This window comes from Euprymna scolopes, chromosome 40 (assembly GCF_053919585.1).
Source record: "Euprymna scolopes isolate OS-2025 chromosome 40, ASM5391958v1, whole genome shotgun sequence".
Taxonomy (NCBI): Eukaryota; Metazoa; Mollusca; class Cephalopoda; order Sepiida; family Sepiolidae; genus Euprymna; species Euprymna scolopes.
In genome coordinates this window covers 15513465-15585553 of record NC_136521.1, presented here as the reverse complement: position 1 = coordinate 15585553, position 72089 = coordinate 15513465, and the positions used below count along the sequence as shown (strand labels likewise).

The 72089-nt window shown below is 36.2% G+C and overlaps 2 protein-coding genes across 2 annotated transcripts; both read right to left on the bottom strand.

The window, feature by feature from the left end:
* Positions 1–16658: 16658 nt before the first annotated feature.
* On the bottom strand, positions 16659–30396 carry LOC145265734 (S-crystallin SL20-1-like). Its single transcript, XM_080121789.1, has 6 exons — positions 30129–30396; positions 26332–26427; positions 22952–23067; positions 20369–20440; positions 19298–19405; positions 16659–16874 (listed from the first exon to the last, which is right to left on the bottom strand). Exons 1-6 carry the CDS (start codon positions 30259–30261, stop codon positions 16710–16712), a joined length of 690 nt encoding a protein of 229 aa, XP_079977915.1. The 5' UTR covers positions 30262–30396; the 3' UTR covers positions 16659–16709.
* Positions 30397–48640: 18244 nt separating this feature from the next.
* On the bottom strand, positions 48641–61382 carry LOC145265733 (S-crystallin SL20-1-like). Its single transcript, XM_080121788.1, has 8 exons — positions 61250–61382; positions 56668–56763; positions 54659–54774; positions 53140–53191; positions 52281–52284; positions 51709–51724; positions 51234–51341; positions 48641–48805 (listed from the first exon to the last, which is right to left on the bottom strand). Exons 1-8 carry the CDS (start codon positions 61380–61382, stop codon positions 48641–48643), a joined length of 690 nt encoding a protein of 229 aa, XP_079977914.1.
* Positions 61383–72089: the final 10707 nt, after the last annotated feature.

Genomic DNA, 72089 nt, shown 5'->3' with positions numbered 1-72089 from the left:
CTTTCTCCATTGAGAATCATGGAAACCCCGATTTTAAACTGCAGAAGCACCGATATTAAACATGTTTTATCATTCTAATTATTTGTTTGGAGACCTGTGGTGTTTTCTGGAAGCTGAGTGAGAACAAGTCTCCCCAGACGTCCAACTCTCTCCACCTCCTTCGATAGCACTTGCATGTAAATCTGCGTCATCCCAACAGCCTCATACCATTGATTTCCCGCTGGTAGTGGCCATTGGTTTATACTGGAATTTGAGTGGTATTAAGCCTCCCCACGATCCCAGTTCTCTTCGCGCTTTTCCAGCGCAGGTCTGGCCAGCGCTCTCTCCTCGGTTTTTCATCCCCCTTGATCCGTCTTAGCTCTTTGGTATCACTTTTCTATTGGGGAGGGCGGTGATGAGAAAATGGGGGGATGCATGATAGTGGTGTAGAACTTGTTGATATGCAGCTTCGGCGTTCTTCATTCCCTGTAACGCTTCTTTGTTATATTGTATTATGTTATTCCCCACATTCTAGGGGTTTCCTTAATATTTCAGCCGTTTTCATTATCGTTAGGCGTTGTATTTTTGCAGTTATTCCTCTGATTCCAATTTCTGCCATTCTTTTTTCGAAGTTTTTCGGAATTGTTTCTAGTGTTCCTACTATTCCGGTACTATTTTGATTTTCTTCATCATCCAAATCCCTTTTAACTCTCTGGCTAGCTCTGTGTATTTGCTTCGTTTCTCCTTTTCTTTCATACTCACTCTGTAGTCAGCTGGGACAGCAAAGTCTACGATTTGACAGGACTTTTCTTTCTTGTTAGTAATTACGACATATGGTCTTCTTGCCTGAATGGGTTTGTCCGTCTGTATGTCCATGTCCATAGGATTTTGTGGTTCTCGTTTTCGAGTGCTGTTGCGGGTTTATGCTTATACTATTTGCCTGTACGCTCAAAATGCAGCCGTTTGCATAATTCTCAGTGCACCGCCATCTCCACTTGGTCATGCCTGTTTTTGTATTCCTTTTGGGCCAGTTTGCTGAATTCACTTACTGTATGGTTTATCGTTTCGTCTCTCTGTCCACATAGTTTGCATTTGCTGTTTTCTTGTGTTTTATCGATCCTTGCTTTGATATGGTTGGTTCTTATCGAGTTATCTTATGCTGCAGTTATTAGAGATTCAGTTTCACGGTTTATATGTCCTTTTCGCATCCATTATGACCTTCACCTTCACCGAGGTGAACGATTTATATGACCGTCACCGAGGTGCGCGACTTGACACACAAAAATAAACCGCCTCTTAATCACCTGCTAAGCACGTGTCACTGTAACGTCCAATGACAACAACAACAACAACAACAACCTTCTCACTCGACCTGCCTTTATACCACTATCTCAATCCCTTCTCTTGCGCAACCTCGAGACTTCCGCTTATAAAACCCCAAGTTTTGTTGTCGCGCATGCCTATACAAGGCACAAACACGAGGGCGTTTGTTGTGTTGGTAAGTACTACACTCCCCCCTGATCTGATGATCACATAGAGTGCACTCCGGGGGTGGCCTCTTAGTTCGTTGGCTTCTGCGAAGGGTGGTATTTACACTCTCGGATTCAGGTTCTGGTTCTGGTTCTGGTTCTGTGTGAGGTTCTGGTTCTGGTTCTGGTTCTGATCCTGCCTGATCAGACGAACTACAACTACCACTCTCTTGCTCAGTGACCTCACTCATTAGCAGCTCATCATCTGATGAATCATCGCTCTCTGTAGTTGTGGGATGTACTTCACTAGCCGGGCGAAGATCGCGCACATGGCGTGGGGTTCCATCAACAAGGACCGACTGCTGGCTGACCACTCCAGATATTCATCCTCACTTGAACTTGGTGGTGCACCGGTGTCCAGGGGGTCTAACCCAAACTGGATCCGCTACCTTGTATTTGTTATGACTCTCCTCGTCGATTGGTTGGACAGTGTCAATGCCTTTTATCCTAACACGGTATTTGTGTATGGCATTGGCCGGTGCTGTTGTTAGTGTCTTCCCATCCTTTGGTGTGATGTTATACCAATACGTGGCCTCCGTAATGGTACATTGCTTTCTGGCAGCAATTCTTTTGATGCCGCGATGGCTCCTCTCAGCGATGCCATTCCCTGATGGCACATGAGCACATCGCAGTCGTAGTCGGACACCCCACTCATTCAACAACTGCCGAACTTGGTGGCTACAAAAAGCAGCATCGTTGTCCGTCAATATCTCTTCCGGCGCACCTCGCTCAGAAAAGATAGATGACAGTTGGCGGACAACATTCGCTGAGTCCTGCCTGGTCATTTGCCGCCACACCGCAAAACGAGTGGGTCCACAGTCGATAAGGGTTAGAAAGGGCTTACCACTGTAATGGGTAATATCCATCGCTAATCGTTGCCACACATGCTCAACTTCCAATCGCCCCTTCTGCCATTGCTGAGGTGCAGGATCGATAGACTGGCATGCCTGACAGTGCTTGATGATCTGCCTGACATCCGCCCTTGTCACTGCCGGGTCCACACGCCTCGCAAAATACAAAGTTCTTTTGATACCTGGATGTCCAATCTGCACAAAATTCTTTGTATTTGGCATGAGCTAATCGCGCCAACTGCGCAAGATCGAGCAGTGAACTCATCCCGCCTGTCTTCACAGCTTCATACCATTTGTGAGGCACACGGGTTAGTTGGTCTGCACGATTACAGTGTGATGCCACGAGCGTTACACTCACTGACAGGTCATATTCTGATACCAGACTCTTCAGGGTGTTTAGCCTCCGCCGGATTAACATCTCACTGGCTGCCTTAGTACGGACTCTTGTTCGTCCCGAGAGAGTGTCGGACACCCAGTGGTAGACGCAGAGAGAATCCGTGTACAAGTGTAACTTCTTCGACTGCCATTGCAGTGCCAGATTTAAACCCTTCACAACAGCATCCAGTTCCGCCAGGTTGATGTGAGTAGCATCATTCACGGGTCGCAGCCAGCATGCGTCTTCAATTACATTTCCACTTTGCTCCAATAACACTCCCAATGCCAAAGAACTAGCGTCAACCCACACATTCACAGTGTCCCCATCGACACACCATTCTCCACGGGCAGGATCCTCCTTGTTAACTCTCTCTAGGGTTTCTGTCGTCATCAGAGTTAGAAGAGCATCATCAGATACATCATCCCAACCTGTAGTTACCAAACTTGCCCTGCGTTTGATGACGCCCACAGCTGCTCGGAGCCAGCCACACGCTGGTAAGTGACCAATAAGTTTCCCACACAAGGAAAAAATAGTCCGCCGCGTAATAACATCAGGGATGGTTGGAATCTCACTGCCACGCCTCCATCGTAAGATACCGTCTTTCCCGCAAACGTCCAATCCTAATACCCGTGCTCCATCCCTCAGACGTTCGGGATCCTTGCACGCCAACCCGAATTGAGCTAACTTTTCTCTGACGTGCGACGCAGATTGTAAGTCTTCATTGACATACACATCATCAATATAGGCCGATGTTGCGTCCTCAGTGGTCTTTTCCTGGGACAACACTGCATTTACGATGGCCTTCATGATTTGCGGTGCCACATTCAGCCCAAAGCCAAGCCGAGTAAGGCAGTATCTCTGACCCCGGAACCACACTGTTTGGAACGGCCACACTGTCTCATCCACTCGCACCTGCAAATAAGCCTTCCGCAAGTCTACTATAGACACATTGGAGCCCTTCTGGCGCCATTCTCTCAGCTTGCTGGCGCACACGTCAGCATCGGCAGTGTACGTCTCAATGTATCTATTGAGTTCACGATAGTCCAGCACCGGACGAACTTTTGATTTGTTATGCTGGACTACAGCCATTAAGGGAATCAGACCCTTGGGTGGTCCCAGCTTGTTGGGGAAGGGGATCAGCCATCCATCCTGGATCCATGCCTCAAGTTCCTTCTCGTAATCATTACGGGCCTCGTCGGGTATCGAGTACTCTGCAATGCTATTCTTGAGTTCGGTTGGCGCCCTTTCTTTCTGTCCACTTCCACGATGCAGTCCATGCTTTTTGGTGAGGGTCGTAGTCCACCTTAAAATCAGGCCGATCAATGTGAACTGCAGCACACACTGGGGTTTCCAAAAATCGCACAGTCACATCTCTTCCGATAACCACTCCCCCCCAGTGCCTTAATAGCATCATATCCCAACAGTACATCGAATCCCAGCAAATTCCCTCGCATCACCAGCACATTAATGTTTGCGGCCACACCAGAGTCTGTGTGGACTTTGACAGTTCCGGCTCCACAGCAAGCTTGCGTATAGCCACCTATTGTGGTTACTTTGATGTACTGCTTTGTCCAGTTTCGACACAACTTGGCACTCATGATGGTGTGTGAGCACCCGGAGTCGAGAAGAGCTGAACAAAGCACTTGGTCCACGTACACATTTATTGTCGGTTGTGCCTCAATTAAATCTTGTCCGGGGAACAGGGCGGCGCTGACGTCCTGCCCCCTGATGCATTTCCCGCACAATTTTGGGATAAATGTCCATAGCTACCACATTGGAAACAGCGCGGGCGCCCCCGCCCCTTGTTAGTACAATTTCTTGCGATATGGCCTCGCTGGCCACAGCAGAAACATCTCCCATTGGTCGTGGGTCTCAAACTGGGACTCTTTTCAGCATTAGTCTTGGCTGCCTGCGCCATCATTACAACCGGTTCCCTCAGGTCCTCCTCATCTCTGATAATGGCTCGAGCGCGTTCTAACAAATGTTCCATGGGCGTTACAGATATGCTAGTGGAAGCCCTCAACAGTTGCTTAACATGGGTGGGAAGGCCGGCCACAAACGCATACGCCAGTGTTTGCTCTGACACTCCATTGCCAAATAGAACTGCAAGTTTCTTCAGCTCCGCGAAGAAGACGTCCACGGTTTCTCCTGGCATGAGCTTCCTAGTGGCAAATGTTTCGTAGGCCGTACAGGGATCCATGGCAAATGCCTTGTATAAAGCATTTTTATACAGGTAATATCAGCCTTCTCCACAGCACTCAGTTGCTGATATACACTTAGGGCGCCTCCAGCCAACCTTAGGGGAATCACGGTATGCACCCCCTTTACTTCACAGAGGTTGCAGGTCAGCTCAACCCTTTCGACCCAGTCGACAACAGAAGTGGATCCGTCGAATTCGGGTATCAGTTTTAAATCAAACTTTGCCCCAGCCATAGTTGTCCAGGAAAAGAGACAAAATGAAATAGCCGAAATAGCTTATGACCATCACCTTCACCGAGGTGAACGATTTATATGACCTTCACCGAGGTGCGCGACTTGACACACAAAAATAAACCGCCTCTTAATCACCTGCTAACGCACGTGTCACTGTAACGTCCAATGACAACAACAACAACAACATTCTCACTCGACCTGCCTTTATACCACTCAATCCCTTCTCTTGCGCATGCGCCTGTAGATTCCTGACAACCTCGAGACTTCCGCTTATAAAAACCCAAGTTTTGTTGTCGCGCATGCCTATACAAGGCACAAACACGAGGGCGTTTGTTGTGTTGGTAAGTACTACATCCATGTCTAGGTGTTTTCGTTATTCTCATCTTTTGTCATTCTTATAAATCTTCCGTGGACTTGATTCTCTTCCCATTTCTCTTTTCTCGTTTTGTCGTTTGTCTCTCTGTTTCCTGCTTTGTTGTTTTTTTCGGTGTCTCTCGCTGCCATAATTATCCTTTCAGTGTTTTGCATGATGTATTTTTCTAGTCCTTTATTCCTATCCTTCACACAGTCTTCTATACAGATCAGTCCTCTCCCGCCGTCTTTCCTTTTCACGTAGAGTTTGTCAGTATCGTCCTTTGGTTGTAGTGCATTATGCATGGTCATGAGTTTCCTGGTTTTCTGGTTGAGCTGTCTCAGTTCTTCTTTTATCCTATAAACGTTCCAGAGTATCTTACTAGCGATACTGCCCATGTATTTATACATTTATTAGGTTTCTGCTATATAATTTCGTTTCCAGGAGTTTTCTTGTTCTCCTGAGGTATTCCTTTCTAATTTTCTCTTTCATTTCTGTTAGTCTGATGGTGTCCGCTTCCAGAATTGGTAGTGTTGATTAGTGTCTCTAGCTCCTTTTCGGTCCTTGCAAACAGTTTCAGATCGTCCATGTACATCAGGTGGTTCATTTTTTTCTGTGTATTGGAGAACTTGTATCCGACTTGGCACTTTCTCAAAATACTGTTTAAGGGCATCATCGCTTGATGAACAGTAGTGGTGATAGTGAGTCTCCTTGAAAGATTCATCTTTGTATGTTAATTTCTGTTATGTGTTTTCTATCGGCTGTCAATTCCAGTCTCCATGTTTTCATTGCATTTTCTATTACGTTGGTAATCCAGCTTGGTATTTTATACATTTTCAGGCATTCTATTATCCATGCTTGGGGGATCCTGTCGTACGCTTTTTTGTAGTCCATGGCTAAATTCTTTCTCCTCCTTTTTACCTCCTTTAGGATCATTTTATCTATATATAACAGGTCATGTGTACCTCTTTTTCCTTTTTGGCATCCTTTCTGCTCCTTGGGGATGAGTCCACGGTTATTCAGGGAGTGGTAGATTTGTTCCCTCAGTTGCGCTGTCAGTATCTTCCACATAGTTGATAAGCACGTGATTGGCCTATAGTTGCTAGGGACGGTTCCTTTCTCCGTGCCCTTCTGTAGCAGTGTGGTTCTGCCTTTTGTCATCCAGTCTGGTACGCTTGCTTCCTGTATACATCTTGTCAGGTTTGGGGCTAGCCTTTCGTGTAAGGTTGTGGATTTTTTGAACTAGTATACATGTATCCCGTCGTGCCCTGGTACTCTCCAGTTTGCCATTTTTCCTATGATTTTCTTTAGGGTTTCCTTGTTGATTTCATTCACTCTTCCTTCTTCTATTTGTTCTAACTCTTCTTTTATGTCTTTCAGCCATTCGGCATTTCTATTGTGATCTCGTCACTCTTCCCATATTTTACTCCAGTAGAGTTTTGTTTCCGTCGGATTTGGTTGTTCTGTGTTTGTGTTTCCTCCGTTCACATTTTGGTAGAATTGGCTTTCATTAGTTTCAAATGTTCTGTTTTCTTTGCATTGTTCAGATTTATATCTATATCGTCTCAATCTCGCTTCTTTTGCTTTTATTTTTTGGTCCAGTTCTTCATGTTTCTTGTTTAGCCTTTCCCTGTCAGTTACATTTCCAATATTCCGTTTTCTCCACATTGCTTTCTTCTTTTTGATCTTTTTGGCTTCTTTTTTATGTTTGTGTATTTGGATTTCTTGTCTTACTTCCCATCCAGGTTTTGTCGGTCCGCTTGTTCCCGGTTGTATTTCTGATTTGAGATTCATACTTACCATTTTGGCGCCCGCGTAAATTAGGTTGTTTAAGCCTGTGATTATATTTGTTGGGATATGTGGGAGGAGCTTGTTAACCTTCTATGTTTCTGTTTTTAGTTTCTTCTGCTCTTGGTTCCTTAACGATGGGAGTTTTGTTTTTTCCTTGTTCATCAGCTGTATTATTTTATTTACTTCATTTGCTTCATTCTCTGTTAGTTCGGTTTCATTGTTTTCGGTTTCCACGTTTGTCGACTTCGTTCTTTGTTGGTCATCCGCCTTTGGTGTTTTTACTCGTGGGGTTTCAACTTGTGGGGTTGCTCTCCGTGTGGTTCCGTTGGGGATGCTTCTTGTTCAGTTTCATCATTTATTTTTCGCTGAATTTCTGTTAGTTCTAGTTTACAGAGCCAACCTTTCTTGAGTATTAGTCTTGCTTGGTCTGCAATTCTTTGTTCTGTCGTATGGAAGTCACTGGATAGGTCCCATAGTTATTTCATTCGTTTCCGATAACCTCCATATCTATATTAAGGATGGCTTCTATAGTAGCATTCGATTACAAGTTTATTCTCTTTTGTTGTCCATTTCTTTCTTCGGATTTTTTTCTTTTGATGGTTATCATGCTGTCTTTGCTCGGAATCTTTTTGTTCTCTGAAATTAGAGGTTATACTTACCTGTTCAGCGTCCATGTTATTTGAGTTTCTGAAATTAGAAAGTTGGCCAACATTCGCAGGATGACGACCGGGTCCCCCATGCTGGCTACCGAAGGAGCACCTGCCGATCATTACACCCAGATCTTTCTTCTTGGTCCCACGGTTTGGATTATTTGTAATTGACATTTTCCATATTTTGGTGTTTGTGGCAACACCGTGCCCAGAGTTGTTTTACCTGTGGTTCTGCTGCAGGGATAGTGAAACGCTCCCATGTATACAGGAGGTATCGTGCACTATCACGCGTACATATGGGGCATGAACAAAATATATATATATATATATATATATATATAAACAAATAAAGAAACATAAAGAAAAAATAAATAAAAAAATGAAATAAAATAAAATTAAAAAATAAAATAAAAAATAAATTTAAAAAATTAAACTTAGAAAAATAAAAATAAAAAATGAAGGAAAAGGGTTCATAGGACTTACTAATATTTGCTTAGTATAAGTCCGTAGTTGTAATTCGAAATTAGAGATATTTGAAGATAGATTCCCCTCCCCATACTTACAAGTGTATTTGTATTGTGGATTTGTCGTAATCCCATTAGATATAATGACTGATTTTCCCCCCTTCCTTTCTTCTTTCTTGGCCCGGGGGTATTTTAGGCGCATTTGCATTTAACCACTATTAATATTATAATCGGCAGAGATTGAGTCAAAATAAAGAATGTTAATAAATCGACAATTTAGCACCAAAAAAAAAAAATACCGGTGGGAAAATACTTTCTTGGCAGGATATTTTTCCTCAAACATGTCAACTCGAAAGATGAGAAAACCTTACAGAAGCGGCGGTTGGTTTGACTTCATTGTCAGTGAGAAAATAAAACAAAAATACAGTAAAAACAGGGATATGTTACTATAATTTGTCGTTTAAAAGGTATTTAACATTTTTCTACTTATCTGACACGTATCCAACGCGTTGAATGTTATTGTTATTATTATTGTTATTATTATTATTATTATTGTTATTGTTATTATTATTATTATTTTTATTATTATTATTATTATTATTATTATTATTATTATTATTATTATTGTGGTTATTGTTGTTGTTGTTGTTATTATTATTGTTATTACTATTATTATTGTTATTATTATTGTTATAATTATTATTATTATTGTTATTATTATTATTGTTATTATTATTATTATTCCTATTGTTATTATTATTATTATTATTGTTATTTTTATTATTATTATTGTTATTATTATTATTATTATTATTATTGTTATTATTATTATTATTATTATTATTATTAATATTAAAAGCATTGATCAATACAAAGTATAATTTTGGGTACTTATGTATTTTTGATACCGGACTGAAATCCTATTGTATTTTATTTACAAAGCCATTTTAACGTTCGGGAGGGGAGGGTGTTTTGTCATTATTAGAAGAATCAGCGTGAAACTTGCTGCCATCATACGCATCTGAGAAGGATGAAGTACAAATTAGTTAATAAACTAGTTTATTTAATAATTATTATTATTCCTCACATTTTTTTATCTTGAAATATTCATCTATGGTATTTAGATTATTTGGAAAAATAATATTTTTCTTTTTATTTTTGTAGAACATTCACGTGTTTTGAAATAGGAACGAAAAGGAAAACAATAACATCAATGTTTGGTGCATTTTTATGTTCAGGCAGCCCGAACTGGTAGCAATATCTTCAGGCAGCCCGAACTAGTAGCACCAGATGCCATAACAATGATTAACACCCCGGCACCAAAGTTGACCTGGGAGCCATAATAATTAAGGGCCAACTCCGCATGGTTCAAAGCCCAAAATGAAACCTCATCACTGGAGTTTTTGTTTACGTCATACCCAAGACCAACAAGTGCAAATCGTTATAAGCACTAGAAATCAACAAAAACTGGGGACCACTTTTACAATTTTTAAAAAGTATTTATCCTTTCGTTGAAATAATGTTTGTTGTTTTATTTAATTGTGTGATACATTGTAATTGGTTATTATCCGTTCACAAAAAACCTATGTTAATGTGTTTTCTGGAACTAATAAACTCTAAATTTTGTATGTCATATGTTTTGTTTAGTTCTAAATTATTATAGCAATGTGTTGTAGGGTAAGGAAACTTGGTTGTGCAGACCAAGCTTTACTCGACTTAAACCCAAGGTACAGCCTGCAATACAAAAGAACATAACGCTCCTGAGACATATTGTAAAGACAGTGACATATGAACAATATAAATATACAACAATAAATAGTGAGGTAAAGTAAGTAATGAAAGCGAGACACCCATATGTCTGCACCGATGCTGAGCTTGTTTCCCGCCAGTCTCCAAAACATAAACAAATATGAAAACGATAGCGAAGTATGAAAATGTCACAGTAACAGCAAAGTTAACCTACAAAACCAATATAACACAATGCTTAACATAAAGCATTAACAATTGAGCTTATTTTAGGATTTAAGATTTGTTGTATTTCTCAGGGCTGAGTTTGACTTTACTTTTGTCTAACGAATACTATAACTGTATAAGCATTTTATTTTACTCATCTTATATATATATATATATATATATATATATATATATATATTATAAGCTAAATTTACCATCCAAATGAGTGCTTTTACGATGATACCTACGAATTTTAAAAAGCGAACCATTATAAGGTACATCCGCCTTACTTAATGTATATATATATATATATATATATATATATATATATATATATATATATATATATATACACACACACACACATTAAGTCATGGACAATAATCTTAACGTATCGTTTTTTGAAACAATATTAGGTGTTTATATACATATATATATATATATATATATATATATATATACATATATATATATATACACGATGGGTGTTCCGAAGACGAATCCGGCATCATTGAAACTAGCGATCTTTCTTGCTCCAGACTTTCTTTTTGCTACATAGTCACCACCATTCTCAATTAACTTTGCCAGCGATGATCGAATTCTGTGCATGGGATTCACGAACGCGTTTTGTCGTACGAGGGTCGTTTCAAAAGTAACGCCTCTTATTTTTTTTATCTACACATGCTGAGGGCTTCAATGACGCGTGTGGTACAATTAATACGGGAGTGTTTTCCTGGCGTTTCACATCATCAATATCTACAATAGAGGAATGAAACTTTTATTGTTCTGCTGAATTTAAAAAAAAAAACATCACGTGATATTTAGTGTCACTATTTTTCTCGATCCTTGATGTTCAGCGGTGTTTGCGATATGCTTGTAACTAATCGTTTTTTTTTATAACTACACGCGCTCAATGATAGAGCGACATCACTTTCGCTGTTGTAATCGAACTTCACAGTTACTTACGACTTCCTCGCTTTCCTTTCGACCGTTAATACATAAATAATAATACTGTCAATAATATTGCTAACTTTATGAATCCATAATTTCAAAACATCTACAAGTAAAATGTCGAACGTGGACTGCTGCTCTTCGCCAATGGTTTATTTTGGCATATTTCTGCATATATCTTCAATATAGGGATTAGCTCATTGACTAGGACTAAACTCTGGATTATTAGTTTTGAAATTCGCTAACTACTCTGCTTAGGCGTACAACGACGAAATTCGTGTCCATTGATAATCGTATTCTACGGTATATCTGCATATTTAATTGTATACAGATTTTGTATTACATATATATTACATAATATACATATTTTGTATTGCATATCATATACATGTTGATTACATATCAGTCGAGAATCCATTCTCAATAATACATCCGGGCCATTTCAGTGACATTTTGTCTATCAAGATCTGATAGTTGTTCTGAGTATTCCGAAGAAGCTCACCGTTTCAGGCCTTGCTTTTTATGTTTGGGAAATATTTGATTTATTGCTAAATTCCTTAGGCCCATTGATAGGTGAACACCGAATGAACTAGGCAAACAGTTGGTCATACGTCAGAGGGTTCGTTCAATATGTACGATAGCTTGATTCTCCCAACTTTTTAATCTTGTGTTACATTTTTCTGCAGTTAATAAGAAGTAAATACCAGCGACTTCTTCGATGATTCCTGCATGCTGCTCCTTATTCGAACATTGAATTAATTCGTAACTTTGTATCATTTTGCATCTTTTGGACAATTGTACTCACTTTTCATGTTACCACAATACAATACCATTTGTATAAGACAAATGCAGTAATTTGAATAATCCAAATATCAGACATTATCGGCCATCATCTTCCAATTTTCAAAATTAATTTGTAATGTAATCATAAAGGTTGACCAGAGCTCAACAGATCTCAGCGGTTTGCGTAAGTTTGCAGTCAAGCCCTACCCCGTATTTACGAGAATGTGGTTCGCAGTATTATCCTGGTAGCCATATAAAATACATAACAATGTTGACTCTCTGCTCATGGAAAATCGTCGCTTGTTTATGCACATATAAGCCAATTGCTGAATTTATTTATATATTTCTAGAGTATATTTGTGCTGTTCCGTCTTATATTTCAATTAAAAACAGCTTGACAGATAGTATCGTCGTATATTAAAGTCGGTAAACTTGTCGCAATTTTGCGGCAGCTGTATGAAAGAGTAAAGTATATAAACCAAATCTTTTTTTTTTACATAGAGATCACCGCTTATCAAGACCCAGGGTCCACTCGAGGATAAGGGTTAAAGAGTGTACAGTAGCCAATTGGACAATATAGTAGTTGTCAGTAATGGAAATTCAGTAAATTTGTTAACTTTAGTGGAACAGCTTATCAAGAAATTGTTTACATTGGACTTGAAGACAACCATATTGTAGTCAGCTAGAAAGCAGGAAAACGGAAGACAATTCCACAGGCGTGCACTTCTAAGAAAGAAGCTTTGTTCATCGAATCTACGTTTAGGTTTAGGCATAGATAAAGAGTTGGGGTATAATTGATAGTGTTTTCAGCTAGACGAGTGTGTCTTGTGAAAAAAGTACATCTCCTATGAGGCTACGAAGTCTATTTTGAACTCTGTCAAGGCAGAATAAGTCCTTTATAGCAGTCCCTGTCAAGATGTGACAGTAGTACTAGTGTTAGAAGAACCTGGCTCTTATATAGAAAGGAAATTGCATCAGCAGTAAGATATCTACTGAATAGATAGAAGGATCCCACCATTTTTCCAGCGGCTTTGGCAGCAGATTTAATATTCGTGTTCCATTTCAGATCAGGAGTAAAGGTCAAGCCCAGAAACTTGTCCAAACATGGGGCCTTCCCAGGACGAGAGCCATTCATTTCAATTGATGTAAAGATAGAAGCTTGGTTTTAGATGCATTAAAAGTAAGCAGCAACTCCTTTTCCCATTTTACCACGGGCTCAAGATCAGAGGAGAGAGAATCGGAGAGAACTTGATCTTTACGGTCTTAGCTGTGCTACCATAGATGTTAGTGCCATCAGCATAAATGTCTACGAATGATGTAAGGATGTGATTTGGAAGATCATTAATATAAATCAGGAAGAGAGTTCGGCTGAGGATGGACCCCTGAAGGACTCCAGTATTAATACTATGAGCTTCTGATTTTTGCCCATCAACCACTAGTCTTATGAACATATCAGAGAGAAATGATTTGATAATTGAGAAGACATTTCCAGCTATACCATAGCTGGATATCTTGTGAAGTAAACCTTTATCCTATACCCTATCAAAGGCTTTTGATATGTCAAGAGCAATTGCCCTAGAAAATTTGTCTTAGTCGAGAGATTCGCTAATCCTATGAGATATAACTGTAAGCACATCTGCTATAGATCTAGCAGAAGGGGACGCATATTGTGTATCACTAACAAGGTGATTTTTGCTGAGATGGTTGATTACTTCTCTAACACAGATTGCAGTAACTTACGCATGACGCACAGCAGACGTATTGGCCTGTAATGACAGGGAGATGAACGATCATCTGAATTCTTAAATACAGGGCAAACTGATGAGATTTTCCAAGGTGATGGGAAGCAATTCTCCTTAGGACAACGTTTAAATAGTTTTGTAAGTATTGGTGCTAGTTTTGGTTGAAGCTTTTGGAGCACTATAATTGGAATACCGTCAGCGCAGGTTGCTTTACTGGAATCAAGGTTTTTTATTAGCTTGACAACATCACGTACATATATCTGTATATCACATAGCGTGTTTCCTGATACAGGAGGAAATATTGGGAGTTGGAAGCCTTGGTCACAAAGGGTAGAATTAGCTGCAAAGTTCTTGGAAAAGAGTTTGGCTTTGTCTGACGAGATCCATTGATGATAGTTGGTATAGAGCACACGCATTTGTTCAGGACTCTGTTTGCTATTTGCTAAAACTGGTGGAAACCAAGCCGCTGCTCAGCTACTTTAAACTTGACGGACTGAGTATACAACTCTCTTGCGTTCTTTATTACTTTTTTACAATGGTTGCTGGCAGTTCTGAAAGCAGATTTAGTGTCAGTACATCTATTACATTTGAAGCTATGGAAAAAGTGATTTCTGTGCGCAATGGTAGTAGCGCATACTGGAGAGAACCATGGCTGATTGTTAGGTGTTCGCTGGAACTTTTTCCAAGGTATTAAACGGACAATACCTATAATTAACATTCTGTTATGTCTGATACTATAGAGGACACATTGTTTTTAAACATGGAACGCAGAGGTAGATCTGATATAAATGTACGGAAGCTATCTCAGTCTGCCATAGAGTATCGATATACTGTACGATGGAGAGGTACGTCTGTAAACTTTTACATTTCATTTTTGTGTTTTGACTTTATCTAGGAGCAAGTTGTAAGATCTAATCTGATACTGCACTTTATTTACCCGCATTACATCGATTAGGATGAGTCTATTTTTTTTGCTTCGATTGCTTGGAGACTTGAGTAGAATGTACATGTCAGGAATCCGTTCTTGACAATCATCCAGACAGGATCATCCGTTCTTGACAATCATCCAGACAGGATCATCCGTTCTTGACAATCCATTATTGAAAATCATCCAGACAGGATTATCCGTTCTTGACAATCCGTTATTGACAATCATCCAGACAGGATCATCCGTTTTTGACAATCATCCAGACAGGATCATCCGTTCTTGACAATCCGTTATTGACAATAATCCAGATAGGATCATCCGTTTTTGACAATCATCCAGACAGGATCATCCGTTCTTGACAATCCGTTATTGACAATCATCCAGACAGGATCATCCGTTTTTGACAATCATCCAGACAGGATCATCCGTTCTTGACAATCCGTTATTGACAATCATCCAGACAGGATCATCCGTTTTTGACAATCATCCAGACAGGATCATCCGTTCTTGACAATCAGTTATTGACAATCATCCAGACAGGATGACCCGTTCTTGCCAATCATCCAGACAGGAACTTGCCCAGTACCTATCGGACTAAAGTACGCTGCCTTGGTATTTCCAAGGCTTTTCCACAAGGCTTTCGGGTGGGGCATGTTTATTGTTTGTTGCCTGATGGGCCCCTACCGAGGAATACCGATGGGGATTTTCAGGCATATTTTGCTAGGCCAAAATGACGCTCCTTTAAAGACGCTGCCTGGACATCTCACTTTCCGACATTGTGTCCCATCTTGCTGAGCTGGGCAGCAAGTAAATATCCACTAAACTTTATTCTGTATGCTCTCGTTTAGTTTAAGATTAATGATTGTGAAGTAAGGAAATTAAAAAACAAAAAAACAAGTGAAGCATGCATTGTACCCAGTGAACTAGACAAAAAATGACTAAGCTCAGCATTTTCGCCCCTCATTTAGCCCCAAAAGTCCCCAGGGGACGTCAAATAATGGTGAAAATGAACAAACATATGTAAATTTGAGTTCTGAACCATGCAAAGAAAAGAAATGACTAAGTCCATAATTTGACCTCAATTTAGCCCCAAATGTTCCCAAGGCCTTAACATATTTAAATTTGAGTTTAGCACCATGCAAAACTCTTAAATAGACATACACAGAAAATGTTGGACAAATATGGTAAAATAGTCCCAAAATGGAGTGTTTTTATTAGCCCTAAAGGAGCCCCTGGGGCACCCCCAAGAGTTATCGCGAAGTATAGACAAACAAAATTATATAAAAATCAATTAGTTACAACTTTTCAGAAAGTTTTATAAAAATCCAAAGCATTAATATTTTTTAAATGAGCACAAAGGTGTCAATTTCAGCCATTTTAACCCGAAAGGCATCCCTGGGGGGGACAACCGAAATTTCCCCGGAAAATCTGTTCTGTTATTTTTTTACTCATATCATGTTTAATGTTTGTGCAAAATTTCAAAAGATTCCAAGGCGTAGTTATTGAGAAAAGTGCAGATAAACGAACAGACGAACGGACAAGGGAGAATTTACAGGTCCACCCTCCTTTTGTCGTGGAACCAAACATTCTCCCAATCCTAAGTGTCTTTTATTATGTAGCTAGATTTTCCCCCATATAAAAAAACAACTATTTTTGTAACAATGATTTCGTGTGAAACCGAGAATATGAGAACTTGTCGTATAACGGAAAAAGCAAAAAGAAAAAAAGAGATGTTTTTGTAAACAAATACAAACAAGAGATATACATATTCAAAAGAAAAGAGAAACTTTATTAATGACGTACATATTTAAAAATTCAATAGTTATTATATAACTACCATTTACAATATTTCGCTTTAAAAGGCATTTATCTTCTTTTGGATTCAAAATCTGAAAAACATACAAATTTCAGCAGAGAAGTGGTCAGTCTACCAGTTGGTCTTAGCACGGCTCTTGAGGTAAGATCCGATCTTGGGGTGAGAGGCCATGCGAGTGTAGAGTGCCATCAGTTTGGGGTAACTGCTGAACATTGATTGGTTTTCCATGTAGGGGCTCTCCATGCAGCAGTAGAACATCATATCGCACCACATCATCTATAAAAGTTGAATGCAATCATTTAAGAGCGGAAAATATCAATTTTAACAAAATAACAAGTAACTAAATATCGTGAACATTAATTTAAATCAAAATCGGAGATTCTCTTAGGAAGACTAAGGCACGGAGTAAATGTGGTATTTTAGTGGGATATTATGTCTCTTGGTAACAATTTTTGACAAAATTGGATGACCATCAACCTCACAAAAAAAGAGTCCGGGTTAATGCCATAGCCAAAGGGTGAACTTTACAATTCTTCGTATTATTCAGTATTTTCGGACTACTGTGTGTCATTTTCACACTGTTTTGGTCGATGTTAGCCTCGACCTTCTTCAGGCGTATCTTGTCGAACTCGAAAATCTTACTGTAGAATCCGCACGGAACTTTGAGACGTTGTGAAAATGATGAGTATAGTAGTCAGTAAAAATTAAATAATCCGATAACCAATTGGCATCTCTAAAAATTCATGAACTTATTGTTTTTATTTCCATAATAACCTTGTTGTGAATGTTTTTGATAAATAAAACACGATATTGTCACGAATTATTAAACTAACTTATATGTTTCTTAAATTAACGACGAAAGTGTCCGGGCTATAGAAATAAAATAAATAACAAGATAAAAAGGTTTGTGTAACATCTTTATATAAGAACTCCATTCTCTTTACGTCTCTCAATCCGTCTCTCTATCTTTCTATCTTTTCCTCTTTACTATGTTCTTTTATTTCTCTTCCTCATCGATTTTTAAATATCCGCCCAACGAATTCCCTCATTCTTCCTCTCTCATTTTTATGTATTTAATGTATTTATTTGCTTCCCCACCAAAAAAAATAAGGCATAAGGCCGTTTTTAATGTGGGTTAAAAACCAGCTCCCCTAAAAGTAGGCAAAAAGGGGCCACTCTGGTTACCCAAAATAATAAATATCCCAGTATAGAGGTTTCCCCTCTATTGACTGGTGCAAATTATCTTAAGTGCAGCAACTGCAGAACAGATACTACACTTTGATCCCGACCCGAGGGCCAAGAATAAGAGGGTATAAATTTGCTCCCCCACCGATCAAATTAGGCACAAGGCCGATTTTTTACGTGAGGAGAGAAGGGGAAATGGGGAGCAGTCACAATTGGTATGAAGGATTGCCCCTACATTGGCCAAGGTCTTATCTGCGGGGTTGCCCCCACATATGGTCTTTACTTGCAGTATCTGCCGGAAGAGATACTACACTTTGATCCCGACGCGAAAGCCAAGAACAACAGGGTATTTATTTGCTCCCCCACTGTGCAAATTAGGCACAAGTTCAATTTTTAATGTGAGGAGTGAAGGGTAAATGGGGACCAACTCCCGGGGTAGTAGGGGAGCTGGATAATGGCAGTTGGTATGAAGAGTTGCCCCTTCATTGACCAAGGTCTTATATGTGGGGCTGCCCCCACAAATGGTCTTTGCTAGCAGTATCTGCCGGAACAGATACTACACTTTGAGATATTAAATCTTTTATTCATGTTAAAAAATACATTCAAAATTAACGTTGAACAAAAAACTTAGGCACATGGCTTTGATCCCGACCCGAAGGCCAAGACTATTTATTTGCTCCCCCGCCGAGAAAATTAGGCACAAGGCCGCTTTTTAAAGAGATGAGCGAAGGGAGGAAATGGGGACCAACCCTCCGGGGAGTAGGGGAGCTGGATAGTGACAAATGGTATGAAGGCTTGCCCCTACATTGACAAAGGGCTTATATGTGGGATCGCGCCCACATATGGTCTTTGCTTGCAGTATCTGCCGGGACAGATACTACACTTTAATCTTTGCCAAAAGGCCAGGAACAACAGAAAAAAGGCAAGCGTCTTTTCTATTTATTTATTCGGTTTAATGTATTTAAAAATAAGAATAATGGCACTCGCCTTTTTATATAATAGATAACATTTGAAATGATTAGAAAATCGATCTCCTAACTTTCAAACTTGGCCCAGCTTATCATTAAAGAATAAATAATTTTCTTTAAAATTTTAGATATTTTATATTCCAGACAACATCGATTAAAATATCAGTATTGTTGGTATTTGTTTAGTATTTTTTACTTTTTAGTTACACAAATATCATTCTTATATAAAGCATATGCTAATTTATCTAATAAATTTACTTGCTTACCCATGAGCATTTGATTTCAATAGAAATAGAGTGAACTGTTTGATACCTTCCTTGTGGAAATACGTAATTGAGAGAAACAGTTTATGCGGAATAATTATAATAATTTGTATACGAGTATACGAGAACGAAATGTACTCATGGTTTTTAGAAATTCTGTTAGTACTAAGTGTGAAAGATTTGTATAAGTACTATTCGGTTATTTCCTTATTTAAACTAATTATATAGGAAATCGACTTTATTTTATTAATATAATAAATGATGATTGATCTAAGTAACCTACCTGGTCGCCCATGAAGAATTTGTTACCACCATCGCGCATGCTCAGAGTCCTTTCCATGAAGGGCATGATCCTGTTGAAGGTGTTCATATATCTCCATTGCATATAGTTCTGAAAATTTTGTAATGTCATACAATCATATATAAAAGTTGAAATTTACAGTGTCATATAAAAAAAATCAAAAGTCTGTACAGCCATATATAAAGTTATTAATACATACACATCCTTATATAAATACTACGTCGCTACCATTTCTTTTTTTAATTTAATTTGAAAATTTATTTACTAATTGCTTGATTTTCAAGAATATTTAACAATACCAAGCGGTGACAAAAATAGTCAATGAATTACTGTTACCAAATGCAATAAAAGTTACATTTCTACAACTTAATTTGATTATTTTTTAAGTATTTGAAAAACCAGACGAAGCCAATATCGTGTAGGGGAAGTTAAAATGTTGGTTTATGTTTAAGGTTCGAATCGTGTAATGATAATTCTCTAAGCTGATAATTGACGAAAATTTTGTAATATATGTGTATGCAGATAAGAATTTTAAATGTGTCTATAATATTTATATGAACACACATGCAAAAACACACAGGTATGTATATATATATATATATATACATATATGTGTGTGTGTGTGTGTGAATGAGTGTGTGTATGTGTGTGTGAGTTCAAACCTCTAGAACCATGTAGATAATGAATGAAACAAAGGTAAAGATAAGGTCTATCTATGTCTTTATAAGCGGACATAACTAGAAGATTGATTCGGTCGTACAAACTTCGTATGTATTAAGCATTAAATTTGAAAACCGAATTATAATTCTCTTTAGAGTTTGTCTAATTACTAATGGAGCTCTAAACAATAGTATGATAAATATTACATGTATGTATGTGTGTATGTATGCATGTATGTATGTGTTTGTGTGTGCGCACGCGGGTGTCTTGGGGATATGTATCAGTTATGCGGTCTTTTCGTAACGAGTAAATAATAGCGATTTCTTTCGAACAAAAAACAAGATTAAAAACGCGTTTCAAATCGAAACAAATGAAAATAGAGGGAAAACTCACATCAAAGTTGGAATCGTTGCTGCTACCGCTGTTGGTTCCCATGCCAGAAGACATCACACCATCATTACCAAACTTTAACAAAAAGTAGAAAAAAGACATAATCGAATCACTATAACAAACACTTTTGTATAAGCAGGAATACCCAAGAATTTATTAGGTTGACGCGAAAGTTTTTTGCGGAATTGTTAATTTCAATTTGAAATGGATTATTTTCAAATAAGTTTTCGTTATAATTCCTTTATTTTGTATATCATTTTAAAGAGTGTTGTTAGGTCTATCTATTCTTTGAATTACAATCGTTTTAAAATAATTATGATTTTTTTCCAGAACGTTGAATACAATATGGCAAAAAAGCCAGTTTCTAATTTCTATTCAGATAAGGCCGAAAGGCTGTTCAATCAGTTCGCGATATCAACGTAGCGTTTGACTCAGAAACCACTACTGAACGCACAGCACAATAGTGATTTAAGAAACTTTGTGGTGGCGACGAGAATCCTAAAAATGATGAGCGTATTGGTCGGCTATCGGATGTTTACAAAGATCAATTAAGAGCCTTAGTTGAAGCCAATCCATGCACAATTGTTCGAGAACTTCTGAATTACACGTAACGTATACAACGATTTTTTAACCACTTGAGGGAGATTGGAAAGACAACAACCTTGATACGAATTAAATGACTACGAAAAAAAGGCCGCTATGAAGTGGCATCTTCCTTTTTTTATGCAACAAAAACGACCCGTTTCTCGATCGGCTTATCACCTGCGATGAAAAGTAGATTCTTCACGACAACCGACGACGATCAGCTCAGTGGTTAGATGCCGAATAAGCTCAACGACACTGCTTGAAACCAGAATTGCACCAAACGAAGGTCATACTGACTGTTTAGTGGTCTGCGACCGGTCTCATTTATTATAGTGTTTTGAATGCAGGTGAAACCATTACGGTGAAGAAGTACTATCAACAAATGGATGAAATGCATCAGAAACTTCGACAACAACACCCACTATTAGTGAACAGAAAAAGCCAAATTCTCCTACAGGAAAATGTTCAACTGTAGGTGGCTAAACCGACCCTATAGATATTGACTGAATTGGGCTACGAAAATCTGCCTCATCCGGTATACTCTCCAGACCTCTCACCTACCGACTACACTTTTTTCAAGCATCTTGACAACTATCTGCCTGAGAAATGCTTCAAAAACGGAAGCGATATCAAAAACGCCTTCAGCAACTTCATCGCCAACAGCACGTAAGATTTTTACGATACTGGCATAAATAAACTTGTTTTGCGTTAGCAGAAGTGTTCTTATTCTGATGGTGCTTATTTTGACCAAATACGTTTTTGTTTTAGCCGAGATATGTTTATTTGTAATTTAAAAGTTAAAAAATCTGCAAGAACCTTTTAGTCAACTTGACATTTATTTGTCATTAAGGTTTTCATTATTTACTTTCGTTTTATTTGAGTACTTGAGGTTTTCTTTCGTCTTTACAGCATTCTGATGAATGACATGTTTCAGTGTTTAAAGTAGTGGAATTTTCGAAGCGATTAGAAGTCGGCTAAACCAAATCGTATTAAGATGAACATGAATTTAAAAAAAAAACTAAATGGAACACGTACATACAAATCCGTTGCCAAAGTCGCTGAAAAAATGCTCCAGTAGATATCACACTGTTGATGCAATTCTCTACCTATATAAAAACCAGGAACGTCCAATGATGGAGTGCTGTTAGCACATCTGGTCAGGATCTGCTAGAAAGAACTTATCCTGCCTTAACGGAGTTCAAAAAGACTACGTAGCCTAGTAGGGGATGCCCGTTTCTCTTCCTTGCAACCTCTTTTCCACAGAAGAGACGTTGCGAGCCTGTGTCTGCTTTATCGTTATTTTCATGGCAAGTACACGTCCGAGGTCCAATCTATGGCCCCCTCGCCAAACGTTCACGAAAACACACGTCTAGCTGAAACCACTATACATATCATATATATATATATATATATATATATATATATATATATATATATATATATATATATATGGAGGAGATAGATAGATAGATAGATAGATAGATAGATAGATGGAGTAATAAGCACTTTGAAAGAGATTAAACTGGCGATTCAAATTTAGACATTTTTGTTAGGAGATTGAAACACAATCTCGCCAACATTACTTGTACTTCCATTTAAAATATAAAACATATTTCACTTGCATTTAATAACTTAATCTTCATGGCAGTATAAGTGTAAGAAGCCAGTATTAATAATAATTGGATCGGCGATTCGAATTGTTCCACCTGCATAAGGTTGCGTTATCCATACTGATAAGTGTATGCTAACATGAAGCGTATATAGCTCTTCTATTGTCCTATACCCCTCACTTACACCGGGCATAATGTTTAACAAACTTCTTAATCATCCATTTATAGATGAAATATATTTCTACATCAACAAGCTAGTTCTAATTCCAGTAATCTGAAAATAATTAAGCAACACAAATAAGAAAATAAGGATATGTTGTTTCTTTTTAGTTATAGGCATGAAAGTAAAAAAAAGTACGAAGGCTTTTGTACGATTAAAAACAGAACTCACCCTGAAGCGTCCGTTCTTCCAGTGGTAGTACCTCATGTAATCATGCATGATTTCATAGAAGCAATCAGCGATGTAGTCACACCTCATCATGTCCATGTTGTTCTTGGGGTAGAAATCTGCCGAAAAAAAAGTAGGTAAATGTACTTATGATTATGAGCAAGTAAACCAATATTATTCTGTAATATTTCATTAATTTACTTGAAATATGGGGTTTTATATGAAAATGCTTGTCTCCTCTGATCTTGAGCGCGTGGTACAGTGGAGGAGAAGGTGGCTGGTTATTTTTAATGCATCTAAAACCAAGCTCCCATCTTTACATCATCAACGCTCTGGTCCCTATCTGGCATCAATTGAAATGGGTGACTCTTGTCTAGGGGAAGCTCCATGTTTTGCCAAGCTTCTGGGTTTGACCTTTACTTCTGACCTGAAATGGAACACGTACATCAAGTCAGTTGAGAAGGTCGCTGGAAAAATGGTGGCATCCTTTTACCGCTCCAGAAGATATCTCACCCCTGATGCAATTCTGTATCTGTATAAAAGCCAAGTACGTCCAAGGATGGAGTACTGCTGCCACATCTGCACAGAAGCTGCTAAAAACAGCATATCCTACCTTAACAGAGTACAAAATAGGCTTCATGGCCTAGTGCTCTTTTCACTTCCCTGCAACCTCTATCCTACAGGAGAGACGTTGCGAGCTTGTCTTTGTTTTATCGTTACTACCATGGCAGGTGCTCGTTTGAACTCCAATCTCTGCCCCCCTCGCCACTCCTTCACGATAAACACCCGTCTAGCTGAAACCACTGTCAAAAATTTTCCACACTCCTTATTTGTGCCAAAACCAAAACGTAGATTCCATGAACAAAGCTTCTTTCTTAGAAATGCACGCCTGTGGAACTCTGTTCCGGTTGCCTGTTTCCCACCTGATTACAACCTGAATGTCTTTAAGTCCAAGGTAAACAAATTCTTGATGAACTGTCCCCTTAAGTAAGACACTTTATCAAATCTCCATCACTAACGTACTGTAAATACAAAAACCCTTATCCCGAGTGGGTTCTGGGGCTTGATAAGTGGTGACTACTTTGTAAAAAAAAAAAAACATAATCCACCTATGTCAGCTAAGGGAAATTCTAGGAATCACCTAGAAGGATCACATCCCAAACAAGTCAGTCCTTGATTAGACACGTTGAGCATTTTCCCGCTGCTCACACAACAACGACTATGCTAATAAAGTAACGTATCATGCGGCCTCAACCGGGATTGAACTCACTACACGAGTGTGTAGTGTAATTAAAATCTTGTCTGTAGCTAAATACTTGATGCTTCCCAGGACTATTAAAGGTATTTGTCATCGTGACGTCATCACTAGACGGGGTACCTACCACGGCTTATGAGAGGCCCGTTTACCCTCAAAAGAAGGATAGATCGCGCCAGTTTCCCAACCTGTTATTTTACCTCGCAGTACATACAGCATCTTGCCTTCCCAAATGGCCACTCTGGTACTGGTCATCCTCAACGTTACTTAACTTCGGTGATCTGGCGAGAACCGCTGTATCATTATGGGAGGATCTCTAAAAAAATTCTTTATCCCGAAATCGGCTCCAGACCAACAGAAAGAGCTGTCCTACGTTCAAAGAGTATCTGTAAGCGAAACATGAGAGCAGGTGACATTGATCTAACAGGCTATAAATCCGTTGCTGAAGACCGTAGTCGCTAGAGAACTGTAAAAGCCTGCGGCAGGAGGAGTGAAAAGAGTGAAAGAGTGAGGGGGAAAGACAGAGGTAGAGTATAGAGCACAGATAACAGCAAAATTCTTACAATCTATATCTGTGCCTTCTGCAACAGATCTTACTGATCCAGCATAGGTTTGTACGGTCAGAGCAGACGCTGCAATTTGACAACAAATTAATCCGAAGCACAGAATTCCATTGTGTCTTTCAATCTCTACTTACAAAATGATGTGAAATTCCCTTTTTTTTCAAAATCTTTTTTTTTTTTTTTACACAGTGATCACCACTTATCAAGACCCGGAAGCCACTCAGGGATAAGGGTTATTGCAAGTACATTAAGTTAGTGAGGAGATTTGCTGAAGTGTTTACTTAAGGGGGCGGTTCATTAGGAATTTGTTAACATTGGACTTGAAGACATCCAAGTTGTAGTCCGGAGGGAAGCAGGCAGACGGAACAGAGTTCCACAGGCGTGTATCTGTTAATACATGGGAATTTGGTAATAATTTTTAAGGTAGTTAGTGACTTTCTATACAATAGTTTTACGGCTTCAATATTGTTTGAAAATTCCGAAAGTTTTCGAACTAATTAATCTAACATTCTTTTCCAAATATTAAAAACAGAATTTAAAAAAAAAAAAAACATGGTCGCCTTTTTACGACTTCGGAATGTAATAGTAAATTTAGGGCCTTTAAAATGATGGAGAGAAAGTAATTGTTGACTTGACACACTTTTTATTCATCGCAAAGTTCATTTTTTTTCTCCTTTTCTCTCTGTTACCCGCCATATTTTCCTGATTTTTCATTCAATATAAAGATAGCCCTGAGCATTTTATTGTGATCTGCGCCGACTAAACATTTACCTGCGACGAAAGGTAGATTTCGGATTCCAGACCCTTTATTTAGAGTTAATATTTTGTGATCAATCAGTTTTAATTGTACAGTAGTTATAACTAGGGCTATGGCAACAGAATATTCTGATCATTGTTTTGTCTCTCGAGTATATATCCGACGCAGTACGACACAGTTAATAAACTGAGAACCACATCACTCTATATAAAAGCATAGAAAATATCAACGCATACACACTCAAGAGTCAAAAAAAGAAAAAGAATATGCTGTTTTCCTAGCCCCAGTTATAACATACGTATATAAATACGTTCGTTTCTTTGTTTTGTTTCACGCTGATATCATAACGAGATGACGTCATCAACTTAAACAGGTTGAAGATACCGAGAAAACCCATTGCGCTTTCATAAATATTGAAGTTAGATTGGTTGGTTGATTGTTTGTTTTACGGCATATCAACCCTTTTCGGGTTATTTAATGCCGAATCCAAAGATTTTGAAGAATTTTTTTTTTTAATAGAATATATTTGTTGTTTTCACGTCGGTTTCTATTTAACCCATAGTTGGGACCCTAACAGGTACTACCACTCTGGGTCAGAGTGGACCTGGGAGCAATGGTAATTAAAAGGTGGCTCCACACTTCCCAAATCCCACAAGCTGGGGCTTAACCACTGGATATAGTTTAAGGTCATATCCAGTGAATATAGAAGACCCATTGCCCGATTCGGAAAGTTTAATTTTAAAACATTGTGATTAATGAATCCCATTGTATTGTATGTTCGGGTTGAATTATTGAAAATATTACTTACTGTATTCACGTGCCAAATACCTAGCAATGGCCATAGTTTCGGGCATCCTGTTTCCACCGTCCATCTCCAAGACAGGAACACACATGCAAGGCATATCTGAAAAAATAGAAAAAATCATCCTATTTTAATCACAAGTTTTCTCAGTTGGTCACATTACTCTTCAGAAGATGTCCATTACAATATTGCTTTGAATTGCGACTAAAACGTCTGCCAAATTGTGTCTTTGCTGCATATTTACTCATGTACTCATAAGATTTTTACCTTAAAAAAACTTACAAAAATACAATTTGGAACTAATTACATGGTTCATGCAACCAACATACTCTATCATTTTTTCTCATATTGTATTTATTTTTATTAATATCAATTATCTTCGTATTTTTGTGAATTTTTATTGTTATATTTTTAATTTTATTGTATTTAAAGTTCCTTATTGGATTAAAAAAATGATTTTATCATTATTAACGACCTATTGCTAGGTTATATTATTTACTATGCTTAAACAGTGGAAAAGATTTAACTGCGATATCTATGTCTGTAATCCTAAGTGAACCACTAAGTGCGTTACAGATTATTAATATTATTAAAAAAATGTGAAGCAGGAAATAGAAAAAGTAAATATTTATATACTTTTAATTTGTGATTTTAATTTCATCTCAATTTTTAGATATTTAATATAAAAAATATACAACAAATAAAATTTTGAGAACAATGCAATTATATTAAATTATTAATTGAATGTTATGAAACCAATTTTAAAATTATGAAAGTTCTTTGATAACTTCAATTATTGAAAACTTTTCAAAGAAAATAAATATAATGCAAGTACAAGAGAAAGAGATTGAGATTTGGTCAGATCCTCTTGTATTAAAAAATAAAAATACAAAAAGATATTTATGGTATTCATACCCTGGAAGAAAGAAAAGATCATATTTGAAAAATAACGTAAATGTTTTTTGTTCTTTTCAATGTAATGTGCATGGTACTAATATGTTTAAAATAAACTAATTATTGGAAAGATAACTTTAATGTTTTAATAAATTTAATGGTAACCATGTTGAAGTCGTCCAATTAAAGTTAGGTGTGAGACTGAGATTTCGATCAACAGTTTTAGGGAGGCGGCCATTAGTTTTTAGGAATGTGTTCACGCCAGTTTTGGTTTTCTATACAGATAAGTATTTTTTCTATAGAGTTTTTCTATAGAGTTTTCTATAGAGATAAGTAATTTTTGTATGAGCTGGAATCACAGAAATATTTTCAGTGATTAAAGTCCACAGGGTTTTATAATCAAATATGAGTACAACGAGAGAGGTTGTCGAACGATACACAAAACAAAATAATGAGTTAAAAAGAAATAAATTCACAAAAAAGATAATTTATATAAAATGGCAGTTTAGAGCAAGAGGGAAACATGAAATGTTCGTGAATATTTTTTTTTTAGAATTCTTGCTTTTAAAGGGTTTGGGTAGCTCTCAGAAAAATAATTTCCAAAAATATATATATTTTTTTTTAGGATAGTGTATGCGCAGAGGATAAACCTACAAACGCGTTTATGCATTTTGATTTTGTATGTCGATATCTTAAAATCGACCACTACAAGAAAATGACAACGTTCGAAACAAGTAAAAACTTATAATGTAGTATTTCATAAATTTACAGAATATCCGTTACAGGTAAATGTCTACAAACTTTATTTTGAATTTTCTAATTAGCGGCCATGTTGTAAATGGCGGAATGATAGCTAAACGTTAGTCTATTAAAACATTGAAACATAATTTGCAAGCAGAGAATATTAAAAAAAGTGTAAGTCACAAAATGCGTAGATTTAAAACTTATTTTACAGCAGCCTTACTCCGTCGCAAATTTATAAGAAATTAATTTTAAGGACGACGCACGATTTTAAAATTGATTACGATAATTCTCTTTTAATGTGCTTGTTGTTGCCTCCGTTCAGGCTCGGAAGACAAAGGATACTTCCTTGTAAGGGCCGCTGCGCGTCTAATTGTGAGGTAAGGGTTGCGAAATCCCAAACACATCTCCAGTAAAAATGAGAAGTCCTGGACGACTGGAAACAATGCCGAGATAAGCAGAGATCACATAGAACACCTGGAAGTCCCAAATGGTCACCAATTTAGTACTGACCAGGATCAATGTTGCTTAACTTTGGTGAAGAATAGGGCAATGCAACAGCGTATTCTTTCCGTTGTTTTGACTCCCGAGTATATATCCGACACAGTTAGACACAGTTACTCAACCCAGAACCACATCATTCTATATAAAAAGCATATAAGATATCAACAGATACACACTCGATAGTCAAAACAATGAAAAGAATATGCTGTTATCATAGCTCTAGTTATCAAGCAAGAACCGGTGTGTCAACGAAATTATGCCCTACTAATGTTCTTGTTACTAATTCAACAAATACAATAATATCGATTTCCTTTCAAACAGGTTAATCAAAAATAAACTTCAAAGATACAGTATGGACACATTTTAAAGAGCAATTCATGTTTGCTTAGTGCTGAAAATGTCGAAATGACAATTAAAGACAAATCGATTCAAACGCATGAAAGAAAATTTATAAATGGGAAATATGTAAAATTGTTTTTAAAAATGTGTATGAATTGAATTGCTAACATAAAGTGTTATCGTTTATTAAAATGAAAATATTAATCCGGATTATATATTAAGATAGTAACATTGATTGGAAAATAAATTGTGGTCTTGATGTGGACCCAACTTTACGACCGCAAAAGGTAAACACAGAACATGGATCAGGTGTAGGAAAGACATATTAACGGAAGAGGTTACAAAGATAGGATAAAGGGTAAGTGGAGCTTACTATCAGGTGATGTCCAATATTGGTTGTCGTACGCGCTGCACATTACTAGTACTCCTGCTGATTCTACCGTATTATGATACTGCTCCTTTAGAGTGTTATCTCACATCGCAATATACTACTGGAAGACTCTACGATGCAGGTAAAAGTTGGTGTCACAAAAGGTCTTTAAAATACTGATATATTTTATTCGTAGCTTGAAAAAATATCTACTGATTACAAAAATGCGAAAACAGCTTACTTATATTTTATAAAATTTAATGTAAACGCCCAATAATCTATAATATAAATCTAACATGTCTGTTTAAATGTATGTATGTATGTCATAAACTTGCTACAGAGGTGACGGATTTTACCGAGATTTGTATCGTTTTAAAGCTCAAACCTTCGGACGACAAATATCGAAAATTTGGCTAAAAACATTAATTCCTCCACTCTCAACTGCGCACTTTTCTACAAGGAAGGGTCGCTTTTTTCGCCGATATGTTCAAAAGTCATCCCTCTTTTCGATTGACTAGCCTTAATTTAAACATTCACCACTTCCGGTTTGGCGATGGATGTAACGTCAAAGACGTCACGTTTTATTTTTCATGTTCTTTTCCTCCTCCGCAGTACGGGTTGGAGCCCGCCTGCTTACTAGGATTTTTTTTTTTTTTTGCTCAACACACATCTTTAAACACCCGGGCAACCCAGACTAGTTAAATATAAAAATAAATACAAACATGTTACTCTAGAATGCAAGTATGTTATGTTTTTGACAATCTATAATCGTAGCTTATAATAGTTTCTATTTCTTATATATATTTAAAGAGTAATTAAACTCTTAGAGGTGGACAAAAATTAAGCTTTGAATTATACAACCATCCTTGTTAAGTGATATTCTTGTCCCGGGAGACCGAAAAGTGGTTTACGAATACATCTCAAATTATAATAAAATTGGAACTAAATTTCTTACCATTCCTGTATTTGTCCCATTCGTTGAATTCGAACCTCTTGTCCATGTATTTGACGCCGGCAGCGGCAAACATCATACGAAGGATCTCGGCACGGCCGCGGCCATTGAAGTAGTACAAAGTGTAGGAAGGCATGGCGAGAGGGTCGTTGCTGCTTTACAGACTTTGATGGTGACGTTGAGGTTCGACTGTGAGTCTTATTCTGAATGCAAGGAAGGAACACCTGAGAATTTATAGTCTGGTTCGAGTCATAGATTAACAAGCTTGCGAGAGTTGTTTCGTCGAACCCAAGGACAGCTATTAAACACTGCCCAATTGCTGATTGCACTGCAGACGGTAATTGTGTAACAGTGCGCATGAATACAAAGAGAAAGAAATTTTAATTACAGAACCTGTTTTTTGGTGCACATAAAATGTACACAGGTTTATATTTAATTAGAAAATGCGCTGTCTTAATTAAATAATTGCCTCCCTTTAATTCTTTCCGTCTGGGTTTGCATTAGACTCAGGATGTCTTAGACAGAAAAATTATCGAAGATTTTACTGGCCATTGTAAAGACAGGCGCAATTTTGAACTCACGTATTGAACAAAATGCACCAGGGTTTTTGGATTGAGAGAGAAAACGAAAAAATATAAAAGTAAAAAAATAAAAGAAAAGATTGGATTTGTCTCTTATTGACAATAATCAAACTTTTACCTTTATTTTTACTATTATATTAAAAAGAACCTTTGTTTGTGTGTATGATTGCGTCTGTAGTTGTATGTTTGTGACTTCGTTCCATATGGACCCAGAAACGGCTAGGCCATTTTTTAAAATTTAAACGAAAGTACTTGACATGTCTGGGCGCGTTGTTAGACAGGGTTTACTGTCGGAATGCGTCTGATAATAAATCGATAATCGATAGTCAAAAATCCGATTTTGACCAAAGTTAACACATCTATACAACCTTACATCACAAGTGCATTTGAGAAGTTTTATCACCGGACAAGCACAAAGGCACAGCCTATAAAATCAAGTGCAGATTCTTTTACAGGACTAGAAATGAAGATATTTTTTTTACATTTTACGTACTTCTATATAGATGACGATTACGACGTCTTGTGAGACGAGTGCCACTCCCTCGGTCACTGAAAGTTCATGTGCGCGAAGGTACTTTTCAGTTTCGCCAGCGACTTGCACACCCTCAGGCAGACATGACACTGAAAACGTTCATTGGTTTGGATGAAACTAACAGCAACGGAATCATTGTGTACGTTCATGTGATAACAAACCCTGCTTTAAACAATAGAGTCCGATGACACACCTCACAGATCCAAAGATCTCCATGATTGGGCGGTTGGTTGGTTGGTCGTTTTTCTTTTACGGCATAGCAACCCTTTTTAGATTATTTAGATCCCTGTCTTAGTATCAATACCTTTTCTATGTTTATAAAAAGTTTCATTACAATTTGGAAGCTAGAAATACAAAAACTGATAGTTTCCAATGTGTATTGTTAACTTTGCGGAGAACTATATATCTATATCTATATATATATATATATATATTTATCTATATCTATCTATCTATCTATCTATATATATATATATATATATATATATATATATATATATATATATATATATTTGTAAAGAAGTGAACCATAGCGGAAATTCAGTCGACTAAAATAAGATTGAAAACAGGGGTGGAGGAAAAGGAAAAAAATGGGGGAAGTTACATGTAACAAATGTACAATTCAGTAAAATAAATAAGTCGATTAAAAATAAGATCGTTAAAATACACTCGAAGCGCTTTTCGTTCAGACTAACTTTTCAAGGGTATAAGTCTGAAAATTATTTATTTTTTTTTTTTTAGAATATTTGGTAGTGGAATGGAGTTAGAGCGGAGAGGAGGTTTAAAAAAAAAAACTGTAACTACCCAAATAATTCTAATTGAAGCCGGAGGTTTCTCTGCTTGCACAAAGTAGGGGGCTGGAAATGATGGCAAGTGCTTCGAGGACAGACAGATGGAACTTTGTACGTCCTCGGTACAAAACAGAAAAACACTCCGGAGAGAATTATTTCGGAAGTCACAGTTGTTTTTTTGTTTTTTTTCAACCTCGTCTCCGACATTGAAAGCGACATTTTTTTAAAATTAAGACTAGACAATCTAATGGAGAGGATAGCTTTAAAAAATATCGGCGAAAAAAGTGACCCCCCCTGTAGAAAAGTGCCTATTTGAAGGGGAAGATGTTAATGTTTTTAGCCAATTATTCGATATTTGTCGTATGAAAGGTTGAACTTTAAAACGATGCTGATCTTGGTAATATCCGTCGCCTCTATGGAAAGTTTAAGGCAGACATGCAAACAGACATGCATACATACATTTATATATTGGTAACAAAAGTTTTTTGACCCAAACTGAAGAAAAAGCTTGCTCTATCTCTGAATACCTTTTATGTAAAGTTTCAAATATTTAGATCAGAAATTGTCTGAGTAATTTGGAAGAGACCGCAGAGGTCAATTTTTTTAACATTATTATGATCCCGTAAAAATTTATTTTTGGGGGCTCAAATCAAGTTATTAAGTTAGATCCATGTCTAAGGAACCTATATCTAAAATTTCAAGTGCGTGGACCCAAAATTGTCGGAGGAGTTTGGTAGAGTTCTCAAAGGTCAAATCGTTGACCTTTGACCCCTTAATGGCCAAATGTCTGGCCAAAATCCGATCACATCGATTTTCCCATACCTCAGTAACCTGTATATCAAATTTCGAGTCTTTAGATTAAAAATTGACAGAGTTATTGCGTAAGGAAATGTACACAGACACACAGATACACAGACACGTCACTTATATATATATATATATATATATATATATATATATATATATATATATATATAAACATTTTAAAAAACCGCTCTCCATGTGGGGTACCAAATTGGTTAAAAGGGAAAATTATTCCCAGCTCGCATGTCGGTAAAAATGCGCTTTCGTAAATAATTGAATTCTTTCAAAACATATGGCTAAAACCAAAACAAACAACATTTTTATATATAACAAGATATACATATATATATTTTTTTTTTACTGTAATAATTATTAAATACCTACAGACACTAGTGTTTCATCCTTTCGGGAATCTTCAGTGCAGGGTGTCACGATAATTACCAGTCGAACGATTCGAACCCCGCATCACGAGACATCTCTGGCTACCATTAACCGCGTGAAATAACGTCGAATTTAAACTTTTTTTTTAAATTTTAAATGTTCATTTACGTCAGTCAGAGAGTGATCTAATCTTTATACGATGATCTATGCATTAGAGCTTAATTGACCGACTTTAATTCAACTGAAAGTGCTCAACGATAAGAAACGAATTTCTTAAAGGGGCTGTCATAATTATTTTTTTTTTTACTATAATAATTATTAAATACCTACAGACATTAGTGTTTCATCCTTTCGGGAATCTTCAGTGCAGGGTGTCACGATTATCACCAGTATATATATATATATATATATATATATATATATATATATATATATATATATATATATATATATATATATATATATATATATACACTAGTGTGTGTGTGCGCGTGCGTGTGTGTGTGTACTTTTTATTTGTTGTTATACAAGCAGTAATATGTTTCTACACAGTCATGAGCATGTTTCGGTCAGCCAGTTCCCTTCGGGCGATATAACTGATACGAAAGCAAAGTTTGCAATAAAAATACTAGGTCTTCTTCGTCACAAGGAGTTAAAGCAGGATGTTCCGTCAAATATTCTAAAAAAAAAAGATTTGATTGTATGTAAATTAAGACCCAATAAGGATGCGAATTTGAGTCTGTTTAGATATAAGAATTAATAGGAAAGGATGGGGCGGGGGTTAAATGTCGAGATATAGAGGTAATAGAAAATTATAAAGAAAGGCATTCGTATGTGTGTGACGGCCGCCCTAAATCTAAAACATAGTAGCGTACAGAAAGTCACCCTTATTCGTTCGTCCGTTCGTCTGTCCGCACTTTTCTCAATAACTACGCCTTTCTATTTTTCGAAAGTTTGCACAAACATTAAACATGATATGAGTTAAGAAAAAAGTAACAGAACGGATTTTTCAAGGAAAACTCCGGTTCTTCCCCTAGAGATGCCTTTAGGGTTAAAATGGCTAAAATTGACACTTTTGTACTTATTAAAGCAATTGATGCCTTGGATTTTTATAAAACTTTCTGAAAAGTTGTAACTAACTGATTTCTATATAATTTTGTTTGTCTATACTTCGCGATAACTCTTGGGTGTGCCCCAGGGCACGACTACCGAGAGTAAGAAGAAGGCCTGTTAACTGAAAAATGTCTGCAGGAAATGTAAGTAAGATTTGTCAGACTGTCAGTACTATATGAGGGGCATTTGAAAAAGAGCAATAAAACAGTTTTAAAAAGAAAAAGGAACACAGTTCGATTAATACTGAAAGCGAACTTTATTCAATATAAAATATAAATATTGTATATGTAAAATTAAGTAATTTTAAAGCAATATACAATTTAATACTGATAAAACTGAATTATGAATTTAGGGTACAAAAAATTAAAGAAACATTAAACACAAATATTTTTTGGCCTTTGGAACAAGATCACAGTGTAGTATCTGTTTTGATGCTACACTTTACCTTTTCTGTCTCGGTCAGTGAAGGAGAAATCTTTCACGACTGAGATTATTTTTGTTCTTATCAAGAGTGTCCATTATTGGGAAGCTGGATTTTGTCCACAAGATTATATGTTGAAACATTTAAATAACTATTACTTTAAATACAGAAATTATATTTAAAGTTTTGGTTTTCTGTTCTTCTATGTCCATTTTCCCCCCATGTTTTTCATCAAAATGTGTAGCATATTAGTTGTCTCACAGGCCATCATCAGTGATCGCTCACTGGCAGTAACCTTTGGTGTTCCCTGGAGACCAAGTGACAACAAGTCTCCCAGATTTCCAGTGTTCTCCACCTCTTGACCATTTGTGCAGATAATTACATGTTATCGCAACAGCCGTTGTCACTGATTCCTTGTTGGCATCGGCCATTGGTGTTTCCTTGGGTTTGGATGACAAAATGCCTCCCCAAGGTACCAGATTTTAACTGCTCACTTCCAGTGGAGATTTTGTTAGTACTCTCCCACCCCGGTCTTTTCATCCTCCTTGACCCTTCACAACTAGTTGGTGTGGCGCCAGTCGATGCCATCTACAACAGTTTATTATTATTATTACTATTATAATTATGATAATAATAAGGGTGCTTGTGCAGTATACGCACGCGTATTTTAAATATTATTTTCAAGTTAAATTAAATTTTAAGCTTGTATTACCGTACACATAGATTCGAAAAAGGTGTCAAAAACAAATATATAACAAATAAATCTTATCAAAGCCAAGATAAGTTACTCTTCTACCTATCTGAAAAGGTTTTTAGTGATTTTACTCACTTTAAAACATGTAATCGCCTCGAAAATCATATTTGGGAAAATGGGTTCAAACAAACAAAGTGTACAAAATAATGTTAGAACCCAACCGAATATCTGTCCGCTTTCGTCACGGTAACATATATTGAGCGAGTTTCTAACAGTATTTTGTATAATTTTTGTGTTTAAACTCATTTTCCTAAACTTACCGTGTGCAAAACACCAAGCATGACGCCATTTGCATTTAAAAATAACATTCAGGATGAGAACAGTAGTCCGAAAAATCTACATGATAGGAAGTAGCAGGGAGACCTAACATTGCCCAAGAGTGAATGAGGATCAATGAATGTTTCACCCCGCCCATATTTTACTGGCATTCAAATCGCCCATTTTTCAATCAAATCGATAGTTGACCGCTGTAGTTGAGGACTCATTACAGTGCACCGGGATAAAGCTTCATACTTCCGCACAGTGATTTGTCCACCATACATTGTAGTCTATAGAGAACCTACTGTTGATTTTATGAAATTATTTTTATATAATGCAAAAGTCTAGTATTATGCTTCAATCGTACTTTAAACAGAAAAATTCATTTACAACGCGCCAAATAAACTCTTTGCATTAAATAAAAACACTAAAAATGTATCCAGTTTGGCCAAAAAAGTAACTTATCTTGCCTTTGATAACATTTATTTGTTATATATTTGTTTTTTGAAAACTTTTTCGAATCTATGTGTATAGTAAAACAAACCCGTTTCGTAAATTATTTACAGTTAAAATGTTATACAAAACAAAAACTTGAAGTTTTAAATATATTTCAAAGAAATAAATTACGCCCGGTGCTAAAATTCTGTAAATTCACCGATCGTAAAAGAATTAAAAAAAAAAAATCTGCCGTGGAAAATACTAATTTAAAATATTTGGAAATACTCAGTGAAAAGTTTTATTTATTATTAAAAGAACGGACTGAAAAATATATAAAAATTGTTTGTTTTGTAGTAAAACAAATAAATAAAATGAAATATTCGACTTTCTCCGATAGAAATAAAAGTTCAAAAACGAGTTCACTTACTATATTTTTTTAGATTAAAATCATCCCAATGTGCAATTATAATAATTATTATCCAAAGGGAGAATTGTTATTTCGATTTAGAACATACATGGACAATCGGTAACACATATTGTAGCCATATTTTATGCCTGTTAACGTGATGATGTGGTTGAATACCGGAAACTTTCTATACCTACAAGTTGATCAGGAAGTGACGTTACGCTGTCATGTTTACCGGCCTACTCTCTCGGTGGTGGTGCCCAGGGGCCCTTTTAGGGTTAATGAAAACACTCCATTTTTCGGATTATTTTACCATATTTGTTTAAAATTTTTTTGTGTATGTCTATTTAGCAGTTTTGCATGGTGCTGAGATCAAATTTAAATATGTTAAGGCCTTGGGGAGTTTTGGGGCTAAATTGAGGGAGGTATAAATGATGGACTTAGTCATTTCTTTTTTTGTATGATGCAGAACTCAAATTTACATATGTTAAGACCTAAAACTGCAACGTTTGTACATTTTCACCAGGATTTGACGTCCCCTGGGGACTTTTGGGGCGGAATAGAGTTATACATCAAATATCTATAATCTATAAAGTGAGAATGTGTGTGTGTGTGAGAAAAATTCTCGATTCATACACCCAACGATTTTATGAGGCATAGACTTGAAATTTAGTATATAGGGTATTCAGACATGTGCAAAACGTAATCGGTTTTTATCCGGAAAAGGGAAGGCTGCTAAGGAGTTAAATTTTTTCAATTAGTTTATTTATTTGTCTTTTTTCTTCTTTTTTTTTTTTGCAAAGGAGTCATCACTTGTCAAGGCCCGGAGGCCACTCTAGAATAACGGTTAATAACGTTAGTAGTGGAAATTTGGTTTGATTACTTAAGGGGACGGCTCATCAAAACTCTTTCATGTTGGACTTGAAGACGGTCATATTATAATCAGTTGAAAATCAGGGAAACGGAATAGAATTCTACATGCGCGCAGTTCTTAGAAAAAAGCTTTCTTTCATCGAATCTATGTTTAAATCTAGGCAACGATAAAGAGTTTGGGTAAATTATTGATAATGGTTTCAGGTAGACGGGTGTTTTCCGTGAAAACTTGGTAAGGGAGAGACCATAAATTGGAGATCAAACGAGCACATACCAGGAAAATAGCAATAAATTTTAAGTTACTCTCAGAACTTAATAATATATTCGGACATTGCTCAGCATTTATAATAAAGCATCTACCCTACCTATCTTTACAATGCACTTAAAAAATTAAGCCATCCAGATAATGTATGATTATAATAACAATACAATAACATTCTTCTTTTAATTAATCTCCATTTTCGTTGCTGCTACTTCTGGGCCACGGAACTTATACCACGTAAATAAAGGGAATTAAAAACTAATAAACGCTCAATATATATATATATATATATATATATATATATATATATATATATATATATATATATATATAGGATTCATCACTTATCAGGGCTCGGATGCCACTCGAGGATAAGGGTTAATGAGTGTAAATAAGTACTGGAGATTTTTCGAATTGGATTATTTAGGGGATGATTCATCATGAAATTATTTATGTTTGACTTGAAGACAATCAAATTGTAGTCAGCTGGACAACAGGCAACCGGGAGAGAGTTCCACTTCCAGGAAAAAAAGCTAGGTTCATTGAATCTACATTTAGGTTTAAGCACAGATAAAGAGGGTGGGAAAGTATTTATAGTGGTTTGGGCTAGACGAGTGTTTTTCGTGAATGCTTTACGAGGAGGGCCCTAGATCGAAGCTCAGACGAGCACTTACCATGAAAATAACGATAAAGCAGAGACAGACTCGCAACATCTCTTATGTGGGAACGGGGTTGCAGGGAAGAGAAAAGGGCGTCCCCCACTAAACTACAAAATTTATTTTGAACTTTGTCAAGGCAGGATAAGCTACTTCTTGCTACTCCTGCCCAGATGGAGCAATATTACTCCACCATTGGCCGTACCTGGCTTTTATATAAGTACAGAATTGCATCAGGAGTGAGATATCTACTGAAGCTGTAGAAGGAGCCTCCCCTTTTTCCAGCGGCCTTGAATATATATATATATATATATATATATATATATATATATATATATATATATATACACGTACACACACACATATATATATATATATGTGTGTGTGTGTGTGTGTGTATATACACATATATATATAATTAGAGTTTACATATTTAAATTTTATTTAGAAATAATTTCTTTTCAAAATAAAAAAAACATTGCTTGATGCAAAAAATACAATTTTTAAAATAAAATAGTTTAAATGCTTTAAACATTGTATCTAAACATTTTATTCTTTGTTTACAACAATATTTTTGTTTATTTTGAAAAGTAATTATTTCTAAATGAAATTTAAATAAATAACTGTAATTGTATTTACTTTATCTATTATATTGTTTGGCTGGGATTGTCTTATATAAATATTACCTTCGAATAATGTTTTGTAAGCTTTGAAACTACTAAATTCACTAATCTAATTCATTTCATTATCTTGAATTATATATATATATATATACTAGCAAAATAACCCGTCATTGACTGGGTTCAAAAACGGCCAACAGAAAATGGATTATGATTTAGGAAAGTATGATAGGTTATGAAAGGAAGGGTTGTAAAGAGATAGCTTCGAATTTGGGGATATCAAAACCAAAACAAAATATGATAAAAGTAAAAATAAAATAGATAAACCCCATAATTTATTATACCATACCTGTTCACACTGAAACACTTATCACAATATTCTGTGAATCTATATTAAAAACCCTTGTTAAACTTTGTGGCATATTTCCATTCTATGGAGGTCAGGCGCGAACCAACACACCATAATTTTATTATACCAGATTTCTTCAAACTGAAACATAATTACCAAATTACGCAGATAGATATGAAAAGTATTTATGAAAATGTGAGCCTAGTTCCATTCTATGGAGGTCAGGCGCGAACGCAGACCCCACAATTATATTTTACCATCCCTATTTAAGTAAAAACATACTTAGCAAAGTATTATTATGCACATCTATATCAAAAACATTTGTAAACTTTTTTTTTTTAATTTTTTATTTCCATACTATGTGGACCAGGCGCATATGCAGACCTCAAAATTTTAATGAGTCATCATTATGTCAGACCAAACATAACCATTCCTGTGTCTCGATACATCTTCTATCATTATATGTGATCAGTTTACTATAATAGTCAACCATATAGGAGCTTATTCACACACAAACGTTCAGCTATTTCACTTTCTGTTTGTCCTTCGCGGTACGGGTTCGAGCCTGCCTGCCTGACTGCCTACTACCATTTTTCAATGCTGCAATCTATTTTACATCGTATCTGTAGACACCATAAATGCATTTGTAAATTAAATGGATACAGCAATGCATTTCTTTATCTTATTTTAATTATAAAATAATGTATAAAGTCAACGATTTATTATTTTTAATTATGCGAAAATAATTCAATTGAATCTTTGTGTTATCTGGGGGATGGACGATCCTACTGAATGTCCGAAATTCACGTGTCCTTTTTTATCTCTGTGTGTTGTTGTTCTATCTTTTTGCTTATTTTTTCTGTTGTAATTTCTATGTTGCCGATTAACCTTTGTTGTTCATGCGAATTCCTTTCCGCATTCAGTTTACTTAATATTTCGGTTGTTTTCTGTATCACTCTCTGTTGTATAATCTCAGTCTTCCCCATGATTTCGATTTCTCCCAGTCGTTTTTCGAAATCCTTTTGGGATTGTTCTTAGTGCTCCTACAATTATTGGTATTATATTGATTTTCTACATCTACCATATTTCTTTCAGTTCTCTCGCAATATCCGCATATTTGTTTTGTTTTTCTGTGTCTTCTATTTTAATTCTGTTGTTTGCCAGAACAGAAAAATCTACAATTTGGCAGTTTTCCTTCTTTTTGTTTATTACAATAATGTTTGATATTCTTTTAAGTCGTTTTAATTTTGAAATAAATGGCAAGCAAGACTGCGTGGTGGTCAGATAGGCCACTTGACATGGAGAAAGTATTCTTTAAAACTGACACGCTGTATGCCGATAACCCGCAGCAGCTTGAATTGCCACTAAATTCTCACTAAATATTTGGGATGCCTACTATCCTCAGGGGAGAATATATATAGTCACGAATTTTCTGTAGACAGTCCGAAAGTTTTCAACAGAATTCGTACAATGAATCAAATTTTCTAGATATGTAACCTAGCCATCAGAAGTTATTGACTTGATCTTTTATGGGTCGATTTACTTATTAAAAAGCTTAGATGATCCCTGAAATTAGAGAGCAGTGAGTTGATAGACAGTGATTGAATTATGTATAACTGCCGATGCTTAATGATAAGCTCAAACTGGATCGAAAAGAGGAAAATGCAATAATTGTTGCATAAGATATTGGTATCTGACTAAGTTGAGAGCACTGATATTGCATCTGACCTGATGGGACACGTGTTAAACGTAATTGTCTCAAAGTATAGGCCGAAATTGTTATAAATAATCCGGAAAAATAGGGGCGGAGCGTTAAGAGAATAAAAGGACCATAGATATAAAAAAAGGTTAGATGAACTAACCTTCGTTCTCGTTAAAAAGAGCTGAGCAATAAAGAAACAAATAAATATTAGAACTAGGAAAAAGTAATGGTGACTAATTTAGTCAAATATTTCAAAGAGAAGTTTAAACCAGAAGAAAAATATTTGGTCAGGTGGCGTGAAAATCCATCAAACAAGGGGTGGGCGATTATGTGAGTTAAAATAATGAAAAATGATTATCGAAATTAGTAACATATCCAAAAAGTATGAAAAATAATGAAATGTGAATTAGAATTAAGCAGAAAATGAAAAGATATAGTGAAAACAAAATAATAATTTTTATAAACTAATTATCAAACATAAGATTTTAAGGCTTCGGGGAATTCTGGGTAGTATGATTTCTGGAAACACTATTACGCCCTATGCACACTAAGTAAAACACTAGAAAACGATAAACACATTTCACTTTTGATCAAAGGATTCATATGAGATGTTTTACATATGCTTGTGTCTCGGCGTCATTGCTGGAAGCGACTGTGCTGTTGGAATTAAATCTTTGTACGAAGCAAACGAACAAGGGATCTTAATTTATTATAAAAATAGAATTCTTTTATTTTAATATTTGAAGAAACATTTTAAGAACTCAAACGTCCATGCCACCCGTCCGTTCTGGATATATTCGAAAGTTTAACGGAATTAAAAATTAAGCTCCAGAAAGAGAGAAACAGAGAGTAAAACGGCGTGGAAGTTAATTAATTTATTAATTACTACGATACTGATTTTTTTGTAGACTAAAACATAACCCTTTTCAAATCCAATGTCATGTTCCTTATAGCGCCTTTTCCACATAAAATAAGTTGCTAACTTCTCGTTACTCTATTGTTATTGTACGTTTTCTGGGCCTTCGGGTCGGGATCAAAGTGTAGCATCTGTTCCGGATGTGTCTAATTTGCTCGGTGGGGGAGCAAATGAATACCATCTGTTCCGGCAGATGCTGCAGGCTATGACTAGCTATGACTAGCAAAGACCAGATGTAGGGGCAACTCCACATACCTGACCTTTAACCAGCTTCCATTTCCTACCTCTCGGGAGCTGGTCCCCTTTTTCCCTTCCCTCTCCCTTCACTCCTCACATTAAAAATCGGCCTTGTGCCTAATTTGCTCGATGGGGGAGCAAATAAATACCATCTGTTCCGGCAGATACTGCAAGCTATGACTAGCAAAGACCAGATGTGGGGGCAACCCCACATACCTGACCTTTAACCAGCTCCCATTTCCTACCTCTCGGGAGCTGGTCCCCTTTTTCCCTTCCCCCTCCCTTCACTCCTCACATTAAAAATCGGCCTTGTGCCTAATTTGCTCGGTGGGGGAGCAAATAAATACCATCTGTTCCGGCAGATACTGCAAGCAAAGACCAGATTTGGGGGAACCCCCATATACCTGACCTTTAACCAGCTCCCATTTCCCACCTCTCGGGAGCTGGTCCCCTTTTCCCTTCCCCCTCCCTTCACTCCTCACATTAAAAATTGGCCTTGTGCCTTATTTGCTCGGTGGGGGAGCAAATAAATACCATCTGTTCCGGCAGATACTGCAAGCAAAGGCCCTATGTGGGGGCGACCCCACAGATAAGACCTTGGTCAATGTAGGGGCAACCCTTTATACCAATTTTCACTATCCAGCTCCCCTACTCCCCGGGGAGCTAGTCCCCATTTCCCCTTCACTCCTCACATTAAAAATCGCCCTTGTGCCTAATTTGCTCGGTGGGGGAGCAAATAAATACCATCTGTTCCGACAGATGCTGCAAAGCTATGACTATCAAAGACCATATGTGGGGGAAACCCCACATATCTGACCTTGGTCACTGAAGGGGCAACCCTTCATACCAACAGTTTCTAATCCAGCTCCCACTTTCCACCTCTCGGGAGCTGGATCCCCTCTTTCCCTCCCCCTTCCCCCTATCTTCACATTAAAAAACGGCCTCCTGCCTAATTTGCTCAGTGGGGAAGCAAATAAATAAAAAGTGTAGTATCTGTTCCGACAGATGCTGCAAGCAATGACTAGCTATGACTAGCAAAGACCTTATGAACTTGGTCAATGTAGGGATCACCCTACAGACCACAGTTACTATCCAGCTCCCATTTCCCACCTCTCGGGAGCTGGATCCCCCTTTCCCTCCCCCCTCCGTCTATCTCCACATTAAAAAACGGCCTTGTGCCTAATTTGCTCAGTGGGGAAGCAAATAAATCAAAAGTGTAGTATCTGTTCTTTGGATGCGGCACTTCCATTTCTCGTTCTCTTTTAGTGGAGGAGAAACCCTTCACGCCTGATACAAGTTTTATTTTTGTACCGTTTCTCCACATTAAAAAACGACCCTGGTGTCTAACTCTGTCCCGTGTGGAGGCATTGTAAATAGGTACTCTATTGTTATTTCATTGGAAAGTTCTCAATCTTCCGCTTTCTTGTAAGACAGCCACAGAAAGAACTTATCAAGTGAAAAGAAATTTCTTTTTATGCATATGTTTCGGACATTCATTGGGAAGAGTTTTCCGTCTGCCGAACACTTTGATTTATTTTCTGCTGTTTACAATATGGTCGTCTGCGAATCCAAAATAAACAAGTAATTGCTGATAAATCACAAGGATTTTCAATTAATCTTATGAGATATTTTTTTTCAAAAACTTAACTCCTATTTAAAATATGTAAACCCACACAAACACACACGTCAATTTCAAACCGACAGCAATCGGCAATAAAACCGGAAGTAACCTTTTCACTCTCCACGATGAGCTGACGCTTCGAGGTTTATACCACCAGCAAAATTAAGAGAATAAAGAAATATAAAACAAAAAAAAAGTATTCTTTGAAAAAAGGTGTAATACACTGAAATGAAAGCATGGCCTACTATACATACGGCTCCGTACATGAGAGGCCACGTTTCTAAGAGGCTATTGTTTTTATTATGGAAAACTGTGTAAGCTCGAGCCGCATACAACGTTGCAAATTTCAAAGGGAAGTAACTCAAAAGTAGTTTATATTAACCCTTGAAATAATGAATAATAAACTTTTATTTAAATATTTTTATATTATTTCATTCTTAAAATATTTTTTTATCCATATAAAATGTTTTTCACCGCTTTTATTCATGTTAATTTACAGAACAAAAGTACAATAGAGTAACGTCCCTTGATTTTTTTTCAAAGATGTAAGCGATCTTTATACTTACAACCATTTTTGCGATCTCTACTTGCTGAATTTTTTCTACCCGTTTTAAATATTGTACAAAGTATATATTATCTTTTTTTAAAATATTGTTGAAGTTTTGTTATAATTTGCTAAACAAAATGGTGAACAAATGCGTTGCAAAACTGGTTATAAAAATCACGAAAATCTAGCAACTTTTCATTTTCCACAAACCGACCTGTTTGAAAAATGGACAAAAATTGTTAATCGTGCTGATTGGATCGCAACAAAAAATCCGTGTTATGCATACAACATTTTGAGGAAAAAATTATTTTAAAAGGGAAAAGAAATAAGTTAAATCGGTCCCTACAGCCAATACCAACAATTCATTCACCGTTAGTAAATACTAAGCCAACTCTTCTACCTACATCAAAAACAACGAGAAAAGCCCCAAAGGATCGAAATTACCAAGATGATGAACTACCAAATTTTCTTTCAGCAGATATTATTATGAGTTTCGAAGATTTGAAAGAAACAAGTGTTGCCCCACTGGTTTCAGTTTTAAAAAAATGAAAAATCTGTATGAATTTTCCGGATAGATTTTGAGACAAATTTTCCATAACTGAAAGAGTGCATTCAGATTGACAACAATTTACACGTTCAACTTCAGTATTATGGAAATCCAATACCATTACCACATTTGTCTGTGAAGGGTCACAATGCAATACTTACAAAGTATAGCATGTTGGAAAATTTCCCCTCTTATATTCAAAACATCGTAGCAGAACCTCCAAATTCCATTCTAAAAGAGCTATACAAATTTCAACATTTTAAACGTTATTATTATTGCGCTATACTTCTCTAGCATATAAACTACTGGTTGAGCAATTACCATTTCCTTCATTTTCTTCATTAGAAAAAATACAAAAAGGTGATTTAGAATCTATAACTGCTGCAAAATCTCTCTTGGGAAAGGTAAACTTTCTCAGGATTGTATTTTGATGTTGGATGAAATGTATCTTCAAAAGGGAACCCAGTTTCATGGTGGGAAGTATTTTAGTGCTGATGAAACTGGTAAAATATATAAAGGTATCATGATATTTATGATTTCAGGGTTGAAGGAGACAGTGCCAACTGTAGTTAAACTCTGTCCTGAAGTGACTGTTACTGGTGACTGGCTCTCTCAGGAGATAATTGCATGCATTGTACAGCTTTTAAATGCAGGATTTAATATAAGGGCAAATGTAAATGCCTTTAAGATTTTATTAAACAAATTTGAAAGAGATAAAAAAAAAACATTTCATTACTTATCCAGATCTTCCAAACAATTTTTTTTCAATTTTCGAAACAGTTTACTAAAAAAAAGCAAGTTTGTGTTTCCTTCTTTCGATTTCAATATTTTTTACCTTCATTTGTGTTCCCAGTCAGGAGTTTTATCTTGGTCTGATAAACATAAAATATATGACAAGGACAGGGTTTTGGATGCTACTTTACGAAAGGCACCAAAACTAACTTTCAAGGCATTACGTCCCGATGACAATAAGCAAAGTGTACATTTGACTATTGCTGTATTCCACGAGACAACAATTGCTGCTTGTAAAAACTACTTTCTAGAACGGACCGACATTGTAAATTTTCTTAAATTGATATGGTGCTGGTGGACTATAGCCAATTCTAATCAAAGATTTACCCCTAATTATTTGAATAATACTATTACTGCAAGTGATTATAAAATCAACTTTTACCAAACACTTTCTAACTGGGTCGAGTCTTGGTCAAAAATGTCTGACTCTTGCCTCACTGCACAGACAAGCAAAGCATTTGTCACAACTTTGAGAGCACAAGCAATGCTTATGAAAGAACTGCTGAATGATGGATCTGATAATTTTGTAACAGAGTGAAAAACAATTTATTTTCTTTCCAATCTTTATATTCATGTGCTTTGTAAATATTTTGATATTCTTAAAAAAAAGATATTCTATTAAAATCTTTAAAAAACAAATAACCTGTTGTAGTCAAAGCAAATTTTTTTTTTCATATTTATAAACAACAAAATTATTGGAACGGTCAGGGGAGACAACCCAAAATAAATTTGTTTTTGTTTTGTTGTGTATTATAAAGAAATAAAAGTGAAAATACATCTAATTAATGAAAACATTTTACTTTGGATAAAATAACAGTAAAATATGTAAGTAGAATTCATTTAAGCATTATTTCAAATATTAAAACCTGAAATAATTATTTAATTATCTAAGCATAAACATCTGAAATAATGTTTGAATAGAAAACAATTTCTGGGTTACCTCCCTTTGTCTTAGTTTCAATGGCCGCTTAGAAAATTGCCTCTCAATGTGATATATACGGCCGTATTATTATAGTAGGCCATGATAATTGATTTTAATCGTTTATTAATTTTTTTTTAGTATTGTTTGATTTTCGAAAATTTCAAATTGTCTTTACGAAATATTGTCAAAGTTGTGACTAAAATCCTTCTATTTAAACCAAATGATATAATCCGTCTTCATTAGTTATAAAATGCTGTTCTATTTCATTTATTGCCTTCAATTGTTTCACGATATTCTTTATCGCTGAACATCTAATTTATTAACCCTCATCACTGCCTTGATATGTGATCACACATTAGTGTTATATTTTAGCCTGTTCATTAGTGTATAAATCGTTATACACACTTGTCGTCGTCATTGTGATCCAGGTTGTTGATCGCCTGTGTAATATAATCAGTCAGACGCCGATGCTTTCTTATAAAATGTTTATTTAAAAATACAGCCATAGAAAAATATCAGAAACATAACTAGTATACGTGTGAGAGGTTAACGCAGAACAACATCCGGATAAATCATCTTCCTACATAAGCTACACTGAGCAAAACCCCTCATTAGAAATAAGACGCTTGACACATTTTCTTTGCGTGGAATCTAGCTGGCTAAGAGAGTTAGAGAGAACTGTACACATGTTTAGATAAATATGGATTTTATATCTAGAAAACTTATAGAAAAATAATATAGCTTTTCTCTTAGTAATTTCCCTTGCCTTCAAGTATTTTGAGAGTGGAGTTATATCCCTTGCACATATCCGACATCTATGATTAACACGCGCCAATTAGCTTTCTCAAAGTAACAATTTGAAAGCTAAGAAGTTATAGTTTTAATAATTCTCTTTTAATATCAGTTCTATCTCACATAAATATTACGACTACACATCTTTTCTAGTATTGATGCCACCACAGAGTGTTAGGAAATGATTCATTAAAAAGAGATAAATACTTTTGGAAGTAAAAGAAACTTAAACAAAGCAAAAGTATAAGAATTGGGATTAGTAAAAGGACGATAGGAGCGCTAAAGTCTTTTGAACTTTTTAAATATGAAGACGCTTCATGGTCGGTGGTCAGTTGTCTATTTCCGAATAGCCAGAACTGAGCGAATGATAGATCTAGTGCGAATGTATTTACTTTCTATTAATAAAGTGTGACCGTTACTAAGACAAAAGACCAGGCATAGAGGTCAAGATATTTAGGGTTAGTTTTAAAGAGTATACAATTTTGAGTTTGCGACAGTTAAAGACAGGTTTTACATTGAGGCAATTGACAAGAGTTTCCAACTCAGAAAAGTCGAGATAGATTTGATAAATCCAATATGGACGGATTCAGTCGACTGACAGTGGTAAACTCGATTGATATCTAAGATTTGGGAGAGTTTGGAGAGCTGCTTTTCGCGATGGTATGACACACAGAGAGAACTAGTGATATCTACGGAATACTTGTTGTATATTGGTTATAATTATAAGCCAGTGCTCTCACTCTCGGCAGTCACCACTGTGCGATAGGACGAAACGGCAAGAGCGAGCAAAGAAGATGGAGAAAAAATAAGGTACATAAAAGTGTTTGGGCGTTATTGAAAGAACGACTTACATTGCTTCGCATATCAACCTGGAAATATCATAACTTTTGCGTTTAGTTTCTCTCTGACCTTGACCTTACAGTTTTTGCACTAAAAGGTGACCCTCGTTATGTAACATTATCAACTTACCAAAAAAGTTTGGTTTCTTCAGGGAGAGATCCATCCATCTTAATATTAGTAAGCAAACAGGCAAAATAAAGAATACACACACTGTTATCTTACGAAGAGAGACTTTATTAATTCAAATAATCCAAAAGATTATATCAGCCAAATCGATCATTGATTTTTTCATACAATAATAATAAAATTAATCAAATGAACTTGTGTATTTGAGACGTAGATCTGTACGCGTAAGGGTTTCTACCACAGGCTGTTGGAACGGCCTTTGAGGTAACCACAGATTTTGGGGTGGGTAGAAATACGGGTCCTCAGAGCAATCAGTTTGGGGTACTTGCTGAACATAGACTGGTTCTCCTTGTAGGGGCTCTCCAGGCAACAATAGCACATCATGTCACACATCATCATCTATAAGAAAAGATAAATAAAGTTTTATATGTAAATTCGTTTATCACGGATAAAGTAAGGAAAAATACATACTCACATATATAGCACATTTATTTATACTAACATTATTAGCTACATAGGTTTCGGCTGTGACTCTTTTCAGTGTCATTAAACCTCATCTTCGTTAAGATCGAACTGAAAAACTTTCATTCTGTTATACGAAGTTTTTTATCAGATTATAATAAAGAAAAACGAAAAGAGAAAACATATATGGAAAAAGAGAAGATGAGGAAGGGCGTAAGAGAAAGAACATATATTTTCCTTTCACTTTCTTTTTCTCATATATTGCCTCTTGAGTTCGGTTTTAAAGAAAGCAAGGCCTGATAACATTGTTTATGTCAAGGTGTCACAGTAGAAACATGTCTGCACATATGCAGACAATAATGGATGTATCAATGAGTATACTAAAATTAGACTCTGTATGTTCATTAAGCAATTTTTATAAACACAGTATTTGTAGTTGACTTATATCTATTGAGCTACTACTAAAACCACACACTTTCACACACATATACATATATAGATACACACACACACACACACACATATATATATATATATATATATATATATATATATGATGATGAGAATAATGGAAATAATATTCCGACGAAATAGAGAAATAAAAAGGAACAAACCGATTTATGTGTTTACCAACGTTTCGTCTTTATATATATATATATATATATATATATATATATATATATATATATATATATATATATATATAATGTTAAAAGTCCACGTATGCTTCTAGGATAGTGATTTAAAGGTTATGAGGGTGTTTTGAAGCATGAAAAACGATGCTACTTTTTGTATTTAATATTTTTATTGTTATTTTTTATATTTCAAGCGGACCTCCGCTCTGGGTTACAAAAAAGTATAGTTTGGTTGAACATTGCATTTGGTAGCAATTATTAGTCATGGTTAATTTTCGATTTTTGACACCTCGTTGCCTTGCTAATGCCAGTCATATTTTCGTTCTAATTTAACAATGTTGATCGTAGTTTTGGATAGGACTAAAACGTTTTAAAATAAGTTAAAAGATACCAAAGCTCTTATTCAGGTAGGTAGAAGAGTAACGTATTTTCTTTTTGGTAGCATTTTTGTTGTGTATTTTTTGTTTCCTAGTTTTTGTTTGTTGACTTTGTGTAACATAGCGCGGACTGCTATATGCAAATGCATCCGTAATGACATCAGTACAGATAAAAAAAACTTTTAAAAGATCATGCGAGAGGTGTGGATCACGTGATAGACATGGATAATGTTTGAGATCATATTAGAAGCGTGGGAGAACGTTTGAAGAATCCCATGGGTGACGTTACGGCCGTAACAATGAAGAAAAAATATCGTTGTTACAAAAAAAAAGCGAATTGAAGTTTTTTTCTATTCTTTTTCTTCTTAGCGACTGAGGCGACAACGTGTTTGTTCCTGGACAGCGTTACATTAGATTAAAGACGACCTAGGTGTCGCAATAAGAATACGTGTTAATCGGAATTTCTAAATAGATAGCCGGTCGCCAAGTCTATATTGGTTTAACTGTGGATACACTCATCAAATTCCTTACACACTACGGTGCGAAATAGGATCTGCGTAGAGGCAGAAAAAGAATGTCTCTTACATCGCTTAAATGCTTCTAAGATACTGACATTTAATGACTTGCAATAGTAAATTTTATTAAACATTCTCAATATAATATTTTATACGTTATATATTTGTCTAGATTGAGCTGATTTATTCATTTCACGAACAAATGGTCTTGTCCAGTAAAAATAAATACTGTTACATCAAAACATCGTAGCAGTGATTAGTGGTGTTTATGGCTTCAGAAGTATGACATATACTTCTATTAACTTTTGTCAATATACATTTTGTGAATTATATCAATGTGTTTTCTTGAGTATTATCGACCTTCAAGGCAGCAACAATGGCGACGAGGAGAAGAGTCGAGGTTTACACTGGTACAACACTGGCGACGAGGATCAGATTAAGGTTATTGGCACAACATATATATCCACATTGTGTAAAGACATCGTGTTACTGGAGGTATTTACTTTCATACCAAAATAAACACCAGCTGGTTACGAACTTAATAAAAAATAATATTGTGCGTGTTTCTACCTGTCTTCTAATTTAAATAATCAATTATTTTATTTTAACATATTCTTTTTTTTAGGAATACTTGAATATTGTTAACTTAGTTATATTATTTTCACTTATAACACCTTGTCATGGTGTGGTTGTAGAAAATTGAATATGTAACCTTAGTTTTAAGTATTTATATGTCAAAGAATGGAAGCGTCATGCATTTTTGTTAGGCAATAAAGTAATTCAGAAAAGATATCATTCATTTATCTGTGATCATTACATTAGAATAATTGATTCTTACCTGGTCTCCCATAAAGAATTGGTTACCGCCATTGCGCATGATCAAAGTTTTCTCCAGGAAAGGAAGAACCCTGTTACATGTATTCATATACCTCCATTGCATGTATTTCTGAAGAAAAAAGAGAACGATACATATATAATAGTGATGAGTAAAAGGCAACCCCAAAATACATTTTTATTGAGATGTGCCAATGATTAATAAGAGGACTTGCTATTAGACATAAACCCGTTCAGAAGAAAAAAAAACAGTTGATTGACACAGACATCCACCTGGCCGGAAAAATCCTAGTAATTAAACACTAAAAGAAATAAAATTCGTCAGATAAACACATGACACGAAACTGGGCGGACGAAATAATGCTCGTCAGATATACGCATACACCCACCTCGTTGGGAGAAATAAATCCGTTGTTAGTTTATAACTGTGAGTTTGGGTTCATAAAGCGGCGATCACACGTACACATTATATTAAGGGCATAAAAATTAGAAGTGCTTTCCCTTACTATGTTCCTATTTACTTTGCCTCCCTACGAAGGCAGAGTTAGACACCAGGGTCTTTTTTTTTACTGTAAAATAAAAATTGGCTCAGTCGTAAAAGATTTCCTCTCCACTTACAGAGAACAAAAAACTGTAGTGTAATATCAGAACATATACTACACTTTGATCTTAACCCTTACTATGTTGCAGTTAGATGGCTGATTAATACTGCTCGTGTATCAGTCGACCAGGTAGATGGTGTTGAACATGATTGGTTGGTTAGTTGGTTGTTTTACCGCATATCAAGCCTTTTCATGTTATTTAATGCCGAATCCAATGATTTTGAAGACATTTTTTAATAGAATACATTTGTTTTATCAAGTCGGTTTCTATTTAACCTATAGTTGGGACTCTAAAAAGTACTACCATTCCGGGTCAGAGTGGACCTGAGAGCAATAGCAATTAAATGGTGGCTCCACACTCCCCTAAGCCCGCACGCTGGAGCCTCGCCATCGGATATAATTTAAGGTCATATCCAAGACGAGAATATGATTGCAGCGCAAATTATTACTTATCTAGAAGTGTAAGCCATTTTGAGTTTCAGAACAGTTTCAGATGGTTCGCTGTAACACACAAGTCCTGGGAGGTGACTTGTTTGTAGTAGACAGTTCCACAGAACAAAATATTCTTACCGTGTCGAAACCCGGGAAAAGAAATCTTGCTTTGTACTCTTCTACGCCTGATGCTGCACTCTTTTTTGTAAAGACCCATCTGGTAGAAATAACATGTTTATCTCTTGGGAGAGGCACTACCGTATAGGTATCATTTTCGGTTAAGGCATCTATTTCTTTTTTCATGGCAATTTTCCATTCATCACAATGTTCTGAATTAATTGCTTCGTTGAAGCTTTTTGGCGCATTTTCCATTGAATAGCAATAGTCGATTTGATAATCTTTTCTATTGTCGACCACAAAAAAATCGGGTCGTCTTCTATTTCTTAGTGGAAGCGTACTGGGCGCATAACCTCTAGAAGTGTAAGCCATTTGGAGTTTCAGAGCAGTTTCAGATGGTTCGCTGTTACACACAAGTCCTGGGAGGTGACTTGTTTGTAGTAGACAGTTCCACAGAACAAAATATTCTTACCGTGTCGAAACCCGGGAAAAGAACATGTAAAATTGCTCCAGAAAAGGTTTAATATTTATGAAGCAATTCTGGTTTCTGATTGGTTGGTAGCAGAACGTTAATTAATTTGATTCATCAGTTCCTAGCAGCATCTTTTATAAATAGAATTGTCCGACTGTGTGGGATCATACCCCATTATAAGTCCAAAATATTGAAACAACTTACTTCATTGTTAGTGGACATCATGTCGCCCTTGCTCATAGCAGGACCAGTCATTGTTGGACTCATCATATCAGGACTGGACATACCGGAACTGGAACTTCCGGGACTGGACATGCCATCACTGCCCATCATGGAATTCTGCAAAAGACAGTAAATATACATATACGAAATATACATATATCGCATATTACATATACTAAAAAATTATATTATGAACAGATCAACCTGGCATAGCGCGCATTATCAATGAATAGACAAATATTCTGAATAGTTGAATATGGTATTTAAAACCAATATTATACTGCCAAACAAATAAGACTATTAAGTAATCTTAACCTGATTAACTGCACTTACAACACAAAACAATTTATAAGCATATTAATCAAACTAGGCTGAACGAAAGGAATGAAAACTCATACAATAACAAGCCTAGATGACGTCTCATCTCTTGTAACCAAAGAAATATAAACCAATTGAAACCGCATCACCAAAAGAGATAATTACTTAAATAAACTAATGGGCGGGGGTAACCAGTTGTGCCCGGTCGTAAAATACGCTTAAACATGATATTTTAATTTGTCCATATTTCGTGAATATTATTATAGAGTTGTGATTTCAAAAGTAAAAAATAAAGTGTTTGGGTTCAATCAACTAGAATCGAAACTGAAGCAAAACTGTATTATTAAAAGTTGGTGGCGTTACCACTGTACTAACGTGACACTAATATGTACTCATTTGAACGTACAAAATGTATAACGATTTTTTTCAATTTTGATCCTTTTTTAACCCCTCCAAAATTATTTTAACCGGCTATAAAAGAACGATCTATAAAAATCCAATAATTTGAGGCCGCTCTGCGACTCTTATTTTCAGAAAAGATATAGTTTGAAAATATGGAGTCAGACAGACAGACAGACATAGTGCATTTTATAAATTAGATGAATAAAATACATCAAAAAGAGAACCTCGTTACAATGAGAATGATGCTGACTATGTAAAAAAAAAATTAATTCTGGGCAGAAAATTTCGCTCGTTTCGTATCTCTTCAACTTTGTGAGTTACAGAAAAAATAGGAGGTTTTACTTTTGAAACGACCTTTGTATATTGAGAAACAAATAATAAGAACAGGACAAAATTACATGATTTTAACCTTGTTATACATGCTTAAATCTAGACCGAAGATATCCACTCTATTAAAATAACTGATAAAGAGTAAAATAGTTCCCACACAAGACTTCGTTTAGGCAGAGTTATCCCCCTTTGAAGATAAATTAAACCAATTGATTTTGCTCAACAGAAATATATTTTTATTTAATAAATATACATAATAAAATTATAAAAATAAAAATATTAATATTTACCCTACAAGAAAGAACAATGACTTTGATGCTAAATTTAAAACGAGAATAATTAAATTTCAAATTTCTTTCAATTTCTGCAAAGATTTCTTTTATAATAAACCAAATATAGCAAGTAATAAATATATTCATCGGCATCTTTCGGCGTTTTACGTAAAGTGCACGGAAATTTGCGACGATAGCGCGGCCTTCATTAAGTAACGTATATATTTCACATTATTAACTTATTTGTAATTAATTGTCCTACCCTGAAGCGTCCATTCTTTTCGTGGAAGTATCTCATGTAATCATGCATGATTTCGTAGAAGCAGTCGCTGATGTAATCGTTTCTCAACATGTCCATGTTGTTTTTGCCGTAAAAACCTGTTGAAAAAACAATAAAGATACAATCAAAACATGCAATGTGATAGAAAAGATATTTACTAAGAATTCTTTTAAAACCATTAAACCAGTCCATTATTAATTTCACTTCGATTCGAGTCATTAAAATCGTTAAGTCTAACTTTGATAAACAAATGGGATTTGCTTTCGAGCTGAAGAGTTTCACGGCAATATGGGCTTATGTAAGTTGAATAGACAACATGGCCGAACGATGATGACCTCATTTGGCCACTTCAAATTGTGAAATGCGAATTTAGGAACGAAATGCGTTATAATAGTTTTGACGCAAATTTTTATTTTAAATCTCTTAAAAATAACGAATCCCTTAAATTGTCGGAGACACTAAAAAAATAAGCAGTAAGCAAATGAAATAGAATAAATTAGTTTCAAAAGATTTCGGTAAAAAATTGTTTGAAAAAGAGAAGACGTCAAAAAATATCGGTATTATTATTGTTTTTTATTTACTTTTTTTTGTGTCCAAAACTATTAAAATGTATTTCGTTCCATATATCCGCATTTCGCAATTTTACGATTCTAAATTATGTCAGCATTGTTGGTCATGTTACAAACTACGATAATCCATACTGCCGTTTCAGTTAGAGGTAGGCTTAAGGTTTATGTTAGGGTCATACAGTTTATGACTACTACACGTATGTTCTATCTTTTTTTATTAAATATTAAATTTCATTCGTTGTGAAATCACCATCATAACGTTTCACTCCGTCTCGAGATCCATTCTCAAGCAGTATCCGACACATCCCTCAAGTCCACATCGGAGCATGCCTCGCTTAAGAAGGCAGTCTGTGAGGATGTCTGCACGTCGGCTTCAAAAGAACACCGAACGTCCTGCACATAGCTCCACTTGGCAACCTCCCCTCTGGCCCGATTGAATATTACCTACTCTTTCCGGGGGAATCCATAGCCCGTTGTGAGGTTTCTTTTGATGCTGGAAGAGCTTTGTTGTTATCGTCTTTAACTGATTCATTACACAACGCAGACAGAAGGACTTTGGTGTTGTTTATCCGACGTCTGTGATTGTGGAAAAACTTTTGCGAAATGGTAGTGGCTGCAAAATCTCTTGGTGTCAAAATAGGGGATGACGTTTGTCGTTGCTGTGCTTCTCACGCTCTGCTTTCGCTGTTGTCTCTCGACGAATCTATGACGGAGTGATTCCGAACATCCTGTAAACAGTTTGGTCGATTTCAGTTTGCTTGTAATCGTCTTGCATGCTTTGTTAAGCTTGACGTCAACCATTGCAGTGCGGACAAAACGAGCTCATGCAGTTTCACAGTATTATTCGGTCGAGTAACACAGCGCTAAAGTTGACAAACGTTACATTCATGCCTTAGCTCCTGCAGAGCAATTATCCAGAGTCACAAGTATTCGACTGCACGTCGATATCTACTTGTGGAGCTTCCATATATGAGTTCTGTATGACAATGTCCTGTCGAGTGTCACGCTGTGATAAGTTGAGTATCGGTTGTTTTCCGAGCTTTTACCTCCCCAGGTGGTGTTTAGCTTCCTTTGAGGGAGGTTCTCATAAAGGTGGAATGAATACATTTTAGTTTTACCTGGATTCGGATTAAGATATCCTTTTTATAGTATGATGACAACCGAATAAGGGTTTGCATCAATCGATATTCGATTACTTTGAATTCATTTGGTTGGGTCTCAAGGCACACGTGTTCCGCATGTATACACCTGCGGAGGTTATGGAATGTTGACATGTCATTTGTATACATGTTGAACAATGTGGTGCCAGGACTCAACCTTGTATTAGGCCGTGTAACGAGATAAACAAATATCGAGGGAGTTTTAATAGTGAACATAGACCGTATATCAATGTGGAATAAAAATACCTGTATATCAACTTACTGAATTCACGGGCCAAGTACCTGGCAATGGCCATGGTTTCGGGCATCTTCATGCCACCGTCCATCTCCAAACAGGGGACACGCATACCGGGCATATCTGAAAAAAAAATATATATATACATTATATGCACATTTATGCGTATTTATTATCAAGAACAATTAGTAAATATAAAGTAAAAGATCCTGAACAAAGCAAAATACAACTATTCCATTTAAGAATGTTGGAGTAAATTGGGTGCATGTGGTTTGGTTTGGTTTACGACATATCAACCTTTATCGTATTCTTTATATAAATAGCCCAGGACAAAGCATGAAGCCACTTGATATAAAGAGTTAACAACAACGAAAGCTGATTATTCTAAAAACAGATGCCTATTGATCTTAGTCTTGAAAACACCAGGGTTTTGGGTTGGAAGAAAACAAGTTTACTGATGAATCCGATCACTGTAGTAAAGGTGTTTATGCTCTTAAATCCTTCATATTTGTAAATAACTAAGGCTTCTTTAGTCATCGCTTTCCACCATATTTTGTTGGCAATTATAAGCAGTTATTAGTGCGAGTTCAAATAGGTATTTTAATTATAGTGATTAGATTGATTCGAATTGACGTGATTAACCGACTGATCGAATCGGGGCTCTTCTATTACCCGTCTAGCACAGATAATGGTCAAATTCTTCCGGCTTATGGACTGTTCAACAACCAGGACTCATCCTTGAGCGTCACGTATTGCGCCACACCACAGCAAATTAATAACTTCATTCGATAAGAATAAGACAGAAACAAAACCGAGTAGAAAATGTTGCTTATTTTGCATAATTTTATTGAGTTTTGCAAAGAGATGGGGAAAAATAACACAAATATTTTGTGAATTCTTGGTTACAACATTGGTACGTTTAGACAGTCTGATCCGGCAACACAAGTGAGCACATGTGGAGAGCATAAACAATATTTCTACACCAGATGTTAGTTATTCGATGAGTAGATTCACTTGCATATAAATTAGTTTGTTGAAAGTGATAGGGAATGAAAGACCAGCCAGAATCAACTAGATCAGCCTCAGATGAAGATTAGAAATATAATAGACACGAATGTGACACCACATGACTCGTAAAAGTGTGCAAGAGAGAAGAGTTCAATCTGTTAGGATCATTTCTGTATGTGGACTTACACTTTATTCATCATGAGTTCTTACTTCAATATAATCCGCGCTGGTAGGTCTTGTCACAGTCCATGTCTCCGAGATTAAAAAAAAAAAGGAATTTTGCCTACGCACATAATTCAACTAAGATATCCTTGAGGTGGCATGTCTTGTATATATTGGAAAAAGGGTATGTATGTTAAATTTTATCTGACGGATAAAAAATAAGAAGAGCAAAGTTTTCCATTTAAGATTAGGTGAAGAATATCTTGGTTGAATAAGGATTAATAATCGGTGGGAATAGAATAAAAAGGAATATGGCGTCATATAGTTAAAAAAAAAACTGTGAGAGAGAAGAATTCAGTCTGTTCGGGAGTTTTTGCGAGTGTGGAATTACTCCTTATATACTATCTAATAGTAGCACCGGATAAAGTCATATAAACGAGTTAAAAACACATTTCTCTTCACACATCGTTACGTAATGCCTGTTCCCCTATCTCAAAAAAGGAGTCAGATATCTTTTTGCTCAGACTTTTCTACGTTCCTCTCTGTCAACCATACTTTCCTTGGCTTCAAAGCAAATAGTATAGACGTCTTCCCTGTTGATTGTGCTATGATGCTTGTTCGGTGCAATTCTGGGGTAATCACTTTACCAAAATGTACTTCCCTTTTTAAGAAGGGGTTGGTTTGTTGCTGATCGCTGGGAACATCGACACGGTTAACCAGGCAAGTTCTGCAGATCAGAATTATTCTTCTCTGTGGTGTTTACTCTTCAGTTTTACGTTGCGACCCCTATGTCAAATCTACGTGCCGTTGAAGGGAGATAAATATTTAATCACCTACTTAAGCTTTTACAATTTAGCTGGATATGATGCAGAATTGCATTCAGCAGCGAGTTCTTTATTTGGGAAGTGCGAAGCGTTTTAAAATATTTTCTTAGTTACCTCGACTCCCAGATCCACTCTGACCAGGAAGTATCTGTCAGTTCATATTTCATGTGTAAAATATAAACGTACGGGGCTATTTATAAAATAAATCTCACCTGTCTTTTTTAATGTATGTATGTATGTATGTATTGTCAGGTCATGTCATATGCTACTGGTACCATGTAACCCAGTACTACCTGCCTCATAGTCGGGTCACCGGCGTCTAAACTGGTTTCCCCACCAAACTTGTTTGTTAAGGAGGGCGGCTAATCTCCCTGAAGGATTAAAGAGCGAATGAACCCTTTTTCGGCGTCAATGTCTAACTAGCACTGTGTGTGTCTGCGTGTGTGCATGTGTGTGTTGGGGTGGAGAAAGCTCTCATAAGCCGTGGTGAAGGCAACCTTTCTACAAGCAAATCTCTAATTTAAAAAAAAAATAAAGCGGTAGACCAGTACCCGCATTAAGCTGGTCTGTAGTTTAACTTGTTGCTGGCTATCTTGCTCTTGCTTGTTGCTGGATCTCAACATTTTGAACCGAGAGAGATTAGCTGTCGTACAAAGCTAATACTCTGTAACACCATCTGTGATACTCGCTCAGGTATTTGTCTATTAAAATGGTCCTGTGGCGATGTAAGTCATTTTTGGGGTCATGGACTTAAACTGTATGGGAGAGTAGCACTCGTCTGATAAGACGTTGCAATTATCATGTATGTATATTTGTATCTATGTATGTATGCCTACTCTTTCGATGGAGGCAACGGATTTTCTCAAGATCGGTATCATTTGGAGGCTCGACGTCTCAGACGACAAATACGGAAGAATTGGGCAAAAACATTAATTCCTTCACCCTCATCTGGGCAGTTTTCTACAAGGAGGAGTCGATTTTTAGCGAGGAAATTTGCAAGTCATCGTACTGGTTTGAGTGACTTTGCCTAATTTTAACATTCCGAATTTCCGGTTGCATCATAGAGTAGCGGTAAGAGGTCAATTTTTTTTCACTTTCATTGCCGCCTTCGTGTCACAGGTTCGAGTCTGCCTGCCTATTACCACTTTTATTTTGCCCAACCCACACATCCAAACACCCGGGTAATGCCGGGCATTTGGCTAGTTCGCTTATAAAATGTAAACATGCAAAGCAAATTAATCTGCATATGTTTATACAAACAAACATATTTTCTGTGTGAAACTGACTCAACGGCAGTCGACATGAAGTTCCCATGTCGTATAGCTAAGATCAAAATGTAGTAAATTTTTCCGAAATTAATAATGGAATATGTCGCAGACATAACAAGTAAGACATTTTACCAATACAACTGAATAAATATATGTATGTACTTATTGATTTGTAAATCGTCACTTGTTCTCGTCTTCTCTTACCAACAACGACTATATTTCATTCCTTGCATTGTGACAGCCTTCTAAATCTCTACTACGTAGTAAATTTTAATTGATTAACCTTAATAAACTCACATTGCCAATAAGGTTAAGCGAATATTGTGAATTAGAGGTCACAACTAGAAAGACAACCATAATAGAGACGTGTAATGTTTGTCCACATCACAAATTTCTGCTTGTTGGTATAGTCTGGAAAAAACTAAACAAAGCAGAAATTATGATAGGATAAGGGTAAGGAGGATAAAGGGTAAACGGAACTTATTATCCGATGGTGTCCATTATGTGTAGTCGTACGCGCTGCACACTACTAGTACTCCTGCTGATTCAACCGTATTACGATACTGTTTCTTGTGAGTGTTAGCTCACATCGTAATATAGTACGTGAAGAGTCTATGATTCAAGCAAGTTTTAGTCTCACAATAAGTCTTTAAAATGCATTTTATTCGTCGGTTGGAAAAATATTTATTGGTTTCCAGAAATGCGAAAAATAGCTTACTTATACTTTATAAGATTTAATAAAAACGTCAAATGACTAAATATAAAAATGAATACAAACATATTACCGTAGAATCAAAGTATGCTATATTTTTGACGATTTATAGTCGTAGTTCATGTTAGTTTCTCTTTTTTATATAAATTAAAAAAATGATTGAATTCTTAGAGGCGGACAAAAATGAAGCTTTATTTATTCATGGTTTATTAAAATCAAAATATTAATTTAAATTTAATATTATGATTTGTGATATTGAATGAAAATAAAATTTTAGTCTTTAAAAGGATGACACATTTTATTCGTTGCTCGGAAAAAAATAACTCTTAATTACAAAAATTTCGGAAACAACTTCATAAAATTTAATGCAAACGTTCACGAATTAAATATAAAAATGAACATATAAATATGTTACCTTAGAATGCAAGTACGTGTTTTATAGTCGTAGCTTATGATAGTCACTCTTTATTGTCTATGAACATAAGCTTTAAAATTCTACGGAAATAATAAGCGGAAAACCTAAGCTTTAAAATTCTACAACCATCCTTGTCACGTGATATTCTTGTCCCGGGAGACCGAAAAGTAGTTTACTAATAGATCCCAAATTATAATAAAATTACAACCAAATTTCTTACCATTCCTGTATTTGTCCCATTCGTTGAATTCGAACCTCTTGTCCATGTATTTGACGCCGGCAGCGGCAAACATCATACGAAGAATCTCGGCACGTCCGCGGCCATTGAAGTAGTAGAGAGTGTAGGAAGGCATGCTGGTCAATGCAGTAGAGGCAGGTCAACAGTGTATTTTTGTTAAGTTCGTGCAAGTCTCGCTTCGACTCGAATGATACAGAAACGACGAGTTTTCTTGCTTTATATTAGATCTAGGAACAATAAACTAACTACAACAATAGAAACGTCAAACAATGCTCGACATTAGTGTGTATGTCTCAAATGATTTTTAATTCGTCTGCCAGCGATTAAAGGTTTCGTTTGAGAAGACATGGAAAGTTTAAATTGCGAAGTGTAATTTGAATTGCATTTGCGCCAATGGGCGAAGACAATAGCCGAATGTTGGGACGACCTCAAAAAGTGTAAAATATTTCTGTTTGTACTGTAAGCGTGATTAGTCAATTTAGGTATTTTTCTTTCTTCTTTTTTTGTAAGAACAATAGTAAATAATTTGTCGGTTTTCATCTGCTGTCCTGACACCGTGGTTTCGACTGTGGTGAATTGTGCAATAAAATATCTCAGTCTCATCCAAAATTTCCTAGTGCAGGTCATCTAGTTTGAAACTACATAATTTTTAAACATCGTCTGGGAAAATCAGCCGAGTTGATACGAGCGTTAGGACGATTAATCGAAATCGGACTCGAGAATCGAAAAAATCAGAACTGTTGGGGGTATCGGAATCGGAAAAAATGTTTCCTTAGTTTCCGGTGCCTGCAATGATTTTTAACGTTTAATTTTGTTAAAAACATAGCTTTCCGTGGCTCGTATTAATCACGATAAATATTTATCGATTTTAAACTGCTAACAAGGCAAATATTTATAGATCACCACACACGTGTTTTTATGTTTGCGAAAATATATGCATTAGTTATATGAATGTTTACGGTATCTGACCCTTCCTCTCTCAGGAAAAAAAACTCTGTAATCTAGAATTAAAAAAAAAATCGGAATCGTTAATTGTATCGAAATCAGGAATTTTTAACAGAATCGGTAATTGTATCGGAATCGGGAAAATATTCGAATCATTCAATCACTTGGAAATATCTTGGCACAAATGCTAATATAATGGTTATTCATTTGCTTTCACACTGAGCAAATTAGGTACAATGCCATTTTTTCATGTGGAGAGAGGGGGAAGGGACCAGCTCCCCCGAGGGGGGAACGGGATAGTTACAATTGGTATGAAGGGTTTCCCTTACATTGACCTCACATATGGTTTTTAGTACAGCATCTGCCGGAACAGATGCTACACTTTTGATCTTTTATCCTGGACAAAGAAAGACCGGGTTGTATCTGTTTTGTTTTTTTTAAGATGAGGATTGGTTATTCCTATTAATCGGACTATTGTTCTCGTCTTGAGTGTCATTTTCACATTTCAATCAATGTAACCTCCGACTTTCTTCGAACTCGGGAATTTGGGCGGAATTTCGAAGGGAAGCCTTTATTTACTAAACGGGGGTAGCATGCTCTCGTTCCGTCAGCCATGACTAGATAGAGGTCCTAAGTAATTCCCAATTGTATTTTTCGATCGCTCACACTGAAAACTGAACCTTCAACTTTCTGGAGAATACAACTTTTACAATTGCTTTCTCCAAGTACTTTAACCACTGCGCCACGGGTCCTTGCGTCTTTAGTATAAGTCATTTTGGAAATTGCGTTTTCCCTGTTAACTGGGCAACTGCAAATGTCTTGTGCAATCCAAAGAGGACCACTTCCCAAAGTTGTTGCCTCCTATCTTTCGGGGAAAGTAAGTTTGTAGCTTATTGTATAAAGTGTCCCTACCGATGAATACCAACGAGGCTTCCAAGGCAATTTTTGATAAACCACAGTGCTCCACTTGCAAGAACGCTGGCTTAATCTCACACCTTGTAGTTTAGTCGGAAATCAGAAAATAAAACCTCTTAACTATATCATACATATTTTGTACGGTGAAATTACGGATGTCTACCAGACAAACCGTGCCCTTTAAGTTTAACCTTGGTATATTGCACATTACAAAATACATTACATAGTTCAAAATTGATAATATAATTCCATTTCCCCTTTCTTCTTCATTTACGTCATTTATTTATTTACTTTATTTCATTAAACTTCTTTTTTGAAGACACTGCTATTATTATTATTATTATTATTATTAGTAGTAGTAGTAGTAGTAGTAGTAGTAGTAGTAGTTTTCTTCTTCTTCTTCTTCTTCTTCTTCTTCTTCTTCTTCTTATTATTATTATTATTATTGGCTCACAGGGAGCTTTCACACAGATCTTCAGAGATGTTTCCCTGAAAACAGCCTGTGGTGTTCCCTGGAAGCTGAGTGACAACAAGTCTCCCCAGGTATCCAGTACTCTCCACCTCTTTCGATAACATTTGCAAATAAATTTGCATTATCGCAACAGCTGCTTGCCATTGATTTCTCGTTGGCAACAGCTATTGGTCTTTGCTGAGATTTGAGTGACAATAAGCCTCCCTAAGGTTCCAGTTCTCTTCGCACTTATTCGGCTGAGGTCTGGTCAGTTCATGTGTCTTTCCTTCCTTCTTGACTCTACTTGATTATTTGGTATCACTCTTTGGGGGGGGCAGTGATGTGGCAATGGGGGTAGGGTTGGGTTAGAGAACTTATAGATATGTGGTTTCAGTGTTCTTGGTTCCATGTAGTGCTTCATATTTTGCCTTTGCAGCAGTTTATCTATCCCGCACTTGTAGCTCCTCTGTGTTAGTTTCCACGTTCAAGGTTTTTTTTTATATTTCATCTGTTTTCATGATTGTTGTTCGTTGTATTTTTCCAATCATTCCTTTGATCCCAATTTCTCCCATTCTTTTTTCAAAGATTTGGGGATTGTTTCTTGTGCTCCTACTATTATTTTAATTTTCTTCATCTTCTATATCCCTTTCAGCTCTCTGGCTAGTTCTGTGTATTTGCTACGTTTCTTCTTTTCTTTGATATTCACCCTGTGGTCAGCTGGAACAGCAAAGTCTACGATTTGATATGATTTTTCTTTCTTGTTAATTATTACAACATCCGGTCTCTTTGCTTGGATGGGTTTATTAGTTTGTATGTCCATATTCCATAGGACTTCGTGATTCTCGTTTTCAATTATTGTTGCTGGCTTATGTTTCTACCAATTGTCTGTGTTCTACATGCAGTTGTTTGCATAATTCCCAGTGTACTACCCTTTCCACTTGGTCGTGCTTGTTCTTGTATTTCTTTTGTGCCAGTTTGCTGCATTCACTTATTGTATGGTTTATTGTCTCGTCTCTTTGTCCACAGAGTCTGCATTTGATGTTTTCTTGTGTTTTGTCGATCTTTGGTTTGATGTGGTTGGTTCTTATCGAGTTATCTTGTGCTACAGTTATTAGGGATTCAGTTTCTCGGTTTATGTGTCCTTTTCGCATCCACGCCAAGTCTTCTGTGTAGTTGTTTCTTCTCCCACTTTTCTTTTCTGGTCTTACCCTTTGCCTCTTTGTTTTCTGTTTTATTGATTTTTTCTGTGTCTCTCGCTTCTGTGATTATTCTTTCAGTGTTTTGCATCAAGTATTTTTCTAGTTCTTTTTTCTCTCATTCACACAGTCTTCTATATTAACCAGTCCCCTCCCACCTTCTTTCCTTTTTACGTAGAGTCGGTCAACATCGTCCTTAGGATGTAGTGCGTTGTACATAGTCATGCGTTTCCTGGTATTCTGATCAAGCTGTCTCAGTTCTTCTTTAGCCCACCTTATGAACGGTCCAGAGTATCGTTAGTCATACTGCCCATATATGTGTGCCTTTTATTAGGTTACTGCTATATAATTTGGTTTCGAGAAGTTTTCTTGTTCTCATGAGGTATTCCGTTCCAATTCTCTCTTTCATTTCTGTTGCTTTGATGGTGTCTGCTTCCAGTACTCCTAGGTATTTATAGGCGTCTTGTTCCCCTAGTCCTATCATTTCCGTTTGGTCGTGTAGTTCCATGCTTTTTTTTGCACAGTGATCACCACTTATCAAGGCCTGGAAGCCACTCAGGGATAAGGGTTATTGCAAGTACATTACGTTAGTGTGGAGATTTGATGAAGTGTTTACTTAAGGGGGCGGTTCATTAGGAATTTGTTAACATTGAACTTGAATACATCCAAGTTGTAGTCCGGTGGGAAGCAGGCAGACGGAACAGAGTTCCACAGGCGTGCAGTGCGTTGTACACCTTATGAACGGTCCAGAGTATCTTATTAGTCATACTGCCCATATATTTGTGCCTTTTATTAGGTTACTGCTATATAATTTTGTTTCGAGAAGTTTTCTTGTTCTCCTGAGGTATTCCGTTCCAATTCTCCAATAAATGTTTTCTGTCGTCTCTAGTTTCCCCTTTCTTATAACAAATAATGCGCACTTTTCTATACTAAACTCCATTTTGATATCCTGGTTGAAGGTGTGGTGTTATTTATTAATGTCTCTAGATCATTTTTGGTCCTCGCGAAAAGTTTCAGATCTTCCATGTACATCGGGGGTTCATTTTATCCTCCGTGCTACAGAGTTTGTATCCGACTTGGCACTTTCCCAGTATATTGTTCAGGGGCATCATGGCGGTGATAGTGATTCTCCTTGGAAGATACCTCTTCGTATGTTAATTTCTGTTATGCGTTGTCCATCAGCTGTCGGTTCTAGTCTCCATGTTCTCATTGCATTTTCAATCACGTTGATAATCCTGCTTGGTATTTTATACATTTTTAAGCATTATGTTTAGCCATGCTTGAGGGATCCTGTCGTACACCTTTTTGTAGTCGATCCATGCCATGGCTAAATTTTTTCTTCTTTTTACCTCTTTAGGATCGTTTGGTCTCTATATAGCAAATCATGTGTTACTCTTTTTCCTTTCTGGCATTCTTTCTGTTCGTAAGGGAGAAGTCCCCGATTATTCAGGGAGTGGTAGATTTGTTCCCTCAGTTGTTCTGTTAGTATTTTCCACATTGTGGGTAAGCACGTGATAGGCCTATAGTTCAGGGGGTAGTACCTTTCTCTGTGTTATTCTGTATCAACGTAGTTCTGCCTTTTGCCATCCAAGCTGGTACGTTTATTTCCTGTATATGTCTGTTTTGAGCCAGTCTTTTGTGTAAAGTTGTAAATTTTTGGAACCTTTGTGTACAGACAGTAGGCTGCAGTTTCTTTTTGTCCGAGCAGTGTCCATGCTGGTCGATTGTCCGACCATTGTACTCAGAGGTAACTTCTGCTCAGCACAACGCAATACGAACCTATGAACAGAATTATTTCTGTTTGCTTCCGTAATTACATTAGGTACCTGCTTTCTTTCACCTTGCGTTATCCTGATCGGGGAAGTGGGGACTAAGTGGGTTCTCGACCATTTCTAAGGGTCTCCCACAAACTACCGAAGAGAAATAGGCGTCTTTCTTTTCTTTGGACAGTCATGGTGTCCCGCTACCCAGAACAATTAATATTATCTCTAAATTCAAATATAATTTCATTCAAACCTTCTACATCATTAAAATTTTCCCTTCCATTCTATTTCAACTTACTTCTTGCTGTCACTGTGTTGATGCTCTGATTTGAATTTCATTAATAGATCATTTTATATATGCAGGCTTGTAATTCGGTAGAAAGGGCATTTAAACACGTGGTAAACTCTGTAATCTGTTTTCATCCAGAAAAAGAACTGCTAAGAGGTCAAAGTTAAAAAAATTGGAACGTGTGCTCGTAGGATTTTATCTGTTTGTCTATTGTTTCACGAATGTGCATGCGTGAATCGTTCACATGGCACGTTACTTATGTTTACATGGCATGATATGATGTTGTTGTACCGCATATGCCGACTTCGACATCCTGTAGATTTCGACATATAAGGACGGCCACAATAACAAGTTGCTCTGAAATCCACGCAGATGATTTGTTTATAATGATGAAGGCTTTGTACAGAACCAACCACACATTTTGATACAACTGCTAATTTCAGTCGGTGCAACCGCCGTCACAAGACAGAGCAAGTTTTACACGAGTTTTTCCTTATCTTAGATGCATGTCATAATCAGGGCGTGAGGTACCTCTCGCCCACCGGATTAAATATGCTCTCACCTACCAATCTGGAAATTTCGACGTCCCGGCACGGTATATACAGCGCCTCGCATTTCCCAATTGGTCACGCATGTGGTATTGGCCAGGCTCATCATTGCTTAACTTCGGTGATCTAGCAAGAACCGGTGTGTCAACATGATTATACAGTATTAGCAGGACCAGTAACCGGCGTTGCTCGGTGGTAGAATGCACCTCCCCTCACGTAAAAAATTCAAATACGGTATTATTTTTGCTGTTGGCCAAATATTAAATTATTAAGGTAAGTACTGTCAAAATAGCCTAATCAATTGTTTTATTTTTTTGATAAGTGTAATATTAATATGTACCTCGAACGCTCGCCACAACTTTAACCCCCACCTGTATGTAACACTATGTAAGTGCAATTGTAATGTAACACTATGTAAGTGTATATTATCATCCTAATTTTTTTACAATTTAAAAGAAGAAACTTTTAATGAAATGCTAATAATTTTTACAAATTTTCGTCTATTTGTCCACAGAGTCTGCATTTGCTGTTTTCTTGTGTTTTATCAATCTTTGTTGCTTTGCTATGGTTGGTTCTTGTCGAGTTATTAGAGATTCAGTTTCTCGGTTTATATGTCCTTTTAATATCCAGTTCCAGGTGTTTTCGTTATTCTCATCTTTTGTCATTCTTATGAATCTTCCGTGGAGTGGTTTCTCTTCCTATTTTTCGTTTCTCGTTTTGTCATTTGTCCCTCTGTTTTCTGTTTTTTTTTGTCGTTTTTTTTTCAGTGTCTCTCGCTGCCATAATTATCCTTTCAATATTTTGCATTATGTATTTTTCTAGTTCTTTTTTTTTTTTTGTCTCCTTCACACAGTCTTCTATACAGATCAGTCATCTCCCGCCGTCTTTTCTTTTCACGTAGAGTCTGTCAATCTCGACCTTTGGGTGTAGTGCATTATGCATGCTCATAAGTTTCCTGGTCTTCTGGTCGGACTGTCTCAATTCTTCTTTTGTCCATCCTATAAACGGCTCAGAGTATCTTACTAGTGATACTGCCCATGCATTTATACCTTTTATTACGTTTCTGCTATATAATTTCGTTTACAGGAGTTTTCTTGTTCTCCTGAAGTATTTCTTTCCAATTTTCTCTTTAATTTCAGTTGCTTTGATAATGTCCGCTTCCAGAATTCCCAAGTATTTATAGTCGTCTTGTTTCCTCAGTGCCCTCATCTCTGTTTGGTTGGGTAGTTCCATGCCTTCTGTCGTTTCCAGTTTCTCCTTTCTTATAACTAGTAGTGTGCACTTTTCCATTCCAAATTCCATTTGGATATCCTGGCTGAAGATCCTGATAGTGTTTATTAGGGTCTCTAGCTCCTTTTCGGTCCTTGCAAAAAAGTTTCAAATCCTTCATGTACATCAGGTGGTTTATGTTTTCCTCTGTATTAGAGAACTTGTATCCGGCTTGGAACTTTCTTAGAACACTATTCACAGGCATCATGGCTATGATGAACAGTAACGGTGATAATGAGTCTCCTTGGAAGATTCCTCTTTGTATGTTAATTTCTGTTATGTGTTGTCCATCAGCTGTCAATTCCAGTCTTCATATTTTCATTGCATTTTCTATTATGTTGGTTATCCCGCTTGGTATTTTATACATTTTAGTCATTCTATTATTATTATTATTATTATTATTATTATTATTATTATTATTATTATTATTATTATTATTAGTGGTGGTGGTGATGGTGCTACTTGTGAAAATTCTAGATGGGACTCATTTATATGTAATAGATTGATGTTAGCATTCTGTAAATGCTCAACGTAAATTGAGACGCTCTGATATTATTGTAACTATTTTGTTATAACTTCAAAGATATTTTTCTAATCTAGCAGGGACGCCGGGCGTATCTTGCTAATAAAGTACGCTTAAATATATTTTAATTCTTGCACATTTCGTATATATTATTATAGAGTAAATGTTCTATCGATTTTTTTCTATAATATCAATCTCACTTTTCTGTTTAAATGTATGTATGCATGTATGTATGTCCGTATGTATGTATGTTCATAAGACTATCACCAGGCAGCTTTAAAACTGATCAGTTGGATTTTTGTTTTCGTGTGATTCCTACGTCCATTTATTTGTAAAATAATGTGTGAAATTTATCGCTATCATCATTATCCCCACCAGAAGTGTGAGTCTTATAAACAAACTTTTTATTTTAAAAAAAGTCCAGGCGTCTTTAAGGCTGATCAGTTGAAGTTTTGTTTTCGTCTGATTCCTACGTCTATTTATTTGTAAAGTTGCACAAACACTTCAACGAATGACTGTCTCCTCTACAAATTGTTTGTATTGGATGTTTTCTTTTTTTTATTCGTCAAACTCATTTAATCGTGCCCATCACCATTATCGCCGTCCTTATCATTGAGGATTTATGACTGTTGGAACGCTCCTTCATGTGTATTTTACATGTATGTGTATGTGTACGTGTGTATATCTATATGTATTTATATGCGTATATATGTGCCTCTATGTGTATATGTTTGCATGTGTGTGTACATGCATATGTATGTTTGCGTATATATGTATGCATGCATGTATGTGTGCATGCATGTGTTTATTTCCTTATGCATGTGGGATAGAAAAGGCTCCCGTAAGCCGTGGTGAAGGCAACCCCTCTAGGAGAAGCAAATTTCTGATTAAAAAAAAAAACATACAGCGGGAGATCAGTACCCGCATTAAGCTGGTCTGCAGTTTGACTTGATGCTGGCTATATTGCTCTTGCTTGTTGCTGGATGCCAACATTTTGAACCGGGAGAGAGATTTAGCTGTCGTACAAAGCTAAAAATCTGTAACATCATCTTTGTATAGATACTCCCTCAGGCATTGTCTATAAAAAATAGTCATGTGGCGATGGAAAAGTTGTGACGTATGTAGGCCTTAAATGATGGAAGCATGTAATAATTGATCTGCCATCATTATATGTATCAATGTGTGCATGTATACATGTATGTATGTATGTGTGTGTATGTATATGTGTATGTATGTGTTTATATATACAGGTATATGTATATGTATCTATATCTATGTGTATATGTATATATGTATGTGTGTATATATGTATATATATCTATGTATATGTATATATGTTTATGTGTATATATGTTTATGTGTGTTTGCATGTATATATGTATATATGTTTGTGTGTATATATGTATATGTATGTGTATATGTATGTGTGTATATGCATATATATAAGTATGTGTAGAAATGCATATATATGTATGTGTATGTTTATGCATATGTAAGTAAATATATGTGTATTTATATATATATATATATATGCCTATATGTGTACGTATTTGTATGTGTATATATATCTATATATGTCTTTGTATTTTTATATGTGTGTATATATGTGTATGTATGCATTTGTGTATGTATATGTATGCATATGTATTATGTATTGTGTATATATATATGTATATTGGTGTGTATGTTTATAGATGTGTGTATACGTGTGTATGTATATGTATGTGTATATATGTAATATGCGGGCATCTCTCTCTCTCTCTCTATATATATATATATATATATATATATATATATATATATATATATATATGTATGTATACCAATGGCCATCTTCAGTGTCATGTCTGCTTTAGCGTATAAATTCGCCGTCCTGACTAAAAAAAAAAGTAATAATCGGGCTCATGGACTGTCAGTGTCTGAGGGAGGAGCACTCGTCTGACAAGAGGCTGCAATCATCATGTGTGTATATATGTATGTCTGACTAAGCTTTCCACTGAAGCAACGTATTTTCACGAGAGTGGTATCTTTTTGAAGATCGACCCTTCAGACGACAAATATCGTAAAATTGGCTAAAAACATTACTTCCTTCACCCTCATCTTGGCACTTTTCTATAAGAAGGGGTTGCTTTTTTCGCTGATATTTTCGATAGTCATCCTCTCTTTTCGATTGACTAATCTTAATTTACACCTTCGCCACTTCCGGTTTGTCTATGGCCACAAAAACAATAACGTCACGTTTTGTTTTCACGTTCTTCTTCTCCTTCACGGCACGTGTTCGCGCCTGCCTGCCTGCCTGCCTGCCTACTACCACTTTTTTTTTCTTTTGCTCAACACACACCGACAAACACTTCGGACAATGCTAGCCACCAAAACTAGTATATTATAAAGTTGCGATTTAAAAAAATAAAAACATATGTCCATATAACTTGGGTGCATCAGCTTGAATCAAAACCGAAATCAAAACTCAGGAAGAATTCTTGATAAAATTATGTATAAAAAATACATATTACTGAAGGTCCATCAGCTATAATCGAAATCGAAACTAAAACTTATGAAGAATTTTTGGTAAAATTATCTATTACAAGAAATGGAAATCCATAACAATTAAACGACAGTCACTCGGATGTAAGCGTTTCACACAAAATAAATCACACACGATAACCTATAAATGTATAGATTATTATTGGCTCACAAAGAACTTTCACACAGGCCATCAAAGATCTCATTGAATACAGCCTGTGGTGTTCCGTGGAAGCTGTGCGACAACAAGTCTCCCCAATACTCTCGGCCTCTTTCGATAACATTTGCAAATAAATTTGCATTATCGCAACAGTTGCTTGCCATTGATTTCTCGTTGGCAGGTGCCATTGATCGTTACTGGAATTTGAGTGGCAATAATAATAATACTTTGATAAGTATG

What these genes read in the sequence shown, in the direction of transcription:
- LOC145265733 (XM_080121788.1), bottom strand. Translation starts at nt 61,382, where the DNA reads ATGCCTTCCTACACTCTCTACTACTTCAATGGCCGCGGACGTGCCGAG. An exon ending in AAAAGAATGGACGCTTCAGG is followed by an intron (nt 53,192 to 54,658) that starts GTAGGACAATTA and finishes TGTCTTTTGCAG; the next exon opens with AATTCCATGATGGGCAGTGA. An exon ending in AATTCTTTATGGGAGACCAG is followed by an intron (nt 48,806 to 51,233) that starts GTAAGAATCAAT and finishes CTTTTCTTATAG; the next exon opens with ATGATGATGTGTGACATGAT.
- LOC145265734 (XM_080121789.1), bottom strand. Translation starts at nt 30,261, where the DNA reads ATGCCTTCCTACACTTTGTACTACTTCAATGGCCGCGGCCGTGCCGAG. An exon ending in GTATTTGGCACGTGAATACA is followed by an intron (nt 23,068 to 26,331) that starts GTAAGTAATATT and finishes TTTTTTCGGCAG; the next exon opens with ATTTCTACCCCAAGAACAAC. An exon ending in AATTCTTCATGGGCGACCAG is followed by an intron (nt 16,875 to 19,297) that starts GTAGGTTACTTA and finishes CAACTTTTATAG; the next exon opens with ATGATGTGGTGCGATATGAT.